Source organism: Micropterus dolomieu, linkage group LG13 (genome assembly GCF_021292245.1).
Source record: "Micropterus dolomieu isolate WLL.071019.BEF.003 ecotype Adirondacks linkage group LG13, ASM2129224v1, whole genome shotgun sequence".
Classification (NCBI taxonomy): Eukaryota; Metazoa; Chordata; class Actinopteri; order Centrarchiformes; family Centrarchidae; genus Micropterus; species Micropterus dolomieu.
In genome coordinates this window covers 13,538,090-13,609,193 of record NC_060162.1, presented here as the reverse complement: position 1 = coordinate 13,609,193, position 71,104 = coordinate 13,538,090, and the positions used below count along the sequence as shown (strand labels likewise).

Here is a 71,104-nt window from a genome sequence, read left to right as displayed (position 1 = left end):
CACAAACTTAAAACTGTCCTAGCTAGTAAAGACTGTGTAAATCAGTTGCTAATAAGCATCTGTAACTGTATCCAATATAAAACTATGTAAATATTACAGTAACATTGCTGCCAAAAAGTACCAAAAATGTAAGCGGCCAATTTGTTAAATGCCTTAGTAAACTTACCAATCCTTCGTTATTTTATGAATCTCTTTGTTTATATATGCATACATAGAAAAATATGTGTGAGTTTGTAGTATTCATGTAGTTTCATGTAGACGTGGAAATATCCAATTAAGCTACCGTTAACCTAACTGACATTTAAGCTAACGTAATTTAGGCTAACATTGGCAAAACATTTTCTACTTAGGGGCATTTGTTAGTTTATTTTATTATCAAACAGCATCACATCATGCCAACCTAAACAGGTCATATATGAGCTAATGTTTTATTGTCCATGTTAAGCAAATTATTTGTAGTAGCACTTCCCACACACTTTGCCAATGTGTTTTTCATTTAGCATTTGTCACTTACTTTATTAGCCTAGGGTTTGGTGCTATGTTCTCCTTTAGATCAATTGTTATGAAAGGAGTAGTAGCTGTAAACAATGGCCTTTTACCTTGTGTTTGCAATATGTGTAACAGACTGCATATTTTCTCCAATCATGGTAGAGTTCTGCCATAAGGTTAACAACAAATGAGAATTATGAAAACCAAGTTAGTTTAAAGTGACAAGGAGATATCCAGTTTAGCTAAAACTGCCATAATCAACTGTATTTGGTCATTTACGTTAATGTCATTCTAGCTAACACTGCATAACATTTTCTACTTTTGAGTATTTGTAAGTTTACATCATTATTAAACAGCATTCTGATTAAGTGTCGGACATGTGGACCACATAACATCTTTTTCTTGTCAGTCTAAACGGATGGTATAGCAAGCTAACGTTGGTTTTATCTGTTGGTTGAGTTAGAACAGTTAGCCTACACCTAGCAGTGAGTCAGAATATTTAGTAACAACTGATCTTTTTAATTGAGTGATGTGTGAATGTGCACTCAGGAAACAACATTAAAACTAGGATAACTTATGAACAGCTGGTGCATCCAGCTCCAGGACAAGATTAAATTTAACAAACTGAGAGCAAATTGACGGACAGGCCTATTGCCAGTACACAACACAAAGTGTTTCCAAGCACCAAACATACCTTATCTTTAAATAAAAATGATCTGTTTCCTGCAACATTATGAATAAAATGTTAATTTTGGGGGGATGTGCTTTCATACAATAAATAAACTACAGCAGAATGCACAACAGTGGTGTGTATTTGTGCACACATCTCTGCACTGTTCTGTCTGAGAGGCAAAGGGAAATATTGTTTGTGTTTTTATTTTGTTTATATCTCCCCGCCTTTTATGGCCTGCGCTCAAGCTTTGCCAACGCCAGAGAGGGTAAAAGAGAGGGAGAGAAAGAGAGTATTCTCAATTTCCTTCTAAAAAGAAAATTCATTTGCAGTTGCTAATGTAATGTCACCGTTGTGTTTACTGAGCGTGGATGATGTATAGGGGATGTTGCATTGAGTGAGACTGCTTAATGATGCATAGAATTAAGTCTGTGGCTTTCAGCTGAGCTCCCCTCTCTCTCTCTCTCTCTCTCTCTCTCTCTCTCTCTCTCTCTCTCCACTTCTCTTCTTTCACACTCCCCATTTCCTTCCTCTTTCCTTCCCTCCCTTTTACCTCTCTCTTCGTTTAATCCCCACCCTCCTCCTCCTCCTCCTCCTCACCACCACCACACACTAACCTCTCTCTTTCTCTCTCAGATGCAGGCTGTCTTGGACTGTTGGCCACAAGTTGCTCTGTGCTCCGTTGCCTAACTCCATCAATCACTACGAAGGGAAAGAGTGTATGTGCAGGAGGGGTGGGGGCAATAAAAAAGAATAGAAATAAGATATGGTTGGAAAAAAATGAGCGGGATGAAAACACACATTGCGTATAGACATCGTACTGGGTCGGTTTTAGAAACCTGGGGGGAAGAACACCTCTTACATTTAATGATCCGTTGTGCACGATGGCAGTCCAAATAATTCCCTGAATACTGTTTGAATATATGGTTACCAATGTGGCTCTGCCTACGATTATAAATGTGTTAGAACCAGGGACAATGATGATAATGATAATGATGATGATCATGATGATGTGACTTTAGTGCTTATGCTAACGGTTATTACCTGAGTGAGATGACTACCTGAGTGGGATGAGAGCTGAGTGGGAGGACTGTAGAGGTGGATGAGTTGCAACAGAAAGAACTAAACGTGATTTTCAGGTTACTAGGGAAATATATTCCATAATTCATACATCAGGGAGTGATGTAACTTAAATACACCTGTTGTTTTTGTTCTCCAAATTACTATTGTGCTTCTTGGAAATAGCTTTGGTTGATTCTGTTTTCCTTCTTCTGTTTAACAAGCATTAAAAGCCAAACAGTCTGTTGTGAAGATCCCGCAGAGTTGCACATTGGACATCTGTGGCTTGGAGTATTTTTGCTCAGTTTTAATAAATCACATTTTTACTGATGTATCAAACTCTCCCGTCCACTCCTTCAGATGATATTTAGAAAACAGGGCCAATAGTAGTCGAAAATGTCACCTGCAACATAGTAGTCTCATACTGATTTTCACATAGTCTAAATTTCACATTTTTAACAGTCGAGATGAATATATGGAGTTTGATTCAATATTTGCTAGGATAATATTTTTGTCGACAGTTCACCTGTCAGCATTTACTGTATATCATTGGTTGTGTTTTGAAGTTGTTTTTAGTGGCACTTCCCATACATTTAGCCAACAAGTTTTAAAATCTGCATTTCTCTAGCTGCCGTTTTGGTGCTCAAGTAGTAGTTTAAGTGGAAAGAGAGTTAAACAACAAATGACAAAATTTCAAAACCCAGCAAAGAGTAAAGTACCTTGAATCTATCAATGGACAAGCTCACTCAATTTACAAACTTCTTCCAAACTAAATGAACAACAATGGAGAGAGATGCTTATGTGTAAGGAGTACTAAATTATGTGGAGATTGAGGAGTTCTTAAAAATCGTATCTGGATTGCATGCTATAGTGATGTTGCAGTACATCTAACTCGATAATTTAACGCAATATTTGGTCATGTCAGCTTAAATAAAAATTTTAAAAGTACAGACTATGTATACAATCGCTACAGTATATGTTATGGTCTAAAGACCTGAACTTTTCCTTCACCTCTGTCACTCTCATTAATGCAAAATACAATACACACTGTAATGTGTATTGGCAGGCATTCTTGCAGAATAAATGTAGCATAAATAATTACACTTAAAAATGTTTGTTTAATAAATTTACACTGACTAGCATGTGGACCCCCCTTTCTGTATACTTTTTTTTTCATGCTCTGGGCTAGTTCCAATTATGGGATCTTTATGTTACATAATTCAGTAATATTTAAACATTAGTGTGCTTCCAACTTTGCCTTTTCTGTTTCAACATGAGAAAGCCAGATCCACAATAAAGTTTTTTCCAGTGTGGAAGAACTTGACTGTCCTGCACAGAGCCCTGACCTCAACCTCAACCACATTCAACATCTCTGGGATGAATTTGAGTGCGCTCTTGTGTCTCGATGGGAAAATCCTCCCAGTAGAGAAAAGGCTGTCATAGCAGCATATTAATGCCAATCGTTTTGGAATGAACTGTCTAACAATCCCATATGGGCGTAACGTTTAAGTGTCCAAATGTTGATATGGCCAATTGAGACAGGTATCAGACGTCTCCGCCCCAGAGTTACCCTGTTACAAAACGTACAAAACCATTTCAGCTGTCTGGACATGTTTTGTTTGCGTGTTGATCTTACAGTTTGTCTCTCATATCCTACTCCTTCATCTCTCTCCCTCTCCCTCACTCACTCACTCCATTGCTCCATTGTGATCCAGCTGTCCACCCCATTCATCATCCCGCCACTCTCCCCCGCGAAGAATTATTATTTCTTTGATGTGTTACTAGTTGAAAACAAATCCATTTTTCTGGCCATCAATTTATCATTTGGAATGGGGAGTCACACTTGAGTTGTAGGGGCAACCGCATTTTCCCAATTCCAACTTGCACTGGGTGTGTGTGTGTGTGTGTGTGTGTGTGTGTGCAAGCGTGCATGTTTGTGTACATGCTGTCTGTGTGAGTGTTTATCTCTGCATATGAAATGCACGTATGTATGGATTTTGATCAGAGATTCCTGTAAATATGAGATTCAGGATGAGAGATATCAGAGGTAAATAGAAATGATAGGAGGAAGTAGAGGGAGGAGAATTTTGGGAAAGTGAGTGAGGATGAGAGAAAGGAGTGTGTGTGTGTGTGTGTGTGTGTGTATGAGAGAAAGGGAGAGAGAGAGAGAGAGGGCTTCCCTCTTCCTCCAGTCACCCTCCTTCACCTAACGTCTGTGATAATTTATCACTCCTCCTAGCTTGGCTGACAAACTATTTGCAGGAAAATGAGTTTTTCCGCCACGGATTTGTCCTCTGGGAATAGAAAAGGGGAGCTGCTGTGTTTTTATTCCATCACACACACACACACACACACACACACCTACACACACACATATCCACACATACAGATATATAGTTGTTCACGTACATGCACACCCACACCCACACTAACAAACACACATGGATTGAGGTCTCCAGTATTTATTGGGGGGAAGGGGTGGTTAAGATAAATGAGGTAAATTAATAGAGTCACTGAGGGAAAAGATCTGCTTCCGCACCAGCAGATCTGCAACTGACACACAAGAGATGAGCGCATACCCCACCCCCCCACCCCCCATTCACTCTCTCTCTATTCCTCCCTCCTTCACCTGCCAGGTCCTCCCTCCCTCTCTCACTTTGCTCTCCAGTCCTCCTGATCCCTCGTTTGCCCTCTCACAGATGACAAATGTAACACTCAGACAAACAGCGATCAGGGCCATACAGCATAATGTCAGCTTAGATCAACACTGGGACAAAAGCAAATATCACAGCATCAACACTGCATTACAAACACTCTGCCCATGTGTGTGTGAGTGAGTGTGTGTGTGTGTGTGTGTGTGTGTGTGTGTGTGTGTGTGCTGTTATTACAGCGGCTGGTCTGGGTCACTAGATCCCAATCTCACTTTCAACCTCATCAGCCAAGCTATTGACAATGTGCTTGACGGAGAATTACACGACAGTAAAGGCCTAATTACATTGCTATTACCCTGGGCTGTCCGTAATCGTCAAACACGCCACATCAGTGGGACATCACAGCAGTAAATCTGCAGGCGCTCTCTCCGGCTCTCTTAATGCCTGTTACCATTACAGTGTTAACATTTCTTTCCACTTTATTGTCTGTTTACAGCCAAACTTCACTCACTCACACACACATGGACAGAGTGTTTGTAAAAAAGCAGTCACACTTCCATTATTTCAATCTAATATGTATAAAATTGACTGTATGAAAATATATGGTTCAAGCTGCATACCTAACTACACTCTTTAATTCTTACCCACCTCCTTATGTGTAGCTTGACCATAAAAAGTGTCCATTAAAACATGATAGAGAATACAACAATGCTGTTGCCACACTGCTAGAGCTCTTGTTTTGGCTGTTCACGGGTTGTATGGGTCATAGGTGCAGCTTGTCAGATGTTTCCATGTCAAGTTAGGTACATTAAATAACCCTGTAACTGACTCTATTGGAGGTACATTAAACTGTCACTGATGTGTTACAAATGTGATTGTGGTCTTCAGCTTCAGTTATCTGGAACCAAAAGTAAACTGGAAACTGAAACTTTTTTTGTGTGTGTTAAAAGGCCAGTTCTACAAAATTACAACAAGACTAATTGACCGCCATTGTGGCAGCCACATGTGAGGCTGTATTTAGCAATGTGGTGCTTGCTAACATACTCACAATGTCAGTGCTAACATGCTGATGTTTAGCGTAGCGTTAATCTCGTCACCCATCTTAGTTTGCATGTTTGCATGCTAACATTTGCTTATTAGCATTAAACAAAGTACCAGAAACACAAAGTACTGCTGAGGCTGATGGAAATGTCATTTTGGCAGTTTTGTAGATACTTAGTATTAGACAATTGAAATTTTGACCTGATAATGGCGCTAGATGAAAAATCAGGTAATTACCAAACCTATTACAATTCATCCTGAGGGCTACATGAATATATGTACCAAATTTCATGGCAATCTATTCAATAGTTGTCGAGATATTTCATTTAAAATTACAAATGTCAACCTCATGGCAAAGTCAGGGGAATCACTAAAGTAATTGGGTTTATCATGAATGTCTGGATAAACTTTCATGGCAATTCACACAACAGTTGATGAGATATTTCAGTCTGGACAGAAATGGTGGATCAGCTGATTTATTGGCCAACAACTACTTTCTAATGAAGAAATAGTCCCTAAATGAAAACTCCTAAAAGCAAGGCCATTTGGGGTTTGTTTTTGTAATCTGGTTGAATTGACCCTTTAAGTTCAGTCAGTAAGGCTTGTAAATCTAAAGCATTTTTTTTAAAAGACACATATGCAGAACCAAATCTTGCTCTTGTGTAACGTGTCTTCTTCTGAGTCTCTTTAGCAAGTTAATTGGAAACTGAGAGTAACAAGACACTAATCCAGGAGACAACACAAAGTGTTTTGGTCTCCTCGCTGACATTCAGTCAGCCTGCTAACAGAGATGTACTTTGATATTTTCTGCATTACAGCCACATGCTCTATGGATAATGAGGCTCTGTTACTTTTCATCTGATAAACTCTGTGGCCTAAATGCCTACACTTAAGAGGAGCACCTGAGTTCCCATGAGGACAGTCAGCTCCACACCCCTCAAAACATTACAGCCAGTTGCCAACTCTGTGATTCTCGTCTCTGTGGAGACCGACTCTGACTGACAGGCATGAAGACAAGGTCCGCTCTGATGGACCCTCTCTGATCTTCAAAGTCTACTGCAATTACTAGTGTGTGTCAATGGGGGTGCGGTGTGTGTGTGTGTGTGTGTGTGTGTGTGTGTGTGTGTGTGTGTGTGTGTGTGTGTGTGTGTGTGTGTTACTGGCCTGTATCACCCACATTGATTTCATTCATATAAATAATGATGGCACATTTTGGACTATTAACGCTTTTACACTAATTTAGGAGAGAGGGAGGGGGTCAGTAACAGACCAACAGAAACAGAGACTGAGAGACTGAGACTAAAAACTTTTGGCTGACCAATTGAAGATTATCTGACCACCAGTCCAAATCGCATGTGGGCTAAACACAACTAAACACTGCTCACAGACCGAGCCCCTGTGTTGCTAATGGCCATTACTGCCTGTATGCCATTGTAGACCTCACAATAGCAATCACGCTGGGATTTTGTGTGGAGCTTGCTGGCAACAGTTATTAGCCCCCCAAAAAAACCTAAAGAGGGAGCAGTCAAGAGAAGAACAAGAAGATTTGGGGTCCCGGGCAGTAGGTGGGGGCGGCGTCAGCAGGAGGGACAGGGGGGAGGACAGGGTGTGGGGTCAGAGGGCAACACCAAAGCGGAAATGGGAGGCACAGGGGGAACAATGGACAGGGCTGGACCAAGACAGACAAAGCTGGAGGGAGGGTGGACAGTGCACAAAACACAGGAAGATGAGGAGAAAAAGATGAGGGGACAGAATGGAGGGGAGCCAAAACAGATGGTAAAGGCTGGTCAGAGAGAAAGGGGCGGCACTGAAAGATGGACGGGGGGGGGGGGGGGGGGGGGGATCCCAACAAACAGGCACACTGTAGACTACATATCTGCAGATGTTTGTTGCCAATCAACCCCCCTCATATCAACTATAACCGTACTAGTATGGATTTCACTCCATCATAGGGGTGATGTTGTGTCCCAGTTCTCATGGTGACATAGTGGGACACTGTGCTCCTCAGACAGCTCTTAACACAATGCAGAATATTTTGTTTAACCCACAAATAAAGTTTAAAGAGATTGGAGTGAATAATCTTAATGCAAAATGTTTTAATTATTCTGTCATTATGGGAAACCCTCTAAACCAAAAACAGCTCAGAAAATAAACGTTTCAGCACTTGTGAGGTGGGGAAATCATCTCCCTAATGGGATCATCAATAGTGAGGTGTTTCTCCAGCTATTATGACCTAATTATCTGGCTCATCTCGACTGGCTGACCACAAAGAGACATGCGCTGGCGCGGCTATAGATTTATAAAAGTTGTCATTAAGTGGATGGTTTTTCTCCGGGATGCATTCATCTTGTGCGGGGGACGCGCGCGGAGGCGGCAGGGGGCGATGCATCACTGTCTGCGGGAGCGCGCACTGCGAGGCAGTCCGACTCTGCTTGGTTTGAGAGGGGGATGAAAGATGGGAGAGGAAAAACCTGACTTTTATAATACTCCTGAAGAGTTTGTATGGGCCACTCACTGTGCGGTGCTTCATAATTTATTTTCACCAGGTCTCACTTTAATATACAGCCTAGGTGCACAGTGTGTTTCTGGTAGCCTTTATTTGTTTATAATGACTTTATTTTGACCGTAGTCCTTCTGCACTTTTTGACCTATAAAGTCTAGTATAGTAGGTTTTTGCCATAATACCCTGATAAATGCCATTATAAGTGCAGAATTGCTATTAGTCTAGCCTTTAACTCGTCTTTTGCAGAAGTCAAAATAAAGATTAAAGTGAAGACGTTTCACGACAGGTCTCGTAAAATCATTTTACATCTGGAAACCGTTTCCTATATATTCGTGCTGTAGCCTATTGCATTAGATTACTTCTATGTTTAGAATCAAGCTGAAAATACATATCTCATCATCTCTAAACAGCAAAACTGTTCTGCATGTTCCCTTACCTCTGCAGTCGGAAGTGGTCGCTCTGACCTTTTCCCTTCACCTCTTGTTGCCACCTGTCGCTGCAGGTTATGCTGCTTTTTTTTTTTTTGGCAAAGGACACAGACTTTGCTCGGAGAAGTAAATCCGGAGAAACACCCGGAGACAAGAAACACCCGGAGACATGGAAATAAATAAACGTTGTATATTTAACTCCTCACTTTTAGAGTGTGGATGCTGATGGGACTGCAGATTTGAGGGTGCACGCGGATACTGAAAGACAGTCAGTGAGTGTGTGTTGGAGGCTTTATGAAATCTGGCAAAGTGTCTTTTATGAATCTTTCTGGGAAGTAATTTAGCTGCACTGAATATTGTTCATTTTGAGTGACATGAGGTGAGATGCAGAAAAAAATCCAGAAAACTGCATCTCAGGTTTGAGAGGTTGAGTTAGAATTACAGCCCTAATTTTCCATCAAAATTAAACACAGTAAATGTGTCAGCCTATATACATGCAAACTATATTTTAGCAAAGCGTTTTTATCCTTTGTAACCTACCTTTTTAAAATTATTTTTGCACACTGTCAGCATCAACACAGTCTTTAATTGTACCACATTTCTCAGCAGTATAGGCCTGTAAAAATATGTAGCCTATAGAAAAGAATATTTAAAAATCACCTGTTTCTTGGGATGAACAGCATCGTTGGCAAGGCCATATACAGCACAATTGCATGTTGTTTTGTATTTAGCATTGTCTTTTTATCAGTCAGGAGATGGTAAGTTGTCAGACCTATAATGTATTTTACACTTTTATTTTGTATGAAAATAAATATTATATTTACTACAAAGCCAAGAATAGGTCTAACTATAATTTTAACGAAAGTCTTTCTGTAGCCTGAGTCTTCTTGGATTTCTCTGAGAGTGTTTCTGCAGTCCAAACTACAGGGAGCCTACGTTATGAGCTGTAGGTGTTGGTGGCATTTAGCTTTAAGAATTAACCACGACTATAGTTACAACGGTTGTAGCCTAGACGGTATCTGACAGCATCCTGTCAGTATAACCAGTAGCCTACTGTATGAGAACGGTTTGAGGCGAGGCTTGAGGAAAACACGAAGATGCTCCAGTGGGATCTTTTCTAAATATGCGTTATGAGAGTCCGGATTTAGGGCGTGTGTGACTGCTGCCCCTCGGCAAGTGGGCCCATATAATTAAGCACTATTTTAATTCACAGTATCATCTGATAGATACCAATCTGTTTGTGTGTCTGTGTGTTTTAATCCCTTGTTAAACTCCCTGTCACCCCTCTCTCTCTCCTCTGCCACTTCTTCTCCCTGCGGGCACTTGTCATTTTCTCTGCGCTCTGGTCACTTTACAGAGGACTGTCTCTGTTTCCAGCTAATGTTATGATTCCCTTTAGTCTTTTGGCAGTTTTATTTATTTAAAAACAGTCGCTCCATTGTCCTGCAGCGGCACTGATGTATGGTGGCAGAGGAATGAAGGACTTCAATCACAAACTGACGAGATAAGGACTGAGGTCGCCTCTTCCGGAATTTTGGTTCCCCTTTTTCTTGCTGTAAACCTGTCGTGAATCTGAATAGGCTACATGTAGCCTACATAAAAGTATGAATTAATTCTCGCAGATCAACCTTTTCTCCAGGCAAAATAATTTAGGCTACTTAAAATCTTATTTTCAACAGATCACTTCCCCTAAAAAAAGTCCATATGGCTAAACCTGCTTTCATATGAGACAGGCGACGTGGTGCCGCGAATGGTTGTCATTAAGGGGTGTTGTGTTTGTTGTACAGGCTCGTGAGAACAACATTAACAGCGTTTTAACTATATCCTGACACTATGGTGTGACATCACGCGCTTACGAGCCCTGTTTTACGCATGGTGTAGAAAGTCAACTCTTCGTCGTTTGCATGCCTGCAAGAAATTTGTTTTTGTGCAGAAATCTCTTTTTAATGTTTCTTTATGCAGCGTCTGGAGGTAGCATTACCATTGTTGCATATATAGGCTCTAAATTAGTTTGTGTTTTATTTCATTTTATTACTCCTTGTTATCTGGCCAATAACCCTCTGTTTAATCTATGCCTAATTTATTTTTCAAGATGAATGTCAGTAAAAGACCAAGATGAGCTATGAAATAGTAGGCTACCAATAGACTCAAATGTTATCTATCGACTTTTGTGTGATTATTTTTCAGACTCCAGTGCCATTAGATCCAAAAAGAAAATAATTAAGCCCAAACTTTACAAAAAACGCCCTGGAGCACTCACAGGTGAGACTTGACCTAGGCTACCTGAGTTGAGATTTTATTATTTCATGATTCCAGATATTTTAACCTTGTGAGCAAAAGACAGAGGAGGAGAAAAATATATAGCTTATTTACCTGTTTTGTTTTGTTTTGTTTTTTACAGGACAAATACATTTACGGAAAAGAAAATAAAGATCGCTAAAGATTTTAAAGGGAAATGCCTCCTTTAATTAAAAACCCGATTTCACTGCGCTTGGAAAGGACAATTATTTGGCGATAAGAATCACATTCATCTCCTATTGAATTGGGCCTATAGGACTGTGTGTGGGACAGAAGGTCATTGGTTTGCACCGAAATATGCTTTTACACTTCTAGTGGTCCTATGTCCGTTTTCTTATTTTTCCCAATGAGTGATCAGTAAAAAAAAAAAAAACATAACATAAAACATAACTTTGGGGTCAGTGGTTCACCTTTCTGGCTACATTTCCGGCCTTTTCCTCAAGTCAGGTGTGCAGTAGCCATAAGCCTACCTGCATGGGGGGAACTCGGGCTCTTGGCAGCAAATTGGGTACTAAATTGTGAGTGAACGCAGTGGAATCGGACTCACATGCCTGTACAGTCTAATTAAAGTGGGGCTGTTGCTGGAGGCGCATGGAAACAAGCCGTCTCTCCTTGACGAGTGTCTCCGTACAGTCGCAGTCACTCAGTGGGAGTAATGCAATAAAAACACAGGGTCAGTTATCCACTTCTTTTCTTTTTTTTAAGCGCGAGTGTGTGTGGTACCGGGTGGGGTGCGGTGCTCTTCTGTTTTCCATAAAACCACACCTCCTGCTTCCTCTCCTTTACTCCTCCAATGGCTGCACGGCTCCGTCCTCTGCGCAGCCCCGGTTGGATAAAACCTGGCTGAGAGTTGGCAGCGCACACACAGCACAACACAACAGCAGCCCGGGCACACACCGTGTCACACCACCAGAGACCCCATCATTTGGATAATATCAGAATATCTGTGGGACGAGTTTTTTATTGTCTATTATTTGAGCTGCGTCGTTGAAAGGTAAGCCCTCGTTTCAGTTCCTCACTATCTGGTTGTGTTAGCCTGTGTGGTGTCTGATACCGGGAGTAATTAGTGATCCGCAGTCCTGACAGCACAGCGAGCTGAAAACCGTAACAGAGGAGACTTCAGTGATCCAAAAAAAAAAAAACGACAAATGAAAAAAATTAGAGACAGTAGCCTACTGTGCGCTAATGTCACGCTACTTTGGGTGAACATGAGGCATAATAATGGTAGCAGTTTATTATGATACGGGTGTAAAGATGTGACCATGTGCACATAAGGGGAAAGTTTTTTTTGAAGAAGAGTAATGATCAGTCGTCGTTACATAAAGAAATATCTGAACGATTGTGATTAATTCTCATATTTTTCTCCAATGCACATTCATACCTGGTCCAAAAAAATGAACCTTCGTGCTTGGGCCCGAGTTAAGAGGCTATAGGCTGTAGTTTCGGTGAATTATAAATAGCCCATGATTGCCTCTCATCTCTTTCCCGAACAGAAGCTGCGCGAGGGTCAACTGTTATAGACATAATTTATGCCAAGCGAAAGATCCAAATCCTTCACCTTTAGAAACTGTCAGATATAAACCTCACAAAATAAACGATCTAGACATAAACTAGGATCTTAAAATGCCAGTGATATTGTTCATATGTTCATGTTGACCTACAGGCTGGAGAATATTGATTGGCATTATTAACAGGAACAATTAAAACAGTAAGTAAAAGTTACAAGCAGTTGTTGTATGCTAGTATTAACGTCGTGTGGATGATAAGTTGTTATTATACTCACTGAAAGCTACACAGTTACATAAAAAAAATCAGGGAAATGTAAAAACTTACTTTGTTTCTAATCCTGCCTTGTTTTTCCCCAAAATCAGACCTCTTCTCAAAACTTCCATTAATTAGTAATTTATTAACTAACTATTATATTGTTTTGTTATTAGACTAATTCTAGAATTGTGCTCCCTACATTTTTATTTCAGCAGCTTAAGAAGTACAATTATTTTACCTCACGTTTTAAAATGTAAAATTTTTAAATATGGTTCTAGCCAGCTGCTTTAATTTTTGTACTGTACAAATAAAGTTTGAAATTAAAATATCCAGGTTTTTGGAGACAAATTGCAAATGATCACAGCCAACTACAATAAAATTAAAAAACAACACAGATATATTCAACAAAAATTTGAAGTTGCATTTCATGTTACACTACATTGTCAAATAAATGTATTAGTCATCATCAAAAAACAAAAGCTAATTAAAACAATACTAGGCTAGACTAAAGTGAAAATAAAGTATTCCCCTTATAGGCTTTATTTAATAGTAACAGCTTAAATGTTATTATCCACAAACCCAGAATAAGTTTAATCAAAAACTTCATTATAACTTATATTGTCAATCATCACATCTAATATCTAACAGTCTGTGACAGTCTGCTAATTATTTGGTTAATTTTAAACTGTCCACCCAGCAGGGCCTGACAGCTTAAACAGCATGCTAACATTTTGACAATCAACAGTTCCACACAGTAACATTAACACTGGCTTTATTAATCTTTTGCGTATAAATGCCATTCTTTTCCACTTTTGTCAAAACCTATTATTCCAATAATTGCAGTTGATGTAAATTAACAGCAGTCCTACATGTATGTGCATTAATGAAGGTACTGCCACTGTTTTATTTTACTTAGTATATGACATAATGTTCTGCTCTTATTACTGTGAAGATCACCCAGAAGTGTGGAGAGGTGTGCAGCAGCTGAGCAGATGGAGCCTGTAAACAATTCTTATGCATGGACAATAACCACTGCCAATTACATATTTACAACAGATTTGGCATCTTTTAGTTAAGACTTGAAATTCTAATAATTTGTGTCATCTCTTCACTCCATCTGAGTTGTTTAATTTTAATTCCAATTACAAATCAGAGATGAAGAAGGCTCTTGAGATCTTTAAGAAAAGTCCTCTAATTCATGTTGACTTGATTCTGGTTAATTTCATTTAATATAGATTTTTGTTCAAAAGATAAAATAATTTATTTAAACAAAGTCCTGAAGAGTGATTCTCTCTCTCCTCCAACTTTTTCCACTTACATCAGATCTACTTTACATCATTACACATATATTACGCTCCAATTCTTCGGTCCAATACCCAAAATAAAATACACTTTCTGGTTATAATAATTATAAGGTGATTAATGAGACCAGTCAATCCTAATTACCAAGCGGCTAATGAAGGGGAATTTTATGTATAACAGGAGCAGCCATCTGGATTGGCCGAAGGGGAAGAAAATTTTTCATGTTTTACAAATACTTCTTATTAAATCACAGTATTTTTTACAGAAATACAGTTACACGGGCCTGTTCTATTTAGTCTTAATGTTAAATGACCTCAGTCTCTTCTACTGTCCACCACCTGTCTCATGTACAGGTGATTTAAAGACAATATTCAGTTTATTAGCTGTATTTCCCCGTAGAGGCACACAGGGTGCCACTGCGAAACACCAGCTCAGTGGACCTGTACGAGCTCAGAGGCACCACATATATGACAAACAGCCTGTTTCACAAACCACTGTTCTCCTGCAGCGTGTGGTCGACAGTGACGCTCAGGAGTGACACTGATGCCAGACGAGGCAGGGCGGGGAGTAAAAACACTTTAACTGGGACAGCGTGGAGGAGAGCGTCACGTTCAGCTGGTGGAGCAAGGACCAAATACTCAGGGATATGTCCACCAACAGTGGAAGAGGTAAATACACAACACAAGCTTCTTCTGCTGCTGACTGAACAATTAGGCTAAACATATTTGGCATTTCCTGACCTTTAAAACCTCTCTTATTAACTTCCAGCCGTCCCCTTTTATTTCCTCTCATGTTGTGAGGTTTGGAAAAAATATTTAGCATTCATAGGCAGCATACAAACATTTATTAAATGGTTTACACAACACATGCACATATTGCAGTTGTAAGCAGATATATATGTATTTGTCTAAAGCTGTAACTCCTCCTGTGGGCACCAATAAGTGGAGGCTGCTGCATAAACAGATAATATAGTGAAACACAGAAATGCCCTTATATCTGCACAACTACATTATAGTGTATTATAAACCATTTATTAAATGTTTATATAATGCTTAAAAAGGCTAAATAAGGGAAAGTTACTATGTCAGCTTGTTCCAGCTCTTTATTTAACCTTTATTATGTGTAGATGAGCGTTAAATATACAATCCCATGTCTCCATGTGGGTTATGGCTGCACCATATAGTGTGCACGGTTTTATACACATTTATCCAAAATGTGGCCTGGTATATCTGGTGTGTTCAGAAACGTTGGGATTTCCACTAGAATTTAAAATAAAGTTCTGTAGGGCACTCTCATTAGACATAAGGCATGTCAGTCCCACCCAGCCTAATATTAGCTATGAGACACACACTGGAAACATTGTTGGAGAAGGAAGGCCTATGGGATGCAGAGAGGTGTTTTGTCTGCTCAGTGTGATTCTTGAGAGAATGAATTGTTTTTGGGGTTTTTTCTCTGGTTGTAGTGCAGGATATTATGGAAGTTAATTGGATGGCACTTAAAGCTGTCAAATTTAAATTTAGAGCAATCCTCCCCTGGTCAGAGCCACTACAGTTGGGTCAATCATGGAGCAGCAGGAGGCTAACGGTTTGTTTCTATATATCTATCTATATATAGGACATCTAAGTGTTTTCGTAATGAACTCGCGCTTTGTTTTCTTGTTTTTGGGTGTGCACGCGGGGTCTGTAAGCCATGCGCGCGTGCGTGCTCACCGCCCCCCGGGTCTGCTCCGCTTTAATATCCTGCAGGTTGATGAAGCTTGGCGGGGAGATTTTTTTCCACACTCCGCTGGCAGCGTTAATAGAGGCTCCCTCCCTCCCCCTCGTCGGCCTCGTCCGGCTGTTTGATGTGGAAATGAAAGCTGGGAAAAGGCTGAGAAAAAGAAGCGTCTCAATGGGTTAAATTAAAAGCAATGGTGTTCTTGCAGAGTCACCACCGTGCAGCCTGTAGAGAAGATAGTGGAGGATGGCGGTGAAACGCAGCCAGCGCTTTGTCTGTTGGTGTTTACCGGGGGGAAAAATATATTTTTGTAGGTTATTTTGCAGGAGCAGAATTTTAAACATCTCTGGATATCATTTAGACCAATGCATTGTTGCTATATGTTACAAATGTTTGCCTAATAATTTATATTTCTGAAAATCAAATTTAAGACATTAACAGTGTTGCTTTTTGTTATTCACAATATTTTCAGCATAGGTACAAATAGGCTAAATACACTAACAACAAAACGACATCACATTAGCAATAAAACACTATCAGCTCCACATGTTATTAATAATAAAATGACATATAAAATGTATTAGCAGTATATTGCAGGATACCAAAGTAGCTTCTTATGTTGTAGAAAGCATATTTATACATGAATAAAAATAAGCACTGTGCCATCATTTCTTGTAAATTCCAGAGGAAAGGTCAAGTATGATGTAAAAATATTGTTAAACATTATTTATATATTTAAAAAGACTGATAATACAAAAATGTGGAGTGATTCCATGTATTTCTTAATTATTTAAATGTCTGTTTCTGTGTATGATATGTTTCTGTGTTCAAATGATTAGGATCACCACACAGACATTTACATGACATGTTTCCCTATCATCATTTCCAAGGACAATGCAACAAGAGAGTCACCGTCACTGAAGCCCACTGGGCCTCATGTCACAGCCCTCAAAACAAATTAGTGGCAAATAAATGAGAATTGTGAGAATAGGCCTGCAGGTATTAATCATAAGGAGGTGATTAGCCTGTAAGTAATCAAACAACCATCAATTTAAAAGGATGAGCTTTGCTGTTGGGTACAGTTAAACGGGTACAATATAACAATACGAAAGTTTAATCTTATGGATTCACTGAACAGTTTAGACAAGTAAATAAGTAAATGCTAATAAATCAACTCTGAAGCAGGAATGCCACAATCTTTCATCCACTACTCACAGCCCCTGATTGTGGTGAAGGTTTGTTTCTTCTCGCTGCTTTCATCGTCTCCTGTGTTCTCCACTGTTTTAATGTAAAACTTCATTACAGTCCAGACAACACCGGCACTGCTATAATTTATCAAGACACATTTGACCTTCAGCCTGTTAGACAATCAATGATAAATGTTGCGGGTCACTTTTAAAAGAATCAAAGTGGCTCGTCAGCTTTTCAGAGACCACATAGTACTCTGTTTGGGAAAGTTAAATAATTTTCTTTCTTTACTGTTTTTGATCCCTGAGGCTAAAGCAAGTAATGCAGTAATGTATTCTAAGCTTTTTTTCACAGCTACTTTTTCATTATCACTTGTAACATTGAATGAGTTGATGACTTAAACATGCTTTTTCATACAGACAGAAACTCTGTCGTGTGTGTGTAATTTATCCACTCATCATGTTTTACCATAGGGACAACTTTTAGGGATCTAAATTGGACTCCTTGGTTTAGTTTCACTGCTAAAATGTTTTCTGTCTTCACTGTGATTAGTCTGGGTCTGCAGTGCCCTCAAAAGTGTGTGTGTGCGGTTGAGGTTGGCATGTCTTAGGTTCCATGACATTTATGAGTGTTCATCCCCCCTCCTCCCCCAGGTCATGGGGGTCTTAACCAACTAGGTGGAATGTTTGTTAATGGACGCCCGCTTCCGGAGGTGATCCGGCAACGCATCGTGGACATGGCCCACCAGGGGGTTCGGCCCTGTGACATCTCGCGGCAGCTCAGAGTCAGCCACGGCTGCGTCAGCAAGATCCTGGGACGGTAAGCACGTCAACAAGCACCTTACTCCACTTCCTGTTACTGTTAATCAGCCTTGTTCGTATTCTTTGACCTCTGAAAGTCTGTTTACTTATCCAGGACACTTTGGTGTTTGTCTGACAGCCAAGCTTGAAGTAATGACTGAAAACCTTTACTTGCTTTAATCAAAACTAAAGGTCCCATACACACAATCAATCCTCAACACCCTCCTTGTCTTCCATCTGTCTTCCAGTTACTACGAGACAGGCAGCATCAAGCCTGGCGTGATCGGCGGCTCTAAGCCCAAGGTGGCCACCCCGAAGGTTGTGGACAAAATCGCAGAGTACAAGAGGCAGAATCCCACCATGTTCGCCTGGGAAATCAGGGACAGACTGCTGGCAGAGGGAGTGTGTGACAGTGACACGGTGCCCAGCGTGAGCTCCATTAACAGGTGACAAACTGAATTATGAACGAGACCATGTTAGAGGCACTGATATGCCACTGTGGCTCCGCGGCATTTAGACATCTGGCTTCTTGGATGATGGATGAGTAAGATTGAGTGCATTTTTGAGGGTCATGAAACCAACATCTACTAAAGATGTTTTAGGAAATGAAGCAAATATTTCACAGACAAGAGAAACTGCATCTTCCTTCAACATTGATATGCTGTCTTTATGGCGATGCTTACACCCACCAAACAACAATTAAAGAGACTGTTAAATGTAAAATTAATGCTCGCTCTTTTTGCTTCAGAATAATTCGAACAAAGGTCCAGCAGCCGTTCAATCTGCCTCTGGATGGAAAAGGCCTGAGTCCGGGGCAAACTTTAAGTAAGTCGTGCACACACGCGCAATGGAGGCCGTGTCACCATCTGTATCACCAGGCATTATCATGTGATGGCGAAGGATTAAGGTTAAAGATTAAAGAACATCCTCATCGTTGTGTAGGATTCAGTTCATGACCTTGTCCTAACAGGACTAGTGAGATGTACAGTATCATGTCCGCTGTGTCTGTGTTTCTCTCTCTCAGTCCCCAGCTCGGCAGTCACCCCTCCCGAGTCTCCACAGTCGGACTCTTTGGGCTCCACCTACTCCATCAGTGGCTTGTTGGGTATCCCCCAACCCAGCGCCGAGGGCAAGAGGAGCCACGATGACAGTAAGAATTACATCAAATAAACGAGACACCACACTTCGGCATACTTTTGTTTTATTGTGGTGGTTCATGGGAGGAAGCCCATCAGATCTTGTTTTTTTCTGCTAGTTTTTGGAGCATACTGAAGTCGTTTCCAAACACAAGCACTTACATTCAACTTTATTCCAGGTTAATGTTTAGTTTCTGAAAGTATATTTGCATCCTGCCTTGAAGTCACTCACTTCAAAATATCTGGAAAAGCTGAAAAACACCTTTATTTAATAACTTATTCGACCTTTACTTTACCTGAAATTCATTCACAAGGGGGAACAGGCTGAGAGGCATCAAAGTAAGAGCAATGAAGGGATACATGAAAGAAAATCTGCTCAGTTTGAGGCCTGCTGGAGTTGAAAGTGTAAAAAAACAGCCCATTCACACTCTTAAAAAATAAACCTAATCTACAAAATCCTGACACCCATTCTTTTATATTGCACCCACATTATGTTTGGAAAGCTATTAGTATGAGTGTAAGGTTAAACGGTTGAGAGTCATTTCAGCATTTTAACATTATGTAATAAAACAGTTCAATCCTCTGTATTTTTTTATACTTTGCCTGAGGAGTTTGATTTGCACTTTCACCATACATATCACATGTGAACTGTCTGTTCATTAACCATCCGCCCTCCCTCGGTGCCTCTCAGGTGATCAGGAGAGTTGTCGGCACAGCGTGGACTCTCAGGGCAGCGGAGGCGTCCCAAGGAAACAGATGAGGGTGGATCACTTCTCCGCGGCCACGCAGCATCTGGACTGTGGGTTTGATCGGCACCACTATCCGCCGGACTCATTCGGCTCCGCCTCCAGCAGCAAGACAGAGCAGGTACAAACAGGTGTTATGTTTGATATGCACTGAAGCACCACTCAGAAAGTCTATATAAGGAATAAATGCAAAGTGAACACAGTGATTCCTAGATCTGCTGTCCTTGGTCTTGTTTTCATATTTTCTTTACATTTAAGATTTCTTTCTCGACAATTTCAAACTGTAAATTGAAAAAAATAAAACCCTTTGTTTTATGGCTTGCACACATGCATGTTTGCTCCTTCTCATACATATGCACACTTTACATCAATAGCTAATCCCTGTTCATCATTTGCAGACTTTGTACCCGCTATCCCTCATCAATGGCAGTCTAGACGAGGCAAAGACCAGCCTCTCAACATCCAGCTCTGCCATTGGACGGAATCTGACTGCGCACCAGAGCTACACCATGGTGACTGGTGAGACTCTTAATGTTATGATGTACCTTTGACCCGCGTGCTGACTCCTACAACACACAACAGTGCACCTGTAACCATCAAGCCACTCACTCTTTGTTTGTTTTTGACATTTTCACTCACTTTTATTGTTCATAGTTCCCCTCATGTTCACCATTTGTTTTCATTTTCTCACCCGCCTGCACCCCGCTCACCACTGCACACTGGCTGTCTCCACCTCAGAGCCCCTACAGTCCCTGCCGCTCTGTCTAAAACAGGAAATGTCCCCAGAAGTAACCAGCACGAGCCCCTCCCCAAACATGGCAGCGTCCAACCTGGCGTTCGTGGAACTGCAGGCGCTGCAGAAGCCCGTTTCTGTCAGCAGCAGCTGCGGCAACTCCAACCATTTCCCTAACGCCTTCAACTCATTCTCCCATCATGCACCAGTGTACGGGCAGTTCGGCAGTCAGTCTATCATCTCAGGTAATGCCGGCATCCATCTCATTCATGTTCACACATTTGTCATGTGCAACTTTTCTCAAGGGACCATTAGTGTAAGGCTGGAACTAAAGATTTTTTTCATTACTGATTAAACTGCTGTTATTTGATCCACTTTCAGTTAATTAGTTTTTTCTTTGAATTGTCCGAAAATTATGAGAAATGGGGAGAATGGGGCGGCACAGTGGCCCGGTGGAACGGTGGATAACACTGTGGCCTCACAGCAAGAAAGTCCTAGATCATAGAAGACAAAGAAAAGCAGAAAATACTTACCTCCGAGTAGCTGAAAGCTGTGAAGTTTTGGCATTTTTTCTCAAAAAAAAAATTCAAATTGTTCTGACTGTCAACTTATCAATTTGTTGACTAAATGTTTTCATGTTTTTTCTCTGCAGCAAAGACAAACCTAAAACCAGAAGGTCTTGTAGCTGAAACAAATGTAAAATAGTAACTTCAACTTCTATCTTGACGTTAAAGGTGTGTGTGTTGGTGTGTGTTTTTAGGTCGTGACATGGTGAGCTCCACCTTGCCAGGCTACCCACCTCACATCCCATCCCCTGCCCAGTCAGGATACTCCTCCTCCGCCATCACGGGCATGGTTGCAGGTAGGGCGCAGTTTTGACTTTAGGAATTAGGTAGGAAACAGAAATCAAATGACGCCAAATGAGTAAGACAGGTAGACGGAGAAGGGAGGATGATGACGGCAGGCAGAGAAGGAATAAAGAGAAAGAGAGGAAGGGATGAAGGCCTGTAGATTAACAGGAAGACGGGTAGAGTCAATGAGTAGTCTTGCCAGGGTGAACTGTATAGTGTGTGTGTGTGTGTGTGTGTGTGTGTGTGTGTGTGTGTGTGCGTGCGTGCGTGTGCGTGCATTTGGGTGTGGGTGTGTGTGCGCGGGTGCACATGGGCCCAGGGGGTACAGGGAGCAGGCTGGGGGTTCCGCCTTGCTGCCCACACCCCCCACCCAGACACCTCTGACCACACATCGCCATGGGAACCAGGGGGCCCAGGAGGGAGATGCAGGGTGGGCTGAGGGGGTGTAAAGTCTGGGTATGAGCAAAGAGGAGGAGGGTCTTTGTGATGTGTGTGTGTGTGTGTGTGTGTGTGTGTGTGTGTGTGTGTGTGTGTGTGTGTGTGTGTGTGTCTACGTCAGGATGCCTGCATACGACGTGAGAGAGAGAGAAAGGGAGTGTGTGTGTGATGTGCCTTTTTTTATTTGAAGTCTGCCCTCCGAAGCGCGAAATGAGAGGGTCTGATTTATTATTTTTCTGGTGGGCTTGCTGTGAGGAAGCGTTGCTACACAATTACTGAGTAAAAGTGGGGGGGTTAGGACAGGAGGAGGTGGAGGGGGGGTTGGGGTGGGGGGCTCAGGGATTCATTCCAGCCAACATAATTACCAATTAGATATTGGAATGTTAAAAAAAGAGAAAAGAAAGAAAGAGGAGTGCCAGAGAGGCTAAAGCAGGAAGTGTAGGACGGCAAGAGGAGAAGGAGGCGGAGGGCATTTCAGAGGGCAGAGGCTGAGTGATGCGAGGGGCCGGGCGCCGAGGAGAGAGGGCGTAGAGGCTAGCTGCATGCACGGACCACTGGGCCGAGGGATTTTACCCTCAGCCATCCACCTGCACCACAGATTAATGGTTTACAGGCCGCACTAACTGTTGGTGAATTATGTGCTAAGGCTGAGCAGATGCTGGCACACACACACAAACAACTCCACTCTGTACAGCTCCTGGCGACGTATTAGCTTTGCCTGTTAATAAGGAATGTTTTCTTTTTTGTATTGCGTGTTTTATCTGGGAGTGAGTGTTTGATGATGTCTTTTACTTTCTTGCAGCAGGTGCAGACTACACAGGTCAGACCTACAGCCATTCGCCCTACACCTCCTACAGTGAAGCCTGGAGGTTCACCAACTCCAGCATACTGGGTGAGTGGGAACACACCAAGAGTACTGTGCTGTATACATTTCTGTTACCTCAGGATATGTTTAGATTTGCCTTAATAATTGTGACCTTCACAAACAAAAGACAAATTATTTAGATGTTTGAAATGGTTTTCAGTGCTGTAGGAAAGAGGAGAGACTCACCAGGAAGTGGCATGCAAACTGCCTAAGTCACATGTCATATAATGACATTATTAACCAGGGTTTACTTACGGCTCTGTGCTCCACCTTAATTAAAAAATTTCACTTATTTAACCTTTATTTAATTAGTTAAAGTCCCAAAAAGGTTGGAAAGCTCTTTTGCGGCACAAAAGCTACAGGCAAAACAATATAAAATCAAAAGATTTTCTACAGCAAAAAGGCTCAAACAAACAAAAAGGGAGATGATAAGCAGGGGAGTAATTTACAATGTTTACAACACAATTACAATTACAATTCAAAAAACTCCTATTTGGATGAATGGTATATTGCCCTGTCATTGCTGAGATCATGAAGACTATGAATCAAACAAGCGATACATCAAATTTAAATTCCTTTTACACACTTTTCCAGGAAGCTTGATGCCATTCTTTTCCATCTCTGCTCATCCATCATTACGTTTACATTTGTTCATTTGGCAGACACCTTTGCCCAAAGCGACATACTAACAAGGTACAGTCAAAGCCACAGTAGATCAAGCCTTCAAATATAAGTGTCACCACATCAGTTCCATATTCCACCTGACCTTGGGGACAAATCTTTTTGTCTGAGAAAATGAAATCTGAATCACATTATGTCATTAGCAGAGAGATAGTGGTGAAATTAAACACTGGGTTTAAAAATCATATACAAACAAATATGCTAGGCAAGTTAAAAAAAACTCCTATTTGGATGAATGGTATATTGCCCTGTCATTGCTGAGATCATGAAGACTATGAATTGACATGGGACTGGTGTATATATGCCCAGAAGCTTGTTTTTACAGAAGCTCAGAGCCATTTGGGTTCTATCCTGGCTAGAAAAAGAAAGTCCTGCATTTCTCTTATCTTCACGTGAGGGGGTTCAGACACAATTCACTCACAGCACAAACAGCCCGAGCTGCTCAGACTTTCAGCTCAACCATGTGCAGTAAAACCTTGGATAAGATTGATCAAGGAAAGTCCGATCCATCTCCCCACCCCAACACCTTCCACTTCTGAAGGCCTCCATCTGTGTCTCCCCCCGCAGGTTCACCCTATTATTACAGCTCGGCCTCCCGCACCGCTCCCCCCTCCGCAGCCGCCTACGACCACCTCTAGTCCCTGCTGCATGGACAGACTCTGCGCTGGTGCTGGACCTGACTCGACCCGGGGCCAAGACCGGAGAACATTACATCAGCTGACACACATCTGACCATGGACCAAGGCATGAAAGTCAAAACTGGATGTGAACTTGAGACTCTGCTGATGAACCAGCAACACATTTGTTTGTTTTTATATCCTCTCATGGTCTACTACTCACCAGTTATTTATTTGTCAGTACTGATACCGTTGCCCAGGGTAACTCTGACTCATGCACGTTTACACATTGCTAACACTGAACTCCAACCTAGAGCCTGTTTCCAGAGACTCAGCCCAACATCTCACATCAAGGTGCATATCTTCAGTATATAGAGCTCTTTAACGCTGTTTTGGCCAAAGACTTAATTTTTCGCACATCTGCAACTTGACTCCACTGATCCAGTGAATACGGATATGCAACTTCTTATACTGAACTATGCCTGCTTTTGTTTACAATGTTTTTGTCCCATCATCACTAAATGAATTCCTTTTTGTGATCAGTGTCTGCTTGCAAATTCATTTTGTGACTTGTTTTCACTGTAAATTCAGAGATTTTTTTAAAGAGCGTTCCCATAGTGAAAATAGAGTAAAAGGTGACACAGTTGCAACAAAATGCCCTCATATGCCCCTCAAAAACAATTAATGCATTTGTCTAGCAATATGTACATATTGTAAATGATGAATTACTTATGGGGAAGTGAAGCAGTTTTACGCAGAGAGTGACCGATGAGGGCGGGGGACGATGGTGATGGCTACTAAAACCAACAAGGCTTGAAATACATTTGTTTTGCGTCAGATAACTTTAGTTTGTTGTCATGCTGATGTTATGATGTTTGGTAAGAACTGTGACTATTTTTTCTTATACTGTTATTAATATTATTGCAGATGTAAATAATGAATTTCTAAAGAATTATTTTAATTAAAGCATGACAAATTTCTTGCTGTTTTACTGTTGTCTTTTCTAAAGAATGGTTCTGATTTTACAAACTGAAAGCTGACAAAGGAATAATGTTTTCTGTAAATAATTATTTGTACAAGTGAAGAGATAGAATAGCCTAATTGGTTAACTAATATTTTGATATGTTAATGAGTGCTTAAGTGAAGTCCTAAACTTTTATTATTATTATTATTATTATATGTATTATTATTATTATTGTTGTTGTTATTATTATTATTAGTAGTAGTAGTAGTAGTAAAATCCGGGTAATTAAAAACACGTTAAAAGTCAACTGCATATGCTGAAATGGTGAATATTTTTTTGCAACTCTCAGCATTTTAAAAGGACGAAAGCAATGATCCCGAAAACACGCGCATCTGTTTAATTTCTTTTTTTATTTTCTGCATCATGTAGTTTTATTAGCAATTACTTCGTCCCTCTTTGCGGCCCTTATAATTGCAGCGCGTTAACGATGCCACGGTTCGGCGGTGCCGCGGCCCACCTGGTGCCGCCGCGTGGGACGACGTGAGGATGATGGAGAGGGAGGCCGCATGACGATCTAGTACCGAGACCTGCAGCACGTGAAAGCAGGTGCGCTCAGACAGTTACACATTGCACATATTGCAACTATTGTAGTGACCTGTGAGTGATGCGGAAACCTCTGTCTAAATAACATATAATAATAGCCTATAGTTTTACTGTTTATAAGTAAACACGTGGTTTGATGGGATTAGAATATATATATAATCTCAATACATCATGTGTGTAATTATACATTATATATTTATATTATATATTTATAGACAAACCTTTCTATTATATATATATATACAGAAAAGTAAAGTTTATATATATACAATGTTTTATAATCTTTCTTCTTTTATTGGTTTTGTTTTTGTATCTTTTAAAATTAGGCTATATCTAGAAACTTTAAGATTTCCAGCAGTCTGGTTAACAAATGCTTAAACTTGCTTCAGTTTCAGTGCTGGGTTTAACCCTCTTTTGTGGAGGCTGCTGTTTGCTCTCATTAGACCAGTGCAACCTCTGCAGTTCACAAACTTCTGTGTGGTTCGTGGCCTAATTCACCATTAAAGAAACCCTCAAACCTAATTACATAACTCTTGAATCAGACAGTATAAAGGCTTTTGTCTGACTTCTGAGACAATCACTTAAAGTCCTCAATATCAGTTCAGTCATATTGTTATCTGTCTGCTGATGAAGATCAGCCCTGACGTCTTTCTGTTTACAGTATGCACTTCTCTTTCTCTCTGTCCCTCCAAGCCTCCCTTCTTCTCACATTTCACCATTTTCCTGACTCACCTCTTTACACCCCTCTCTTTGTATCCCTCTCCTGCAGCCGCACTACTGTATACACCGTGTACCGCCCTGTAAACTTTAAACAATAGCTGCACTTCATCCCATTGTTGTCCAAGTGGCCTGGCCCACTTCAGACAGCCCATCAACTGACAGGACACTTATTCTTTCCAGTTCCTTGCTCAGGCATGCAGAAACACGCACCCACATCCATATACACTCATACATACAGAGGAGCTTTTAAGTCAACGTGCTTCACAGGGACAAGGCAAACCTTTTCACTGAACCCAAATTCAAATTCCTCAGCTAGCTGATGTCCGGCCAGAGAAATAACAGCAGCAAGCGCTAAACATTAACAGTCTCCCTGCCAAAAGACAAACAGAACATTATAGAGCTACACTCAAGCCACAGCAGAAATAACTCCTCTCTGTCTCTCTATGGGCCTATTAGTAAGGAGGTTTCGGGCCACAGTGATTCTGGTAATGAGCCCGGCAGCACAATACAGGCACCGGGCCGGAACAGCTGAGGGCAGACAAAGCTGGCAGGACGGGGCGACTGGGACTTACTACATTTAACACTGTGTCTGTGTGTGTGTGTGTGTGTGTGTGTGTGTGTGTGTGTGTGTGTGTGTGTGTGTGTGTGTGTGTGTGTCTGTGTGTGTGTGTGTGTGTGTGCGTGCGTGCGTGCATGCGTGTGTGTGTGTGTGTGATAGAGAGACAAGAGAGCAAGAATGTCTATCTATGTGTGTGTGTTGTGTGATTTAACTCTGTGTGTGTCTGTGTGGAAGAGAAGACATGTGCCCCATTACCATTATGGGGACAAACTCAAAGACAGAATAGGGGCCCCTGGAGAAATTGCTGCCAAAAAGGCAGCAGAGGAGTGTGTGGCAATCAGTGGGATGACGGGTCGGGGTTGTCCTGCGCCAGTCATCTGGAAAGTTCTCCACTTATCTCTGGGCCCGAGACACTGGCCAACCAATTCAGCCTGGCAAATAAGTATTATGTAGGCTGACAGAATTTGTCCGTCCAAATGAGCTGCAGAACACGTTGTTGTTTTAAACTGTGAATGGCAGCCCTGCTGTGTCTGCCCCGCCCGGTTCAGGCTTCTTTGTGGCCCTCGAGAAAACCCAGATTGTGTGAGTGAACCCATCACCTTGTTGATGAATTGTTTTGGAGGAAGCCTGGCTGATAATTCTGAACCATTTGTCGTGTTTTACATCTTTTATTTGAGTCTTTCACAGATATTTTGCAGCCCTGTCACAGTATGAGATTTTGATTCTGCTGTGTCGACTAATGCCAACTTCTCATTCTCACTTGGCTCAAAGTTAGATTAAAGAGGTCCCTGATAATCGAACACCATCTGAAATCCCCTCCCTAAGCCGTCTTGACATTGGAATTGTGGGAACTGTGTCCGACAATTTTTGTACATTTCTTTACAAAACTACTTCCGTCACTTTTCTTATGTAGAGCCCAAGCAGCAACCTCCGGGTCTGAAAAGTGAAGCCAATGTGGGAGTGCCTTAAACCTGCATTCTTCATAAAGGCCAGAAAGGGGCGAATCCACTGGTTGAAAAAAGGTCTGTTTGCGCTGGAGTCTATGACAAAGTGACTTTCTCACTTGATTTATTACATCAGTAAACACTTTCTGAATGCATTTATGGTCTCAATCGCTAGTTTCACATCTTCTTCAATACAGCATGATATTCATTTTGTAAATTATGGTTCCATTTAGAATAAAATAGATGATAAATCAGGGTATGCTTTAGGGTGTGGCTACCTTGGGATTAATCAGTCACTACCATGGCGACCTGTCAATCAGGATAGAGGCGAATTGTATCCACTGCACTGTGTATATTTAACTACCCATGAACGTGTTTTTGGGTCCTGTCTGTGTTTTCATCTAAGAACCTTGACACGTTCACACATTTTGGTCACCTAAAGATGTCTTGTTCATTGCTCGGTTGTACTAAAAGACACTCTAAGGAGTCAGCTGTTCTGTTTTTCTGGTAAGTACATTTTATTTTAGGCCTGTTTTAGGCCTGTTTTTTCACTTTTAATTAATATCATAGTTAAAGTGAATTACGGCTGCACCTAACCAAGCTAGCTAGCACCACCCTCTCATTCAAATATGGTCTTGTCTGGGTCCAAAAAAACAAGATGGCGAATGCCAAAATGCCAAGCTCGAGGCTTCAGAATGGTAGTCCACAAACCACCGAGGGAAGTCACAGCGGGTACGTCCACTTCTTTTATACAGTCTATGGTGGAGCCATGTCCAATATGAAAAGTCATAAACAGAAAGTACAGTTGGGCAGAAGATATTGTCATTAGTTTCGCTGGTATTGTAGTGAAGTATTAGACACAATTTTGACGCCAGGATAACCAGATGAAAGGTTAAGGGATAATCAAAGTTGTAATCAGTTGTTGTCATGACAATTTAAAATAGTCTAACCAAAAAATATCTAATATATCTAATATTTATATAATGTAAAATAACTAAGTAAGTTGGTGCTTCCAGGTCTTCTGTTTCCACAACCAAAAATTAATCATTAAGTTCAACATCCAATAACTGTCAAGACATTTCACTAAAAACCACAAGTGTCAACCTTATTATTTATTTACCAAAGTCAGTAGAATTCATCCTCTTGGATCCATGAATGTCTGTGCAAAATGTTGTACCAATCCATCCAGTAAAGGTTGAGATATTTCATTCTGGATCAACTGGACGACCTTGCCATCCAAAGGCCTCAGACCACCTGTGCGGACTTCAAATGACAACACCGTCCTTGTATTTCAAGAAGCTATCTACTCTCCTCCACCTTTATTCATAATGAATCTAGAACAAATGTGCCAGTCAAACAGAGCAACGCGGTCAAACAGAGGGTGTTTCTGTGCAGGAACAGGCGGAGGAAGGAAACACAGGTGCCCTGTGTCCTACCAGCCTATTAAACAACACACAGGCCCTGAAGGAAGGAAGCTACCATTGACTGGAAGACATCAAGAAAAACACACCTTTCAAAGCACACACAGCACACACACATTCAACACTACACACAAACCGAGGTGGATAAAATCTGCCAGGTATCAGGTACTGCCCCGAGGGAGAGAGTTGACCTGTGGAGGCCGGGGGAGTCAAACACGCAGCTGACAAATAGCTCATTCAACATCACATACATATCTCCATAATGTTGTCTTATCCTTGAATTGCACAGTAGACTAAAGATTATCAATCAGAAAAAAGAATTGATTCAAACATTGATAGACTTGGATTGAGTGCTACAGTTAAAACTAATTCCTATGAGCTGAAAGATGAAACGAGATAAGATGGAGGGGATTAGTTCACAGACATTCTTGCTCCGCTCTATACGTTGCATTGACCCATGGAGCGCCGGCTTTAAGATCCCATCCGCAATGTTTGTTCTGCATCTTAAAAGCCACCGAGTCTGTGCCCGAGGAGTGTTGTCAGAGGCAGGAGTGTGTGTGGAAGAAGAGAGGGCAAAAAGAGGTCATGCGTTGAAATGCCCTTAAGCAAGGCACTTGCTATAACTCTCTCAATGAGAGGCTCCTTTCCTACAAAAAGCATTTGTTAAAGGGGGACTATGAAGGGTTGGGTCTGGTGAAATCAAAAGGGTGATTCATGTTTGGGTCTGATTGGCAAATAAAATGAAAATGTCGGGTCCTGAGAAAAGCCGCACTAATGAGTGCGGTCTGGGAGAAAAAAAAGGCAAGTAAGATGTTTTTCTTCAGTGCCTCCCATTTCTTTCAAATCAAGTTACAGCAATAAAAGAATATCACCTCCCACTGAAATTTACACTCATATGAAAACCGAATATATTGAGTGTGTTTGGCTCTCTGCAGTCAACGGTCAGAAAGTACACGAGTGTGCTGGATAAGAGCAGGACAGAAGAGGAAGAGAGTCATAAGTTAACAACTCAGTGAAAGAGTTGAATGGAGTCTCAGTGGAAAAACAAAACCCCTGCAAGGATGACAGAGAGACTTCAAGGGCCCTGGACGGAGAAAGAAAAACCACAACGGCAGCAGTCAAGAGCGAATGGATGGAGAGAGAGAAACAGAGGAGGGGGAGGATGCCGAGTGGGAGACAAAAAGAAAATGTTTTTCCAACAGCCAGAGTGGGAGAAATCAAGTGTTAGTGCAGATAGGAGATAAAAAGTAACAAGTAGAGCGTGCGAGGCGTCAGCAGCAGATGGAGAATATGCGTCAGGAGGAGCATCGAGGGCAGAAAAAAAAAAATCCCAGGGATGAATGTGAGTGTTTACAGTACAGTTTATGTTTTCTGGCAGTGTTTGCAGGTGTTTGTGGCTTATATTTACTGAGCATTGCAGAGCCATTGTGGATGTTGAGCAACATCAAAGCAACATTGTATGTTTGAGGTGTGGGGGGGTGGAAAGTGGAAAAGAAAAGGGCAGAAGTGACCTTACATGTCGGGGTCTTTTTTTTTGTCCCATGCTGGACAAGCCCCTAATGACCACAACTTGAGCTCTTGCCTTTTTAATTACCCACCCAGGCCTGACTGAGTTGCACAAAGCACGAGAATTGAGTGGCGCAGATGGAACAAAAACAGGCCAACTCCTTGGGAAAGATGCCCTCTGAACCCAGCAGCTAATGCAGCCCCTGCTGCTCCAGCCGGTCATTATTGTTGTTGGAGAGGTGGAGAGAGATGGCACTCACAAAACAAGGCCACCACCGCCGCTGAAGTCATGGTCCACAGGCCATGTGAGAAGAGCTTTTGGTCGAGAGCTCCTCTGCGACGCCAGCGTCCAAACGAGCACCTTTAGCACAGATTAAACATTTCAATTTGATCTGAAAAACAAGTGGCGCTAATGGCTGCCCCCTTTCTGTAACATTTCGTCACAGGCCCGAGAGTATGTAGGTTAGCTGAGATGGCGTCGCCTTTCAGCGTGTCAGGCCGCCCCTCAAGGTGTTGTGATGGCCCCGAGCCCCTGTCACTCATGAGGGCCATCAGTCACCCTCATCTGCAGAATCTGACTTTATCTTAATGAGCTGTTGTCATTCCTGTGAATGAATGGAGATTGCTTCCATTCAAAGAACAAGAAGTTGAGCATTATCACGTTAACTAAGCCCCACAGATGACGTCCGAAAAATCCACAAGGCGGAATTCAGCTCTAGCAAAACGTCCGCTTGTCTCGTGTCGTGATCCGATTCGGACACCCAAACAGGACGGTGTGTCCCCGTCTGTATTGTGTATAGTCTTCATTGCGTTTTCTATTGTTGCATCTCATTCCTGTGTGAAGAGTGTATGTGTGTTTGGAGTTGGGGGGAGGGGGGGCTTGATTCCAGACATCCTGCTCTTATTGTTGACTGCCCCAAGTCAACCACTGCTTGACATGTCAGGCTGAAAGAGAACAAAATTGGGCCCGTGCCACTGAGAGCGATCACACATACACACACACACACACAAACACAGGCAGGCCTAGTCTACCTTTTGTTTTGTTGTTTGTAGTTGAGGTGACACGTGAGGAGAATCATCAACTTCAATCAACTTTAGACATGCAGTATTTTGAAAAGTGACTGTAAAATTATTATCATACTTTTCTAAGACCACTGGATCTCCAGGTCGATTTAACTCTGAGTTCATCTATAAGTTTGATCAGTCAACACTCACTGTGGCCCTGTGATCAATATTTAAAAAGCCTTCTTCCTATTTGAGCTAACAGTTATGTATGAAAACAGAGAATTTTATCCAAAAAATAAAACATGTTTGAGATTAGAATTTGTAGTTTCTCTAGCTAAAAGCAAGCTTAAAGAAAAAATGCAATATATATAGTAGTGGTCAGAAACACACACACACACACACACACACACACACACACACTAACCTTTCTCTTACTTTACTGTGCATGCTTCATCACATTGCACATACGTGTGATCTTATCTCTAGCAGATATTCTTATTGTTGCATCTTTTAGTTTTACAACTCATCTTGTTATAGCAGAGAAAAAGTTTGTATCTGACGTTACAGTTCACAGAACCAGTGACTGTGGAGCAAATGTTCGAATTTCTACTAATTGTTGCATCTAAATTTAGAGACAACAACTGAATTGCAGGCCCTCATACAAAAAGTGTTAGCATCCATAAACAGCCTCACCCATATTTAATGAAAAAATCAAGTAACATTTTATTTTTCCCTCAAAGAGAAAACACTTCATAACATTTTGGAAATTAACCCTTCATTTGGAAAAAATATGTAAGTGACGTCAACATCATGAATTCTTTTCATACACAATATTAAAAACAATAAAAGTGCAATTCGGATTCTTGAAAAACAAACGTCCATTCACTCAGAGATGTACTGTACTACAGCCCCCTCTAGTGGTTTACAGATTAAAGGCACATTTTTGCCCAAAGAAAAGTAACAAATGTAAGCAAATTTGTACTATTTTTAGTACTACTACAGACTAAAGTTAACTCAAAAAAATAAAATAAATTAAGTCCAAACATTTTGAGCCACTCAACATATGGATCAGGCCTCCACCCTCTCTATCCTGAGAGAGACTGCGGGTTATTTTTTGTAAAAGTGCACAAGATAAAACTGCAGAAAAACTCTAAAACAAAACAATAACTTGCTGAGGCAGATTTCACATATGACTTTGGTGTTTGTCTGCCCCTCTGCTCAGTGCTTCCACAAACTCAAAGACTGAAGTCCTGTCTGCTCACAGCAGAAATTAATGAATTCCTCTGAGGGAAACACGTTTCAGGCCTCTTTATTCCATCGGGGGATGATGGTTCTGCGATAAGTCCGTCTTTCTGAGATGTTGCGTCTGACTTTGATCACCGTCGGAGGAGCCAGCTCCAGCTCCAGAGAGGGGCTAGAGTAGGACTTTTTCAGCCCTCCTTCCTCCTTCTCTTCCTCCCCCACAGAGTCACCGCACACAGCTTTATCAAAGAGGGTCAGGTCTGTGGTGCTCAACACATCGTCCCCTGTCTTTTTCAAGCTCTTCCAGGCCTCCAGCCCGTGGATATAGATCTCATAGCGACACATCTGAAAGGTTTGAACAAAAGACCCAGAGTCACTTGAGGTTGTTTTTACACTGGTATACCCACACTTTCAATGAGAACAGTTTGATTACTTCGTGCTGCAGGTATTCTGCTCTGACGCGATGCTCCTCCAGCTCCTTGGCTTTGGCTTTCTTTCCCTCTGGTAGGTTTTGTTGAAGGTACAACAGGTCCGCCTTGAAAGACTTCAGCATTCCCGCATGAGACTGCAGCTGACGATCCTGCACAGGGAACAAGAAAGAGGAGTAGATTTCATGCAAATCCATTTAATGCTAATCCTGCTGAAGACAGACGGTTTGATTTTAAAGTGAGACTAAACTACGTAACTTTTAATAGAAGGACTACCACATTCCTTCTTTGACAAATGAAAAGTTTGATTCATGAGTGACCTTTGATCACTTTAGTTAGTGTGCCCATTAAGTAATGAGACCATGGCGGCCCATCACAGTCTAATTTCTTCAAAATGTGTAGCAGGGGCGACTCCACTGGTTGCAAAAAGAAGTATGAGTCTATGAGAGAATGACCCTAATTTTCACTTGATTTATTACCTCAAGAAACACTTTCCTAATGAGTTTATGATCTTAATCGCTAGTTTCCAGTCTTCTTCAATACAGCATGATGTATATTTTGTAAATTATAGTCCCATATAGAGTAAAATAGACAATAAAGCAGGGTACTTTAGGCGTGTCTACAAGTCACTACCACAGTGACCTGTCAATCAGGATAGAGGTGAATAGTATCCACTGCACTGTGTATATTTAACTAGCCTTGAACTTGTTTATGGGTACTGTCTGATTTTTTATCTAGAAACCTTTACACAGTGTAATTTCAGTTCATGAAAGTTAATTGTAACATTACGGCTAGCTAAAAACTTCTTGTTCAGCGTTTAGTTTTACTAAAAGACACTTTCAGCTTTTTATTGTTTCTGGTAAGTACATTTTGTTTTAACCCTTTTTTTCGATAGCCAAAATGAGCATCCGAATTAATATCACATTTAATGTGAATTACGGACGCATCTTGCTAACCAAGATAACTAGCACCACCCACTCATCCCACTGTGATCACTTCTGGTTCCAAAAATCGAAGATGGCAACGGCCAAAATGCCAGCCTCGAGGCTTCAAAATGGTAGCCCACAAACCGATAGGTGACGTCATGGTGGCTACGTCCACAGACAGCATTTATTATTATTCCTTAACTCTCACATGTAGCCACAGTGGCCACTGTATAGCTAAGGTTACATTCAAAAATACAGTTTATTGGCTGTTCAGAAAAAGTATGTGTGTGATTTTAAGATAACTCTACATGTTTATCATGGTAATTGCTTCTAATGTGAAAAACAACCTTTGTCATTGCATTGTTACTTTATAGTCCAGGAACATGTATTGTGTGACTTACTAAGCAAAACATGAGCTAGATTCAACAACAAGCATTTTGGAGCAGTTTGTATATAGGGGTGGCTTGGTATATGTATAAATATGTCAACTGGTGGACAGTAGAGTCAGAATTGGTAGAATCTCCCAGGAATTGAACCTGTGACATTTTCATCTTACCAATATGCACTGTAACACTGAAATTAACTTGAAATATATAACTTAAAAGAACGACTTGTATTTATTTATAAGAGAATTAATGTCACTAAGAAAAACAAGTAGGAGTGCGTACCAGAGTTTGAGCAGACTGCGAGGCGGGGAGGATCGGCCTGAAGAACCTCCTCTGAGATCCGACAGCGGCGGGGAACGGAGGCGAGGAGTGAAGAGCCGAAACCAGGTTAATGCGGCTGATCCATGAATTCATCTCCACTTTGGATCTGAGAGGAAAACACACAGAGCTCTGACACTGACTGTTGGACTCTCCGACACACGTAAACACACTCACACTCCGGCTGTGACTTACGAGGCCTGAAATAGGAAAACCCTCCAGTCAGCCGTCTGCAGGCGGAAAACATGTGGCTTCTTGGTGTAGTCGGCTGCCTGCTCGGCCAGAGAGTGGTGCACACTCACCACCTCCTCCGGCTGATCCCTCCTGTAATCATTCTGACACACACACAAAGAGGAGATATTACAGAAAAGTGTTTATAATCACTATAAATTCTATAAATATTTATTGTAGAGAAAATTCTAATGACATTGATTTGAGAATCCTACTGGATAATGCTAAAAAAAAAATTCTGACCTTCTGTAAGTATAGGACCATCCCCTTCAGCACTCCGTAGAAAGTCTTCCAGCTTCTCTTCCCCCAAGGAGCTGCCACAACAAATCAGCAGGTGCATGAAGATTAGACAACAGTGATATCACAAATTAAAACTTTACAGCAAAGAAATTATCAAAATATATGTAAGTTTCCATTATTCTATATATATTATATAGTTTTGGTTTAAATTTTATACAATCCGTTTATTTATTTAACTGACAGGAGTGCTTACCCCCAAAAAACCTTTACAGGATAATGTGGTGTGCTCAGATTCAGTGTACTAAATATATTTCAAACATTAAATGGGGATAAATTAAAACAAACACATTCAAACGAATATAAAATCAATCAATGAGTAAAATAATACATTAAATAAACATAAATAAAAATAAAATAAAACTGTAATTAAATCACCACTTCCGCATCTCATATGTATTCTTGTTTCGACCTGTAGGAGGTCAGAGTTTTGCCATGGGGTCACAAAAGATAGAAAAATCTGTTTTTACATTACATTAATTACTTGAGCACTGCTGCGATACATATCTTCCAATTGCAATCCTCAGCTTACCCTAACACAACACCAAACCGCATCTGACATAGGATCTACTGTTGCTGTGGATTTGTCATATGTCACATTAACTAAATCACAGGATCTGACTCTCCTCCAAGGCTATATAAACTAAACAGATACTAGGTGACGCTCAGTTCATCCATGCAAGTTTGTGTCTCACTCACTGCGTTTGCCGTCGATGTCGGCATGGAGTTTTCTTTGGAGGAATCCCTCTTTGACCACAGAGGCCTTTTTGTCATGAGGGACGTCCTGGAAGGGGTTGGCTTTTGAGCGCATTGGCGCGTCGTCTGCTGCATCTTCGTCCACCAAGACAGAGCTCTTTAATTCCTCTTCATCACTTCAAAATGCAAAGACAGATTCTAGAGTGTGAGATTATATATATATATGTGAAGGATATAATCGAGGAAGAATGAATGAGGAAGAACAAATGATGTTCAGTATCTATATTAGTCCACTTACATAGCCCACTCCAGCGGTTCACTCTTTATGGAATTGTAAAGACTCTAAAATGTAGATGAGAGGGAAAGGTTAAAAAATCTTTACCAACAAGGATTAGACTTTGCTTTCTGAAAAAAAAAATCATTACTTTCAAGAGATCCTTGCTGAAGTTTTCTCCTTCATTCATCCCATCCAGGTTAGACACAAACTTAGAAGAGGACATGGATTTTCCTACATTCTGTTAACACACACAAAACATGCGATTAACTAAATGCCTCACAGAGAACGTCTGATAACACAGTGTCATGTCAAAACAAAACTTTGGCCATCATAAATGTTTCCCACCTGGCCGTGCAAGTCAGTGTTGAGAAGCATCAAAGCACACGTAAGAGCCAACACAGCCCCTGAGGATATAAAAAAAGAGGGCAAATGACACATGCATCTGTCACATTTGAGTGCTCGCTGCTGTCTCTTTCAGCAGAAAACAAAACAACAGCAAGTAAACCGTGGCTGAGGCTCACCTGAACAGGTGAAGGAGTCGGGGTTGCAGTGATGGAAGCGGCAGGCGAAATGCTGCAGCACGCGCTCTCTCTCCTGGGTCTCTCCTATCAGTACCACCACTTTCAGGAAAGATCTGAGAGGGAGAGAAACCGAAAGGAAAATTTAAAAAAGATTACAAGTTCTTTTATGAGAGATGTCAGTGCATGCAATCCAGGTGCCACCTCTGTAATTCTCACCTCAGGGCATGATCGAGAGTTTGCCCGGTGAAGTCAAACAATTTGAGGTATTCCTCCCCGACAGCTCGACTGAAGTCATTACTAAAGAGAGAAAAAAAATACATTCTGCATCAGAGTTATCACTTTACTCTTTAGAAATGATATAATGTATTTAGTTTTCAAGGCAAATCAAGAATCTTGATTCTAATGATGATAATATTTTGGGGATGATCATCGGTGCTTCAATCTAAACTGGAGGCAAAGGAAGATGATGTGGTCAAAATAAAAAAATGGATTCTATTTTAGTTAAATCTCAATATTATGACAACCAAAATCCCATATGACATGCCACACAGAAGAAGTAAAACACTGCCTTTCAGCCTGTTATTGATTAACTCTTTAAAGACGTAATTCAGCATTTCAGTATTGCGTTTCCATAAAGTTGGGGGAGTTGAACAGACAGATCAGAAAAACCAAATCAGGCAGCAAAGGTTGATACATCCTGATTTTTAACTACTAGTATGGGTCAAACTCCAAAAATACTGGATCCTACACTTCCCCTCATACAACTCAAATAAATGCATGTAAATGCAAAAGTCTTTTAACCTTCACACACCCAATTTATAACACAGACTTTCTGTTATTGACTGGTAGCCCAGTATTTTCTCAGACATTTGAAAACTCCTCCAAAGCTACAGAAGACAATACACAACTGGTTTTAACCATAGGTTTAAACAGACTGAACAGCTATGCCAAGAACTATGACAAGTAAACATATCTTAATGTGTAAAATCTGCATAGAGCCCCTTTAATGTTACATAGCAGCAGATATTATTTATTCTATCTGCTGCCATGTAACATTAAAGGGGCTCTATGCATTAAATAATGTGTTTATATGGAATAAATTACACAGTCATCTTCTGTGGGCTTCACTCAATCTTTGAGGAGGTGGATATGCTGTATATTTTTCTTGTCAAATCCAATATCATAGACATACAATATATATATATATATGAAGATATTTGGCTTCTAGATACACACATATATATATATATTGTTTATCTAGAAGCCAGTTGCACAGTTGAGAGCCAGCATTCTTCATCTGGTTATTTATGTTGGCTGACTCAAAAATATTCAGGAAAACAGGTTGTGTGAGCTCTGTGGTTTGGTTGAAGTGGAAAGTCCCAACCTGAAATATTGTGGTGAACAGACGGTCACAAATTAGAAAGGTTGTTTAATTTTGATGCATTACGTTTGCTCATATTTTTTCAAAAGCCTAGAGAAGGAGGCAAGGTGGACTTTTTCCACCTTAATTACTAAACAGTAAATGCTTTTGCCAGTGATATTTGAATTTTGTTGTAGAAAATTAAAGTCTAAAGATTTTATTCTGAAAGTTGTTTAAGTTGGTTCTATATTTTTGGACTTTAATGTTAGAAAATGTATACGCAGGACTGTTTGTGACTTATTTGAATTTATGGTGTCTTGGACGTTGTATACATGACACGATAATAACAATGGAATTCATTCATTAGCGCTTCTGCGTCTGAGAGCTTCACTGACCAGTTGTGGATTTAGCTGCAGTGCTGATAACACAAGAAAGGAAGATAGAAGATATGTATTATTTGAGCTTACTCTTTGTCTAAGTGTTTCACCACGTCCACACGTTGGATCCCATCCAACTTGTACAGCCGCTCAGCAAGGTGGCGGGCCATCTCTATGTCCACCTCACCTCCGTTCATGATAAGCACTGCTGTGTTGGGGGGTTTGGGTTGCTCTCCATTTGTGACAACTGTCTGTACGGACCAGTCCTCGCTACCTCGTACTTCTTCATCCCGAATTGTCTCAGCCTGTTTGTCCACCTGGTTTAACTCGGCCTCGGCTGTCTGCTGTGTGACCTCAGTCTCAGGAGACAGCTGCTGTGTTATTTCGGTCTCATCCGTCTTCTCTGGTCCCGCGAGCTGCTCAGGGAATGATGGCTGAGGCGAGTCGGCCGTTTGCAGCGGCTGCTCACTCTGCTCTGATGGCTCCGTCTGTGCTTGCTGCTCTGCCACTCGAGGGTCTTCAGCTTCAACACGAACTGTCTGCTCTGACTGAGTGGACTGCTCTGGCAGGTCTGCATTTTCAGGTTGGGTTGACTCTTCTGTCAATTCCATCTGCGTCGACTGCTCCAGATGGGGCAACAGGTCTGTGGAGTGTGGCTCCTCTGCTTGATGTGACACCTCCGCTTGGTTCTGCTCCGACTCTTTGGTCATCTCAAGCTGCTCGGACTCACAGCTCTCAGGCTCGGCGTCTTGTGAAGTTGTTTGATCACAATCTTGATACTCTAAACTTGTCTCCTTCAGTTTTTCAGTCAGCTCTAGTATCGCTTGTGAGGCATCTATCCTCTTTGCATTATCTGCCAACTGTATCGATGGTTCTTCGTTGTCGTCCACGGCCTCTGACTGTTCAGGGTCCACGTTCTGACTTACATCTTCACACATTTCCTGCGCTTCGGTCTGCCCTGTGGGATCTTCATGTGACCGTTCTAGTATCTCTGTGTCCTCTTCAGTCCTTGAGCACCACCTTTCCTCTGAAAGCTCTGACTGTTGAAGATCAATTAGCTTATCTGGGTTTATGGTTGGTCCAGTATCGTCGGTTTGTAGTGGCTCAGCAGGAACCTCCCTACAGAGAGTAAATGAAATATGCAATTAATGTTTTAATAGCAAACAAAACTGTGACATGATTAATATAATGGAAGTTTTTACTGTTAATAAACACTTCCTGTTCCCCTTTCTTATATGAAATCCATGATACTCACACATCACTCAGATAACTGACAGTTTTTGCCTCTTCACTTTCTTCAGTACAAGACTCAATTGTCACACCCTGCTCCTCTTCTGCCTTGTCTCCCTCCTTATTCTCTTCTTCAATCTTAACAACATTTGCTGAAGTTTGCTCTTCCTCCGAGTCTCTCTGTCCAGTCAACAGAATGGCGGGCTCCTCCTGTTCCTCTTCTGGGTTTAAATCTACAAAGCCGTCCGCCTCATTGTCCGAGCCTTCAATCTCTTCAAGAGTGTCGATTAAGTCCACAGTTTCAACTGAATCAGAGGTTGTTGAATGTCCCTCCTCTTCTTCTGAGTCTGTCCTCAGGGGGATTTCTGAAAAAGACATTTTAGAAGAAGGTAAACGTCACCATTTTGCAGTTAAACCAGACGTCATTTCTGATTAAAAAAAATTAGCAGGCCACAAGCAAACTCCAGAAGCCAATAATCCTGAATGTGTAATGTCAAACTGCGCGACAAATGGAAAAACATTTCCTATTTAACACCTAATTAAGATGTTGCTCTGAGTAATACGTACCGTTATTACTGTCTAACAGCTCATGTGTTGTGTCTTCCTTTTCCTGTGTCGTCGGCTCTTGCACATTTGCAGCATCACATGGCTGGAAATTGCAACACAGGCTCATGAACATCAGTTGTGCGAGAAAGCTTGTGATTTCCAGCGTGTTCACGCGCAAAGAGCTGCACTCTGAGCCTCATCTGACCAACATTATGTCTACTTGAGCCCTCCCACGTCTGCTCAACCTACTAAAGTAACCCAAACACGTTTCTCTAAAGAGATACAGACTGAGGTGGTGAGGCTAAAGTCGAGTCAGTCCCTGCTCAGAGAAGGAAGGGTTACTGATACAGGAAACTGTATATGAAAGTGTATGTGCACATGGAAAATGCGTAAAAATAGTAGACAAAATTCTAATTAATGGCTGTATGACAACATCACACCTCTTTCTGTATCTCATCACATACAGAACATACCTCGGAGCAGCTTCCCGTCCACTCTAGATTTGAGCTCAGACACTGTGAATGAAACCCATCTTCTTCCTCTCTGTCCTCCAGTGTGAAAAGCTCAGCATTAACAACTTGAGATTGGTGAAGTGACTCAGAAGTTGCGTCTAGACTCGTCACGCTGCCAGAGTCCAGTTTATTGGCCAAGCCACTGTCAGTCATGAGTGCAGACGTCCCCGCAGACGGATCAGGCATGTCCCACTGCACTGTGGCGAAGGAAAGGTGAGGACTGGTACAGGTCACCGGCCATATTATTTGCTCCCACAGTTCAGGCTCCTCAGAGAAAGGGAGTTGATCTGTCCCATGTGCCTGGTTTATCTGAACCTCTGTCTCGCCCCACACAATGGCCTGCTGTTCTCCATTAATGTACTGGTGGTCTATTGAGATGCATGAGTCTTGTTGAGGCTGTTGAAGGACTGAATCCGTAATATCTGGCAGAGAGGAGCACAAGCTTTCCTCCTCCATTAGCATGTATCTCAGACAGTTCCGTAGCTGGGTTTCAGTAAAAGGGGTTGTGGCTGTAAACGTTGTCTGGCTACAAAATGTCCTCCTCTGCTGTAAGAAGGACGATCATTTTGTAAGATCCCATGAACGTGAAATCCCGAAGCATGTCACAACCTCCAATAGCGCCATTCACAGATCTGTGACAAGAGAAAAAAAAAACATTAAACCCTATCTAAAGCAACATGAGAAATTCTTCTCTCGAATTATGGGAGCCCGATATTGTGCAACAACAAATGCAAAATTGTTCTGTTAAACTGATCCTTCATGAACTATTTCAATGCCACTTGAAAAAAAAACTTTGGGGAACCTCCAGAAGGAACATCTCATGAGCTAACAGACAAAAAAGCCATTCATTAGATTCAACTATGTTTGGTTGTTGAGTAATAGTGACGCCTTTGTAGTGGCTCTAAATTATTTTCTATTTATCTGTGAGAAGGAGTACTTTTAAAACTGCTGTGGACAGCATTTTAAATTACACACCACAATCCAAGCTAAACCAGAACTGAAATAAAATAATTTAAAGCCCCGAAGCCACAAAAATCCTCCACACTCACCACTCGTATGTCAACATAATCCAGTTCGGAGAAGATGCTTGTCTGTTTTGTAGCCTGCACTGCTCATATGTCAATTTTGTGAACCTTCTTGGTGTAGCATTGCAGATGTGCAGTGCAAAAGACTTTAAGTGAAATGTCACAAAAGCATGTTTGTACTTCCTGACCGCAGTCACAGAAAAATCAGCCGAGCAAGTGAGCAAGAGAGAAAGAGAGATAGAGGTGTACGCCGTGGATTAAGCGGGAGGCAGAGGGTGGGGTTCAGGGGTTGCTTCTGGTGAGCAGTTTAACAGTCGTGCGTCCTGTGTTTTATCATTTTATTGGCAGACTGCACTGTGACTCTGGGCAAAGGATAAAACAGTGAAAGAGTCAAAATTTGAACTGCATGTTGTCAAAACAAACCAAGGGCATCTCTCCTGACAACACCAAGGCCAGCAACAGAAGGTCAACAACAAAACATTGTCCATGTTTGTAGTGGGGGTGTTATAATATCTCACCTCAAATCTTGTTATTTTCTGCCTACTCTTTCTCACCTTCAGTTATTTCTCCCTCTCTCCGTCACACTTTGTTTCTATCCTTCACTGTCTATCTCTTCATTATTCTATTCACGTCATGCAACCAACATCCGGGACAGACCTTGACCACATTTCCTGTGTGGGTGCTCACTTCTCAGTTCCTGTCAGGGTTCAAGAAGTGCTACAGTACGTGTACAAGAATTATAGAAGATTAACAAAGAGGATCGTCAGTTAAGTTAAATATATCGCACTGTGTTTTGAAACAAAAAATGTGGCGATAATAAAATTTCAATCAACATTTTTTAAAGCAGTACTGTCTCCCTTTAGGGCTTATAAGTGAGAATCTGACAGTTTAAATCAAATTAATTTCAAAATGATTTGGCTCTTTCTACTATTAAACAGTACTGATTACAATGTCTCGCCATCTTGTGTTGTGATAACACAGTTAATCTTGTGTGTGATGTTATCTTTGACAGCACTGTTGATGATAAAAAGAAATGCTCAGACGACAGAAAGAAACACCATTTCATCCTCAACAAATCAGGATGCTTTCAGGCAGACAAACTGCAGTCTGCCCTAACTGGAAAATAGCAGAAGTTGCTTACAATGCTTGGAAAGTTTATACAGAACATCACAGGCTTGACAGAATGGTAAACACAATATTAGAGAAGTACAAATATTTTAAAAAACGATAGCAGGGAGAATGAAATAAAAAGAGGAACACAGCCACACAGTTTGAAGTGAAAGTTGTTAAATGACTTATAAATATGTGTATCATAATAGAATTTGTCTAAAGAGGATGAACATTAGCCTAGAATGTCATTCTTTACCACTGAACATGGCACATAGATTAAACTAAACATTTTCAAACCTCAAAAAACAAAAAAAGAAAAATTTCATTAGGAGGAACCTTTCAACTGTGAAGCATGACTTACCCTCTCCAGGCTCTATAAAGTAACGTCATATGATCTGCTGGCTTGTGAGGTTTTAAGTCAAGTTTTGTGGGAGGGAAAGACACACCACTACGTTATACTAGGTTTACACCACTGTCAAAGAGCTGTGCTTTCACAGACATATTCATCCACACACACATGCACACAAGCATACAAATAACCCTCCGTTGATTATGTCTGAACCTGCCGCGCACAACAAACAAGCCTCACATCTGCTCCCTTTCAGCTGAGCAGCATTTCTGTGCGTGGAGTCGCATAAAGATGCATGCAAGTCCTAGTCTGAACCGGGTTCTCCGCCTTCTTCTTGATGTTTCCTGTCCATATTAGATAGATCAAGATCAGACTTCCATCTCTCTCTGTCCCGTTTGTCTCCCAGCAGATGTGTCTGGTGGGAAAAAAAGGGGGAAATTTAGAAGACAGAAATAAAGAGAAAGCAGCTGAGTGACAACAAACAGGAAGAAAAGGCACATTGTGATTGGCAGATGACTCCAAAGCTTAGAGATACCTGAGAGGCCTAGGCCAACGCCCACCAACCCTGAAGGCATGCAAGCACACAGGTCAGATTAGGGGAGTGGCTCAGCTTCCTTACTGCAAATGACACCAGGAATTATGTGGTTAAACCAGAAGGTATCCAGATGCTATGTGCTGAAGTCATTAGCTGCACTGGCATTAGCTGTGCCTCTTTCTATTGGTCTACACATACAAACCTGTTTAACACAGACATGACAGGTTTTTTAGAGTACCTCTAACAAAGAAATTGCATAGACTGCATACTTCTTTTAACATACTTTTTTCTATTTTATTTGCTTTAAACTATTTTTAGTTAGCTTTAATTAATTGATGTAAGTAACACTTTAGAAATCTTGTTCGTTTTGGTATTATTTTTTGCATTTTTGATAGTGTTTGCCCAATTAGCATTCATCAGCATTCACATGCTTAGCTTTACTCATTATTAGCTAACGTTAGCTTTATGAGTGGTCACACTAGTATTCAAAATGAGTATAATCAGCATTTTAGCCAATTACCATTTCCATTATTATTATTATTATTATTATTATTATTATTATTAACTTAGCACTCTTGTTAACGGTGTTGCAGTTAAAGTAGATATGTCACAGCATACTAACGTTAGCACATTAACGTTAATTTACGTAAGGTTAGTAGAAGAAGCGTAACGTTACGTTATTAATATTATGTAACGTTGTTATTAGTTATCAACAATTTACATGATTAGCATTATTAGCTATATTAACTTTACAACTGACCTAAGCAAGCACACGGTTAGCATGACTGTTGGTATTCAAATATTAGCATTAACTTTAACGTTACCTAGCATGTATGTCAGCACCCTTGCAGTTGTAGTGATTTAGTAAAGTGAAGTTAGAGACTGGTTAGCAGTACTTGTACTATTAGCATTCGCAGTTAGTAGTTTGCTAGTGACCTAGAAGTGCTGCTATGGTTTTGCAGTCCTTCTTGTAGTTATTTAAACACCATTTGTCACCGTGGTTATTTGTGGAAACAGTTTAACAGTAACGTTTGCTACAAGGGTCCCCGTTGATCCAACTTCTCCACTCCATACCAACAGGGGGCACTACAGACATGTTGGCAAAAAATAATCCGGCTTCTCCTCGCCGTCACTTTCATGCGACTGTCTCTGCTTTGTTTCTTCCGTACACGGCAGCGGAGTCGCACACGCCCACTTTTTTTCAAGATACTTTCAGCTGTGTACAAACCGTCTGGTGAGTTGTCTAACGTTACAACCGCTCGGTCTAACATGGCCAAGTCGAGTGATCTGAAAATCTTCCTGGAGTCTTCTCTGAATGAGATCTTTAAAGCGACAGTGAGCGACATCCTGGACTCAGTGGACAGAACCCTGTCCGAGTACCAGAGCACAATACACAGGATAGAGTCTGAGAACGAGGGCCTGAAGCGGCTGCTGTTCGCACAGAAGAGCACGGAGTCTGCCAGCAGAGGTATGGAAGTGTACGCTCGCTGAATAATGGAGGGTGTTTGTCACGACAGCGGACAGTGTCGCTTAGTGCAGCGGCTGACCTTTTGTTCAGACAGACCCTGCATTGTCAGCAAATAGGGTAACGTCAGGCGATGTGTGTGTTCAACTAAACATACATAAAACTGCATAGCAGATTTTAAACAAGGTTTCAGTATATTCAAAACAGCAAACGTTTATGAGGTAGGTTTAGAGATCACTGTGCGGTACAGCACTAATTACACTGTAGTACAACTCTTAAAATATCCTGCCTTTATTAATAATAGAACAAAATAGACAATTCTACAATACAGCAAATATCTATGTACCTGAAGATGTAAATATGTAACCCTAAAATGTCAGTATATGCTTTCAAAATGCACAAATCAATAACTAGAATTTTCAGTGTCAGTGATTCATAGATGGCTGACATGAGGCCATAAACTTTATGGTTGAGACAGTGTGGACCAATGTGTGAGTCAACCCAGAGTTAGACATAAAGTTCAAAAGTCTGCATGCATTGAAAGAAACACACAGCATTATTTTTTATAATGGTCCAGACTATTACATATTACAATATATAATCTGTGATATCTCCTTGGATGAAACATACAGCATACATATTGGGCACTGACTTACACTGTCTGGGAACAGGATCTAATGTTAATTAATGTTCTGCATTCGTCTACACATCTAAAAGGTCAAACACACAGTCCAAGGGGCTCATTTATAAAACTGGATCTGAAAGACGCCTAAAGGTCGAGTACAGACAAAACACAGAAAGTGTGTACGCACAAAAATATTCTGATTTATAAAAAAGTTCACGCACATCCTGCGCCAATTTCCCTGTATAAATCACAATCAACTTGAAATGTAGCGCATGTGAGCCATACTTTAAACGCCCATAGTTGCCTATAAATGGCCAGTGCAACGCCCCTCATTTATATTAATTCGTACTGACTGCATGAAGGTAAGGACGGCAATTTCTGACTGACAAGCTTAAAAAAAAAGACTTAACCCAGTGTGACCTTGTGCACTGGAGGAAACGGGGCACCGGAGCTCAACCCCCCTTGATAACCGATCTGCAGGAAGGCGCATCCCTCCTGAGTAGTGACTGTGCAGAGGAGGACACATACAGTTAATCCCAAAATTATTCATACCCTTGCCAGATTTTGATTCATAGTGAAATTTCATTTTACCAATACTGAGGACCTCCGGTTGTGCATTGTGGCTGCTCACAAGACAGGGAAAACCTATAAAGCCATATACTAGTGTTTTCAGTGGCCACAGGGCAATGCATAATCAGAAAGAACATGGGGTGCCACAATGTGAAAAGCCTCAAAAGGCGTAATAGGAAGCCAAAAGTGACCCTTGCGCTGGCAAAAATGGTAGTGCAAGAGGCCAAGAAGAATCCAAGGATCACCACCAGGGACATCCTGATGAATCTGAGCAACTCTGGTACCATCATCTCAAGACAGACAATCCAGCGGACACTGCACAAGGCTGTTCTCTATGGATGCCAACAAAGGAGGACTCCACCTCTCCAAGACAGGCACACAAAAGCTCGCATAGCCTTTGCTAAAGCTCACCTGGACAAAGAAGAAAGCATTTGGTCATCAATTCTGTGGTCAGATGAGACGAAGATTGAGTTGTTTGGGCACAGGGATGTGGCTTTCATTTGGCGAAAGAAAGGAGAAGCATTTAACCCCAAGAACAACATCCACACAGTCAAGCATGGTGGTGGGAAAGTAATGTTTGGGGTTTTTTTTGCAGCCAATGGACCAGGCAACCTTGTCAAAGTAAATGGCATCATGAAAAAAGAGGACTACATTGAGATATTGGTGGAAAACATCAGGCAGTCTGCAGAAGAACTTGGTCTTGGGCAGCAGTGGATCTTCCAACAAAACAATGTTCCCTAAACATACAGCCAAAGTGGCCAAGAAATGGTTCACAGACCACAATATCAACATTTTGGAGTGGCCCAGCCAGAGTGCAGACCTGAATCCCATCGAGAACAAGGGAACTAAAGACCCGAGTGATAGCAAGGAGCCCTTCCAACCTCAAAGACCTGGAGATCATCGCAAAAGAGGAGTTCATCGGAAATCCCACTGGAGACATGCAAAAAGCTTGTTAGCAATTATAAGAACCATTGTGATGGCAAACAAAGGCTTTGCCATTGATTATTTTGTTAGGGTTGTGAATAATTTTGAAGATTTATCATTAACATCTCTAACACATTATCTTACTGTCTTTGTCACTTGTTTATGTCATTTCCAGCCAGATGAAACCTATTGGTAAAATGAATATTCACAATGAATTGGGCATAATTGTATTTGCAAGACACACTGGATGACCCAACATCCACACACTGGCGCACAGCATGGCAGGCCTTTATTTATTTATTTATTTGCAAAAACTGATTTCTCTGTATTTGTTTATTCTCCCAAGTCATGGTTCTTTCTGTGTGCACTGCAAGTTATCTTATTGTGTTTTTAATTGTGCAGGTGTTTGTTTATTCAGAAAGGCTTTCATCTGTTTTGCAAATGAACTCATATAATATTTACATATTAAATCTTATTGGCCTATAATACTCAGAGGTAATATTTCGATTTGTTTTACACAATAGTATGATTTCAAACTGTTTCATCCTTCTGCCTTGCGAGTAGCCGTTTTTCATTTCTCCAGTTTATATGCATACTCATGGCTCAGACTTTTGCATGGAGGACAGCATATTCTCCAAGTCAAGTTTGTTTTTTTTATAAATCATAACATTTGCGTGGGAAGTGGCGTACGCACGATTCCAGCCCTGTTTTGTGTGTACGCGCCATTTATAAATGAGACCCCAGGTTCATATAGAGAAATAGCTTGGAGTAAAGAACCAGTCCCAAGCTCAATCAGAGCTGTCTAAAAAACTATTTGCGTTTTAGTGAAGACGGGCCAAAACGGAGGACTTTAGAAACGATGACACAGCCGCTCACGCTCGGCTCTCTGTTTGGGTCTTGCAAAGCAGAAACACAATGCTGCTGACCGGGTTTTTGACATCATATTTTTATTAAAATATTCTGTACCGTGCAAATAACACTCTTCTGCCTACACTTGTACTGTGCATGTCGCCTTTTACTTTGCAACAGCTCCCAGTCTGTTTTCTGCCTCCACACTCCCGTGTTACCTTTAGTAACAGTCCCAGCTCGTTATTGATCCATGCAAAAAAAAAAAAAAACTGGTCTGATGCTTAGTCTGTATTTATTTATTCTTTCGCCAAATCTTCTGTTACTACGGAATAGACCATCTGCTTCATGTTTACACTAGCATGCGCATTCCCAGTGCACCTGAACGAGCCCTTGCTGTGCGTTTTCAGTCATTTTAAAATAGACAGACATCAACTCCAAAACGCAGCGGAAACGCAGGTGTGGACGGATATTGTATTAGTTTTTATTCTCCGTTTGTAAACTAAAACGGAGTAGGGTGGATGGGACCTCTGTCTCTCTCTGCTGTCGGTCTGCATCACGCTGCATCATGGGAGATGACCCAAAACACACCTATGATTAATGAAGAAACTAAATACAACCTTGTGCATTTTGCGCCTTACTTTGTGCCCAGATTATCCAATAGAGTTGGACCAAAGTCCTTATAGGCGAGTCCCGTCACTCGGCAGCCATCTTTTTAATACCTCTGGGCATTTTTTTTTTTTCAGCCTAAAAAGACCAGACCCCTTTCTAAATGAATGGGGAGCCATGACTGCACTTTCAATGATCACCTGCACGTGTATGTCTAGAATAACCAGTAAATCTGATAAAAGCTGCTAACTATGCTTACGTCATCGCGATACAGCTTGTGTTGAAGAAGAGCGCTCTCTCTCGCACGGCTGTACAGTTTGAGTTTCATGCACAGTTCGTGATCACACTAGATGTGTACTGTGCGTTAAACCATGCCCGGGCCCAGACACGACAAGGAGCGATCACACTGGTCAAACGAAGTGGACTTTGGGGGTTAAACGTGCTCGGGCATGGTTCGGATCACCTAGTGTAAGTATGCCCATAGACCTCGCACTATAGATTGTTTAAATAGGGCCTATAGTGTTTGTTTACAGTGAAAAGACAACAGGGAGCCTTTAAGCATCCTCTGGTTAAAGCTGCACTGATCAGTGTCTTAATATAAATGCATCAAATGACTATGTGTAATGTGAAACGGGTCGTTCGCAGTGACAAAGCTGCAGAGAATTATAGAAGAATATAGAAGAAAGAATTATAGATTGAAAAGAAACTAAACTGCAAATGAAAGCTTATGCTGCTCCATATCTGCTGGATTTATAAATCAGCATAACAACATAATAAATTAATAATAAAATACCATCCAGGACACCGTTATACTACATTGTCAGGTACTATTTAAAATATGCAAGACAAAGGCAAGTCCCCAAGTGTCCACAAAATCAATTAATGCAGCTATAAATTATAATGTGCCTACACTGCTTTTAGCAAATTAAACATTTTAGTTGTAACGTAGTTATGTTTGACTCTAAATAATATTATTTTGCCCTTGAATGTTTTACAGATATTCGTGAACAAGATGCCACTGAAAAGGTTTTGACTTCAGAATGGAACAGTCATCCCATCAACTCAGGCCAGGGCATGTACAAGATGTCCATATGCAGCAGTGACAAGAAGAGCTTCAGGAGGAAGCACAAAGACAAGATGAGGGGGAGCGTGTCCTCTGCCTCCTTTTTACAGCAGACTGATCATATGGTAGAAAGACCATGTGTGAATACAGCAGAAGTAGGCATCTCCACCCAAAACATGTCTGTAAAAACAGAGCCTGTCCTGGAGGAAAGCGGTGCTATTGACCTCTCCCAACCTTCATCCCTTCTTAATCTGACAATGAGGCCGATTAAAAACGAGAGCACAGAGGTCAGTTTGGACAGTCATGATGCATATGCACCTCTGTCGCCATCTACAGGTCTCGATCAAGACTCCAGCGGCAGTGACAGTGAAGTTAAAGTCACCATTGTTTCTGACAATTACTTGCAGGATGGGCAGTTCTTTAAGACCGAGGAAGAGGAGCAGAACGGTGTGATGCCGTATGATGACAATGGCTGTTTCTCTAAGCGAGAGTTTAAGCATGCGTTGAGATATTACCCCGAGTTAGAAATCGAACCAGAGGGAGCAAACAGACAGATTGCGGAGCCAAAAGTAGTGATTAATGAGGAAAACGAATCCCCCGCTGTTCCCGCAAATGAGTTATTGGAGGTCCGTGACAACTTTTTGCGCTGTCCCATCTGTCCCAAAACATTTAGTCGGGCAGCCTCGCTCAACGTCCACATCAAGACTCACAGCGGTGAGAAGGCCCACAGCTGCAGCTACTGTGGTAAACGCTTCGGCCGGGCCGATCTCCTCAAATCCCACAAGCGCACCCACACAGGAGAAAGACCTTACAGCTGCAACATCTGCAGCAAAACATACGCCCATCCCAGTCAGCTCAGGATACACAAACGCATCCACACTGGAGAGAAGCCGTATTCCTGCTCGCACTGCGGGAAGCGCTTCAACGAACATAACCAGCTCAAAGTCCACTTGCGGACTCACACTGGGGAGAGGCCTTACAGCTGCCAGGAGTGCGGCAAAACCTTCAGCAATGCCGGCAACCTGCGTATACACGAAAGGATCCACACCGGTGAGAAGCCGTACTGCTGCGCTCAGTGTGGGAAAAGGTTCAACGGCTTGGGGGACCTCAAAACACATTACAGGATTCACACTGGAGAGAGGCCCTACAGCTGTGAGCTGTGTAAGAAGACCTTCAGCCAAGCGGGCCACCTCACCATACACATGCGGATGCACACGGGAGAAAGACCGTACAGCTGCAACGAGTGCGGCAAGAAGTTTACAGTGGCCAGCAGCCTCAAACTGCACCAGAGGACTCACACAGGAGAGAAGGAGTACAGCTGTTCATACTGCAGCAAGAGCTTCAGCAGGTCGGGTCACCTGAAGCGACACGAACTGGTCCATACCAAAGAGAAGGTCTTCCTCTGCAGCCAGTGTGGAAAGACATACACCGACCAGTCCTCCCTTAAAAAGCACCTGAAGATGCACGCAGCCAAGGAGCAGAAGGCTCAGAGCGAGGGCAGCACCAGCGAAGCTGAAACAAACGCAGCCCAGCCTTCAGCTTCTGAGACACTTTCAGACGCTGATAGAAACTAGAACCAAATTCTTGGGAGTATTATAAAAAAATCTTTCAGTAATTCAAAAGTATAGACTGGGTGCTGAGTGTGATTTAACACAATAATCTTAAAGGTCTACTTACAAGCTTTTTCGGAACTTTGAAAGGCATCTCACGGTCTACATCAGTTTGAGTATTACAAATTGCTGTGCCTTTAAACGTTTTAATTCTGCTACTCAGGCTGAACCTCCTGTTTTAACAGAGCTGTGTTCAGCCTGAATCACCACTACTGTTCTGGCTGTGGATGAAAGCTCCACGAAAAAAAAAGCTAGTAAGCGGACCTTGAGTTCAGAGAATAAAGTTTAATGCTCTAAGCTGTAATGTGATGTTTGTGGTACAGTGCAATACACTGTTGTCTAATCTTTGCTGTGATTTAGTACGTAGGTTGAAAATATTTACCAATACCGTATGATTGATTATCATACAGCCTCTTATAGCCTTCTCTCTCACAACACAGTGTAAAGAGAAACAGCTTGAAAACAGGACGGTAAAAGAACTTGCTGTATGTTACCACAATGTCTGTGGTTTGTTTTTGAAATGCTGTAAAGGAAAAGAAAAATTATTAAATGACAGGAAAGGTTTCAACCACCCTTCCAAAGTAAGACACTGAATCCACTGGTCCTGAGCTTTGACCTCCTAGTGGAGAAATTAAAAGTTCTCCACAGGGGTCAGTAAAAAAAGAACAATATAATTGTTTTAGAAATATTAAGCTTCTGAACATGTTTATACAATTTGTAGTAGCCAGAGGGTTAGAAATGTGTGCTGCAACACTGATTTAAGGTGAAAATCATGAATATATTGCTGTATATAGCTTTAACTATACAGTCAGCAGTCTGATCAGTTGAAGTGATAAGAATGTATTTGTGTAGTAATGTTACTGAAAATAATGTTACTGCAGATATTCAGTATCGATTAACCAGCGTTCAGTAGTTAATTGATAATTGTTTTGTAAGCCATGCTGATCAATGAATGTGAAGATTCTACAGGATGTGTTTTAGGCTGTTCACTGTTCTACCAGGAAACATGTCTCTTACCATGCATTATGTTACAACACACAGGAGTGCAATGTCATGTTTGTGATGATGGGGCTGCTGTTTGTGGTGGCAACTGGCTGATATACAGTACCTGCACAGCAGTGTATATTAAACTGCTACTAGGATTTCATTGTGACTTACTTTTGTGTGATTTGTGTCTAAATTAAAGAGAAAATTTTACAATTTTTTATCTCTTATTTACATATTATATGTGTACTTTATTAGAAATGACAAGTGTTCAAGAAAAAAAATTTTTTTATATGTTCACTAAAATACAAAATAGACATTCACATACATTCAGTGCCAGTGATTGACTGGCGACCTGACCAGGATGTACCCTGCCTTTCGCCCAATGTAAAATGGGATTACATACCCCCCCCAACATTTTGTGCAACCATAAAAGCAAATACAACACAGTGTATAGATAAGTGCCTGTGGTTCCAACCGTAGTATCCCTGAAGCATAAAGTAACCACCAATTCAGATATAGTTAGACACAATGGGCTGCACTTCAAGAAGGTCCTGGGTTCATACCCCGGTCGTCCCAGGCCTTTCTCTGTGGAGTTTGCAGGTCGTTTTTGTGGGTGCTCCGGTTTCTACCACCATTAAAAACATGTTAGGTTCTCCGGTCAGTACCATTGGCCAAGGAGTTTGTCCCATTCAACAAGAAACAATTGTGCTACATGTACAAGTCAATAAGGTACCTCTCTGTCCATAAAGCTCTTAGATACTGGATTATGTTATTGTACTAGTAAAATAGTGATGCTTTGACAGACAACAATCAAAACAGATTAGACTAGCTGGTCTTACTTAGAGTGGAAGTGCTTGAAGATTGCATTTTATGACTGAAATTTTCAGCTATACGGCACTTTAAAAGATCAGTTCATCCAAAATACAAACACAAGCCCAAACAGATAGATTTTTAGACTTATTTGATTTTTAGCAGAGAGTTAAACGAGAAGATCAATGCCACTCTCGTGTCATTTGGTTGGTGGATTTTGTTACCGTTTGACAGAGCTAGGCTAGTTGTTCACCCCTGTTTCCAATCTTTGTGCTAAGCTAATTTGCTGCTGGCAGTTCACAGCATATAAATAACATTCTCCTAAATTTCATAACATCGGTGAGTTCATATGAAAACTTTTGCAGCACATAAAAAAATGTTTCCCTATTGGATTTGGAGATCTCTGCTCTGGCAGATGTTAAGGCTCCATGGCAGCTTGGACAGATAGAGCAGAGGCTGAATGCTGCTGCTGAAGTCCATCAGGCCAAATGCAATATGGTGTATGGTGCAATGAAACACGTCTTTAGTGAAGTAGCCACGGAAGGGGAACAGTGCAACAGGTGGGAAGTAGTTGAACACTATGATGCCCAGGATAATGAGGACCATCTTGAAGGCTCTCTTCTTCACAGGATGCATCTCGTCTCTTCCGGGCCCAGACTGCCGCAGTGCCCAGAGGATTGCAATGTTGCAGAACACCATGAAGGCGAACGTTACAAGGATCATCACCAAAAAGATCATGCTGAAGTTCTCACTGGTGTTTACACATTTAGCAGCAGAGTAGGCCAGAATGATCAGCCAGACTACTAGGGCCAGGACTGCTCGGTGGTGACGGTCCTTCAGCTCAGTGAAGGTGATGGGGTGGATCACGGCCATGTAGCGGTCCAGGCAGATGCAGGAGAGAAAGAGAGGCGAGAAGTCTTTCATGCCGTAGAAGAAGAACAGGATGAGCCAGTTCCTACTGGTGGTGGGGAGGAAGACTATGTTGGCCAGCTCAAGGGGAGGGGTGAGACAGAAAAGTATGTCCAAAACCGCCAGATTAATAATGAAGATATCTGAGGTGGAGGAGTCACCCTTGTTCTTACGGATGAGCCACAGCACCATGACGTTGGCCGGGATGCCCAGAAACATGTTAATGAACTGCAGGCACAGGTACCAAATGAGAAAACCATGCGTGTCTCTGCATTTCTCATACAGCGTCTTCTCACTTTCGTTGAGATTGTAGCTGAGGGGTCTTTGAGAGATGAAGAGCAGAGAGGAGTTGACATCTGAAATCTCCATGACAGCCTGGTCAGAGAGAGAAGTCGTGAGAAGACTTCAGCCAGAGGAGCAAAAATCTGTCAATAAACAGAACAACAAAGAAACAATGTCAGGTTCAGTTCAGACAATAGATGCATTAAAATAGCTCAGGAGTGAGACTGAAGAGTGTCAGTTAGCTATGCGATAATGACCAATGAACATACACACAATATACACATTGTAATGTGCAAGTGTGGTTGGTGTACTGATGCACTTGTTGTGCACAGGTGGTGATGACGCAATGGATAAGATGCATGCATTTGGTGTGAGAGACCCTGGTTCAATCCCCCGCTGTGACCTGTCCACCATTGTGTCCCTGAGCAAGACACTTAACCCCTAGTTGCTCCAGAGGCGTGCGACCTGACATGTATAGCAATTGTAAGTTGCTTTGGATAAAAGCGTCAGTTAAATGTAATGTTGTGACATTTTCCACAAGACAAGACATTTCAGGTGGATGCATTTTAGATACATTCTTTTAGCAACTAATGTTTTCTCATTAACTAACCATGAACAATAATTTGTTTACTTGCTGTAAAAATGGACCCTATACACGTAAACTTGTTGTACAAGAAAGTTTAAATGCTCTGTATTTGTATAGCGCCTTTCTAGTCTTTTCAACCCCTCAAAGTGCTTTTACACTACATCTGCATTCACCAGTCATACACATTCATACACTGGCGGAACAGCCACCAGGGTCCCATACACATTCACTGCCCAAGGACACTTCGACATGCAACCAGGGGGAACCGCCGACCTTCCGATTAACGGCCAACCCGCTCTACCTCCTGAGCCGCAGCCGCCCCTTTTTAAGACTCTTTAAAGCACAGTCCTTATATTGAAAGTAAAAAGAAAGAAAAGACACGCTGCAGTTTTTCTTCTCCATTTTTTGTATTGTAAACTGGATTGCTGTCAAGCAGACAACATTAACAAAATGGAAGCAGCATTAGCCAATCTCTTTCAGTCTGGGGTCAGGACCCTCCCAAGGACATGATAAATCTAAGGGTGTCATAAGATGATTAGAGGGATAAGAAACATTTTCTTTTTTCGTGTAAAATACTGGACACTGTTGGCCTCTAAAAAGAAGGAAAAATCCCTCTATGGCAGAAATGTTCATGAATCCACTAAGCTCATAACCTGTGATGAAGGGTCAAATGGAGACATTGCTTCATGTTATGGGGTCACAAGCCAGAAAGTTTGGGAACTAGTGGTGTAAAGCACTATTGTTTATTTTAAGCATATGTGAGGCTTACTGATTGTTGTTGGTGTTATATGCTGGCATCCTGGTATGTTTATATAACTATTAAGATGATTAAGTGCAACAGTCTTCAACATCAACGTATTAAGATTGATATTGTGTTATTTGACTAAAGATTGTCCATGACTATGGTGATGGTCAAATAGTGTATTAGTGCGATACTTGGCTGTTTTAAACTAAACTTGACAGTTCAATCTGAGTGAAATGACTGTGTTCTAGATCTCTAGAGATCTATGATACCTGGCACGTAGAACACGTTTGTTTCACCCTGACTTCAGTTGAAATAATGTATCAAAGCAACAGTCATTGAATATTGCCACATACACCGTGGTTACACAGTTGAAATTTGCTTACCAGCACTGGACTGGAAGTAGAACGTGAAATGCTAAATTCAGTCTGGTACACCACTGCTTTCTGTTAGAAAATTTACTTCCCCTAAATACCCTTTGTACAAGTAATGAAGGATATATTTTAAAAGAAGCATATTTTAATCACGTTAATGCTCTGGATTAAAAAGAGAAAAAGCAGATATAGGATACTGTAGAATTAAACAGTAGTTTAGTCTGCATCAACATCTTTATTTTCTGTCGGAAACAAAAGTTTTAACATTAAGAAAAAACCACATATTACAGTGTAATAAGTCGTTTTGTAATACGCAATACATGAATGAAACGAAAAAATAAAGTGGACACGCATATTTAAAATAAAATAACAATTCTGTGCAGTTCTGTATTGTAAGTGAAACGTCTTACCTTTGACTGGTCCTAAGTCGTCTAATGAACTGATCCACTCTGCCCTCAACTGTCTCTGTAGTGCTGACACAATGTCTCTGCATTTCCGTTTCCCTATCACACTGTGATATGAGGTTGCTTTATAAAGAGGCTTGCAGAATTGTTTGCATGTGTGTCTACATGTTTCCACCATGTCAACAAGCTGCCCATTCTACTATCTCCGTATCTAAGGGAGACATGTAAATGTACAACCTGACTGTAATGACACCCTCGTCTCCTGCAGAACACTTTATCTAATAAAGTCTGCTGTGAAAGGGTATTACCACTGTAAAATACATGGCTACATGACTGAAGCATTCTCTCAAAAAAGTAACATTGCAGTGTTTCTACTTTATTTCAGGAGTTACCATTTTATGCCAAAATGACACTCACCTGTTCAACAGGATCAAAAGCACCGTCCTAAAGCAACTGGTGTCCCCACTCTCCACCTAATCCTTGTCACTCCTGCGTACGTCTGTCCCAGTGTGAGCAAATACCGAGTTCTCGCCTTAAAATTCAATGGAAAACATCTTTTGTAAGATGACCCAACACTTCAGGGATCCTGCTTCCGTCCGATTATCCAATCACAGCGTTGAGATGAGAATGTGGAAGCTGAGGATCTCCTTCTGAATACCACAATGTCTTGTTTGGCCCCTGTGCATCCATCACCCCTTGAAAATGAACAAACTAAATAATCCTAAAACATAGATGAGGGTGATCACTTGAATGGTATGAAAAAGTGTGAAAATGATATAACATGAAACAGGTTGTGTGTGGAGGACACGTTGTGGAAAGCTGTTATCCATTCACACCGATTGGCAATGATGCAACAAACCAATGGTGCCTGACGGAAAATCGTCAGTAAACAACTGATGCAACAGTCCAGAATATCACTTCTGATTCAATTCAGTGTAACAACGTGTAACATGTTACGTGAGGCTGACATGTTTCGGGATGTGCTGTCCGTCGGCGCACCCAAACATGCAAAACAGTGACTTGTATCTCTACTGAACACTACAGAGTACAGTTTGTACAGTATGTATTTAACTGGAGTTCTCTGAGTGTTAGGTTGTTCCTGGCATCTACAGACCGTGTTGTTTTTGAGGGTTATTGAATGGCCTTTTCAGGTGACCTTTGACCTTTTACTCTTATTTTATTGAACAGTAGAAAGAGTGCTGTTAAAATAAGACTATTTCATCATTGATCACTTCTTCACTAGTGCACCACAGGTTGTGTTTTGTATGTGTTACAGTGCTACTGTCAGTGCTGTTTGAACAGCTTGCCCCTGTTCAAACTCGACCCAGGTTTGTTTACCTTTGGGTGTCAGTTTCTGAACTGGTTTGTTTTTGTGTCAGGTTCGCAGGAGATGTGTCTCCTCCTATGAGGCAGAAGATTCTCACAGGCTTGGTAAATTCTGCATTAGAGTAGAAACACACACACGGCAGCACACAGCTGCTTTTGTCCACACAGGCCCATTACAGAGATCACTGTTTTAAATGAACACAATATTTGCAGATTAGCGTTATGCATTTAATTTCCCATCAAACTAGTACAAAGACGCAAAAGGTTTTTCTGTTCATTATTTTGAAAATAAACCGAGCAAAATATATACATGGTTAGTAGATAGAAAAATGACAAAATGATTTTACAGTAACAAATTATTTAGCTAATTCATATTGCAGACAACAAGTCTTTATACATGGACACTACTGTATTTCTGTGGTTAATAATAATTCCCACATAGTGATGTACTGCCTTTTAAAATAATAAGATATGATTTCTGTTTGGTGTGTTTCTTCCACAAAAAATACTTCATTAAAATTCTTAATGACCATAAAAAAACCTGTTTTCTCAACCAGCCTCTTACTATGATCAGTGGGTTCCTGCATTAACACATAACTTCCCTTCAAAATTACAACATTTTGGTTTATTTTTCGACAGATCTTTGTACTTCTTCTTCTTTTGTTCTTTGCGTCTTACTTGTTAGAAGTGGGCGGGGCTCTGTCATATGTGCTGTCACATGTGACGTCACCTTTTTACCCAAGACAGACCAATGCATCAATCTATGGCATCAATCAGGATTTAACAACATTTAGCAACAAAATGCTGCTCCAGGGTCAGGCAGTAGGCCTATGTTATGTAAGTCCAGAGATGAAACGAAATACAATTACTCACGTTACCGTAATAGGGTAGGGTTTTTTTTGTGTACTTCCACTTTTTAAAGTATTTTTTTTTAAATCTGTAATTTGACTTTTACTTAAATGTGTTTTGTTTTAAAGTCTTGTACTTCGCTAAATCTTCAATCACATCGTTACTGAGTAAAAGAAAGCACAAGGAAAAACTCGAGACTGCTTTGGCTTGAAGTGTAAGAGAACAACAGCTTTATCATGCTTCTTATCATGCATTGTTATTTTAAAATGCTGTATTAAGTTACTGCTAATGCAAACTGAACATTTCCTGCTGCAGCAGCTTCATATTTAAAACATTCAACTGGCGAAACACAAGTTGACTTTTATTTTGAAGTAGTCACAGGAAATGCAATCTGTTTGCGAGATCAGCGCTGACCGGTCTCATTCATCAAAAATGCGTCTACACAAGACAACATCATTTTCAACAGTTTTCTAACAGCGGACCAGTTTGAAATATTGCAGTGAGTAATGAAACAGTCAGCAGCAGACACGGTCAGCTGATAAATAAAGAGCTGCAGGCGACAGGCTGCACACCTCCACCTTCTCCTGAAAAGTGAACTCCTTTCACTTTAACTGTTCACAGACTCATGTTGTGTGCAGCATAAAGTCAGATCATGACTGCTCACATAATTATGGAAAATACCAGTAACTGTCCGACAATAGTTTGTTTAGCTGCCGGAGACTTCTGTGCCCTGTGGTATTAAAAGGCATCTGCTGTTACCACCAGTAACTCAAGTGTCTCATGCACAATAACGGCGCAGCTGCATAATAGCGTCAAAACCGGTTGATTAACATCAGAGCAATCAGAGATACATTTACAATTACAGATTTTAACCAGCACTCCTAGGTGAGCTGCCTCCTTGGCTGCGGTCTGAGAACATTTTCTAGTTAAGTACGCCTATGTAGATTTATCATTATGGATTTAGACCCACCATGTTTTTAGTCTGCTCACACTGATAAGCTTTAAGCTAATAAAAACATAAGTTTTGCAAAAGTTGAAAATATTAAGCAGTAATATGGCAGTTATTTTTGAAAGTCCAGCCCCCACAGTGTCTGCTTAGAAAATTTTATGCCCTTCAACAAATATATTTGAGGACACCTGATGTAGGTAAGTTAAATAATAGCCTACTTCCGTTGGTGGTTACAAATAAGTTTTCATAGTTTGGTAAGATGCTTTGCTCCAAATAGCCAAAAAGACATTGATGCATGACAGTGTTGGTTGGCATTAACAACCTGCTGGTAACTAGTTATTTATTATACTACAGCTTATGATATCCCATTAAAATTACCACCTGTTTGAATGTAAATAGGGATATGACTTCATATACTAATGAACTCCTAATGAAGCAAAAACATACTCAAACTTCTCATTATATCATAAATGTCATTGTTTTTTGCCATTAATTTGGCAAAGTATCTGTCAAACAAAATAAAATTGAAAGCACCATGGCTTTGTTCGCAAAAGACGGCAATTTAATTAAATAAGTATAACACGTATAAATAAGATATTAAATCAATATGAATAAGTTATTTTAGGAGGTAACTTTTACTCTGAGTAAATTTTAAATGAGCTACTTTCCCTTGAGTAGATTTTTATACCGGTAATTTTACTTGTACTTAGGTTAAAGTTCATCAAAGTAATCATACTTTTACTTAAGTAGAATATTTTTGTACTCTTTCCACCTCTACGTAAGTCACGTTTTGAGATTAGACTCACCCCAGGCTTCCACATTACACTTTGAAGTTGCATACTGGACCGTGATTGGCTTCCAAGCTAATCACAATGTCACAAAATGCTGCTCATACATAACCTACACATAATAAACTTTAAGGTGAGAAATTTCCCCCTCCAGCATATGAATGTGTAAACAGCTGTAATGGAAAATTAATCTGTCTGATTTTTTCCTTCTTTGTTAATGCGAAAGCGCTAGATAGAGTAAGTGATAAACGCTGGTTTTCGTTCTTTAACACCTCACTTTAGGTTCCAAGAGTGTACTCAGAATAGGGATACTCAATGGGACAAGGCACTCAGAGTAACAGGAACCTGCAGTTAAGAACTGCAGAGTGTGTTGGAAATATTTTCTACTGATCATTATTGAATTACAATTGATCACTCACTGATGAGATATAAAGAATCTTGTTAATAATCATTACATCAAAATATATTATCTTGACATTTCTGCAACATACACTCCTGAAACACACGCGAGTGTTGAGACGTAGTCTGACGAATATGAATCTGATAACGTTCATCTTTTAATTCAGCAGATGAACAAATTTTACATTTAGTGACTTTCTATGACTGTCATACGTGAGCTTACGCTTTGTGATGACCAATGATATGTCTATTGGTTGATGCAGCAATAAATCTTTCATTTTTATAGTTTGACGTAGTGAAAATACACCATTATTTCCAGATGGAACCAAGTTTGATCACATGAGCTATGTATTTGAATATTGGTGTCCAATGTTAGACAGGATGAGATTAGAAAAGGTGGACAGGTGTGAAAGCTAGAGTAAGAAGCAGAAGTGGTCAAACTCACAAAGAGCTAACACAGATAATTTGGGGGTGAGCTGAGGACACACTGCTGATTAAGTTGACGCCAACCCAGAGACCATGTTACCCTTTAGATACCCAGGGTGCAGACTGAGAGAAGGACTGTGACACTGCAGCTTGAAAAGCCACAACCAGCATTCACACTTTCCAACTCTACCAACACCAGTCAGCCTAAAAACACAGAAGAACACATGCAACCCACCTTGAACGCGACTGGCTGGAAAACACATGGACAGTCACAGTACATGGACGGGTGGAAAAGCTGTTACTACGCGTGGAAACTCAGAATTACAGATTTTTGAGTTTTGTTGACATGACTATCACCTCCACACATTAAGGACTAGATGACCAGCATGACACTTATGTTAATGCATAACAGGATGGTACTGGACCACCTGATGGCTACTCAGGGAGGTGTGTGTGTGCCAGGGTGGAAATGTCATGTTGTTTATTCCAGAGCATGATGCTGATGGAGGTATAATTCACCATAGCCTATTGAACACGACAGTCCCCTGAACTGTACAGGACCTACAGCCCAAATCCAAAGAAAACGGCTCCTCTCTTCTTTGAGGAATCTCTTATTTGCTATTGGGCTGACTTTGGGGCTTTGGATGTTGCTGATGTGTATCTGTGCTTCCTGTTTGATGTCAGTGTTTAAGAGAATGGTGATTTCAATAACAGGCCAATACACTTTAATTCCACAGGAAACTGATTAGATTTCTAAAAATGCAGTACCAGATCTCTTGCCGACTACAGTTTCGATTCCTCCATCCCATGAGGAGACAAATGATTGTGATGACTTATACCAACACTTATATGTCATGTTATAACAGTTTGCTTAAAATATGTTAGCAACTTTACACTCAGTAAATGGAAGTGAATGAACGGCAGATTTCTGAACATCTGAAGAGGTTTCTTAATGCCTGTGATTTAAGGGAATTAATGCCGGATTTATTAACATTTCTTAACAGTTGTAATTTCAGAATTATATCATACTCACATGATTTAAGTTTAAATTGTTTTGTTTGAGCATGCTCAAAGAAGGGAAGTGTAATGGAAATTTATTTTACAGATACAGATTTACCTTATAGTTTTAGATATTGCTTTGTTAATAATTCACAGTTCCATAATTATCCAACTGGACAATCTAAGAATCTTCATCTTCCTCTGTATAAAACATCACATGGTAAGTTTTCTATTAAATATCGTGGAGTTATCTTGTGGAATGAAAATGTGCATTTAATGGATTTCTCTGGGTCATTGTTTAGGTACAAAAAGAGACTTATGAAGAATATTATACTTCTGTTAAATGTGATTGCTATTAAGCCGTGTTTTACGTGTGGTGGTGGAGTCAATTTAAAGTTAACTTTACTGCACTTAACAAGTTGAAATGATTTTATGTAGGCTAGTTACTGTACTTCTATGTCTTGCACAGAAAACACAGGAAGAGGCATGCAGAGAACATAACCATATTCGTCAGAGGAAAAGAAGAAGAAGAAGGAGGAGGAGAGCAACAGAAAATAATCCCCAAATAATAAAATAAATTCTTTTTATATTTCCTTTTATATTTTTTGTTTATGTGTACATACAGAGGAAGAATGGGAGAACAGCACACATCTCATCCTTACTGTGTGATTATAGAGCATGGGAGAACAGCATACACGTGCAGAGGGGGGTGCAATGGGTGCTTGAGCTCCTGCCCTTTTGCCCTTTGATGCCCAAAGTGCCCTTTTGCCAATGAAAAATTTAGTCTATTTATTTATTCTTAAATTTGTAAAGGACCTTTTGTGAAGACCCAATCAAACTATTAGTAAAATGAATGAATAATAATTTCAAAGTAAATAAAATGACCCACATTATGACCTTTCACCTGATGACCTCATCCGTGACAAGCCCTCCCGGTCAGACACTGTTCAGCAGCACTGCCGACAACTCCCATTCCGCTGGTAAGAGGGGTTTATGTCAATGTGCTTGTTGTGGGTTGTTTGATTTATTTTGCTAGAAAGACCCAAAGAGAGCATATTGCTGTGTGTCGCCTGTAGCAGTAACGTTAGCTGCCGGCTAACACTGTGCCGACAGCTAACATTACTTCTATACACAGATACATTTACATTTGAGGAACAACATACAAGCATCAACAGCATCAAATACAGATCTACAACTGACAATACATACTAGTAAGAGCAGCAGTAAATAGTAGTAAGAGCTCATAGTACATATCACATCAATGGGGTAAATACCTAGGCCCTATTAGATTTCAGACAAAGGTATGAAATGTTGAAAGGTAAATGCTATTCTGTCATGGTTATTATGGGCCAACAGAAAGAACACACACAGTTTATTTATTTAGATTTATGATTAGACAGATAGTCAATCAAAATCCAATCACAATGCAATATATAAAATCATTATCAAAATATTGCCTATAGACACACACACACACACACACACCTGTCTATAGATTTGTCTCACTCTTACTCCTACCTTGGCTAACCTCGTCCTTTCTCCCAGTACTGTTTCCTTCTCAGATTATTTCCCACACTTTTTTGAATCTGGTACCTCTACCTGCAGCTCTCGGTGTGCAGCAGTCTCTGTGAGCATCTCCCTCTTATTTTCTCGTAGCAGTCAGTCTTGGCAGCAGCTGCAGCACTACAGCAGGTCAGTTATAGTGAGCCACTCCCAAACACTGTCAGCAATCTTTACATCTTGTCATTGGCTCATATTTGTTTAATTATCTAATATATATCCTTTGTTTGTTATAATAAATCTAGTCACAGATCACCTCCAGTAGTATCAGCAGCTACAACAGCAGCAGCAGCAGCAACATCCCCAGCAACCCCTCAGTAGCAACTGTTCCCTGTAAGTTATGTCAGCCCACAGTGTTTTAAAGCTAGAGCTTTTTCAAGATTGCGTCACAGCATTTGCTGATGTATCGATACAGAAGCATCAGTATACGTGTATCAGCAAGGGATGCACCACAATATATTTCTGTATCGATATTTGGAGAACAGCCTCATTTTAAATCCTTGTTCCATGTTCCATTTTATACTTTGAGCACCTGCTCTTCCAAAGGTCTCTGCACGGCCCTGGAGAACAGTGGATACTTTTAATACAGCCCACATCCCTAATATTAATGTGTAAATACAGAATAACAAGTAGAGAACATTCAAGACAACTGTCTGCATAGTTTATTCATCTTGTGGCATGAATGAAAATAAATAGGCCTACTAGGCTCCTCTCTACTTTGACATTTAAGATTAGCTGTGTTTGATCCACCTTCATACACATATGTGACATTACTGTACAACTTGAGAAAGGTAAGTTGTTTTCCGCTCCAGCCTGCCTAAAAGTAAAGCATTAAATGGGCTTTATTAGCTGCTGCAGTGCAGGAAGAACTAAGAACAGACCCATTTCTCAACTTATTATTCTAAATCATGCAATGAAGAAGAAGAAATACATAATAAATCCTGCGACAAAATCTGTCCACAAATACAGTAAAGCATGTAGTCTGATGAACAAGACTTGTGTTATAGCTGACTTGGGCAGTGAATGTTTCATTTTTCAATTCATGTGGTCATAGTTGTCCACAACTCAAATCAGAATTTAGGACAAATGTTTTATACCACCTCAAGAAGACTTCCTATTAGAAAGGTAGGAAGGTATTTCAATATACAACTGCAGTACTTAAATCTAAGTAAAGTAATTTCCCTGACATTTTTGTGTTATTTTACTTTTAATAGACACATGTAACAGGGTTTATACTTCTTATGAATATAATCCTATTAATCTTATTTTCATACTGTATATCCGTCGTAATTTGACAAATTATGTTTGTATTAAGTATGTGGTGCTTGCATCGCGTACTATTGAGACTTCATTGCCCTCTTCAGATAAGACTCTCAGACTGCAAAGAGAGAAACAGACAAAACTGAATTTACCATAAAGAATTGAATATGAGTGCACTCCAGATCTAGCTGCAGCTAGCTGACCGTGCGCTTCTCCCTATACCGCAGTTCTGTGTCCATGCATGCCGCAAACTGAAAACACTGTCTGTCAGAGCGTCCACACGAAAAAGAAGGAAGACATGGCTGGTAGTATTGTCTTCAGATAGAGTTTCTAAACACCTCAGCGCACTGAAGGAAGCCATCTGACTGTGTGAGGAGCAAGCTTGTTGATGTGTGCAGGTCTGACTGGTCCACCAATAGGGGAGAAGGTCACCCCTTGAGACACAGCCCCTCCTCATTTGCATAATGAGGCAGAAATGCATAGAGAAATGTAAAAACGACGAAATAAAGGCAGAAATAAATACCATTGGGGAAATAAATAGGGTAGAAATGCAACGGAAGAATAAAACAGACAAAAATATTAAAACACACACATAAATTAATACATTTAAAAAATAAGTAATTAATAAATAAAGCTGAAGATTATAACGGACAATAAATAAATAAGGTAATTATTACAAAGGTGAATAAGTAAAGAAGCTAAAATACATATATACATTTATGTCTCCTTGTATAATTTAATTACTGCCTACATTTATTTACTTTATTTTTTTGTGCATTTAATCGGATGCTTATTTATTTATTGAGCATTTATTTATATCTTTATTTATTTCTGAATTTGTCAGGATCAGTCCTCCATAAGAAATGGCCTACTCTCAAAATACATTTGAGTTGAAAGAAAAAGTGCTTGACTTTTTATGTCTCTATTAAAGTTAAAGTGCTAGACAAGTGATAAACGCTTTGTCTGGTTTTGGTTCTTTAACACCTTGCTTGAGGGTCTAAGAATATGCTCAGAATAGGGAAACTCAGGGGCAATCAGCATAATAGGAACCTGCGGTTAAGAACTGCAGGGAGCTGTTTGCTGTCAGTGACAGCCCTCCACTATGGACATGAAGGAGGTCTTTCTTTTTTTTGGCTGTGGAAACGGCTGTGGAAACGCTTGAACTCTTCACACCTTGAGCCTATTTGTAAATGTGAAATAAACTTACTCTGCACAGACATTCTGCAAAGTGAAGCTCAAACATCTAAGCATATGAACAATAAATGAAAAAAGCCAGTGACCAACATGCATGTTGCTCAGCTAGAATGATACAGTATACGTTTCTTTATGAAAAATCATTAAAGTTGTAGGATAAATGTATATATTTATGATTGTAAATGAGTTTTCAGCTACACAAAAGCAGAGCTAGTGACATCTGAAGGTGAAGTGTAAATTCGGTGCATGAGTTACATCAGATCATCCTCAAACGAACCTGTCACGCGACCAAATTCATATCAAAATGTGGAAGCAGAAAAAGAGAAGTAAAAGCACAGAGAGGAATGAATTGCAAAGTTTAAGTTGTGTTGATGTGTCATCTACCACCAACATCTGTACAAAAACCTATTGAAACACACTGGAAAGGCTTTTCTCTTGACAAAATTAGCCTCAAGGTTACAGTAAATTGTGTAATTCACATGGAAGAAAAATAAAGTGACATCTTTAAATGTAAATCATTTCTGCAACATATCCAATATCTCACAAAAGTGAGTACACTTCTCACATTTTTGTAAATATTTGAATAGATATTTTCATGTGAGAACACTGAAGAAATGACACTTTGCTAAAATGTTAAGTAGTGAGTGTAAAGGTATAACAAATTTGCTGTCCCCTCAAAATAACACATCACACAGCCTAATGTCTAAACCACTGGCAAGAAAAGTGAGTACACCCCTAAGTGAAAATGTCCAAATTGGACCCAAAGTGTCAATATTTGTGTGGCCACTATTATTTTCCAGCACTGCCTTAACCCTCTTGGGCATGGAGTTCACCAGAGCTTCTCATGTTGCCACTGGAGTCCTCTTCCACTCCTCCATGACGGCTGGTGGATGTTAGAGACCTTGCACTCTTCCACCTTCTGTTTGAGGATGCCCTACAGATGCTCAATAGCCAGTCCATCACCTTTACCCTCAGCTTCTTTAGCAAGGCAGGGGTCGTCTTGGAGGTGTGTTTGGGGTCGTTATCATGGAATACTGCCCTGCGGCCCAGTCTCTGAATGGAGGGGAACATGATCTGCTTCAGTATGTCACAGTACATGTTGGCATTCATGATTCCCTCAATGAACTGTAGCTCCCAGTGCCGGCAGCACTCATGCAGCCCCAGATCATGACACTCCCACCACCATGCTTGACTGTAGGCAAGACACACTTGTCTTTGTACTCCTCACCTGGTTGCTGCCACACATGCTTGACACCATCTGAACCAAATAAGTTTATTTTGGTCTCATCAGAACACAGGACATGCTTCCAGTAATCCATGTCCATCCCAGTATGCAGCGTATGGTCTGAGCACTGACAGGCTGACCCCCCACCCCTTCAACCTCTGCAGCAATGCTGTCAGCACTCATATATCTATTTCCCAAAGCCAACCTCTGGATATGACGTTGAGCACATGCACTCAACTTTGGTCGACCATGGCGAAGTCTGTTCTGAGTGGAACCTGTCCTGTTGAACCACTGTATGGTCTTGGCCACTGTGCTGCAGCTCATTTTCAGGGTCTTGGGTATCTTCTTATAGCCTAGGCCATCTTTATGTAGAGCAACCATTCTTTTTTTCAGATCCTCAGAGAGCTCTTTGCCTTGAGGTGCCATGTTGAATTTTCAGTATGAGGGAGAGCGATGACACCAAATTTAACACACCTGTTTCCCATTCACACCTGAGACCTTGTAACACTAAGGAGTCACATGACACCAGGGAGGAAAAATGTCCAAATTGGACCCAATTTGGACATTTTCACTTAGGGGTGTACTCACTTTTGTTGCCAGCGGTTTAGACATTAATACTGCGTGATGTGTTATTTTGAGGAGACAGCACATTTAAAGTTATACAAGCTGTACAACAGCACATTGTAGCAAAGTGTCATTTCTTAAGTGTTGTCACATGAAAAGATATATTAAAAGAAATATTTGCACTTGTGTGAGATACTATATTTGAGACATGCTTATGGACTGATTTGGTTTCATACTTTAATATAGGTATGTAGACTGCAGCATTGTAGTTCAGTTCAGTAAAGAGAAACACATTGCAACAAACCACAGAACAACAGTCAGCTTGGTTTGGTCGTGTTTATTATTTAACATTCCATCTGAAGTTCGAGTACTCTCGATAGAAAGTAGAAGGAAAAAGAGGGTCACTCACACATAATGTAATTTGAGCAGCAAGAAACATACAACCAAACAAGTGGGAAACAGACATCAACAATATGTTAAGTGCAGTCATCCCAGCGGTACCATACAGATCCATTATAAAACTACAATGGTTTTTTTTCTACCGCCACCCACTAACTAAATATTTCTTTTGTAAACTTGTGGATGGCTGAATGTTTTTACAGTTTTAGTCTAAAGCCAACCATTTCCAGGCTGATCCTGGTAAAGAGAGATATGTACGAGGACAAAGTGGGTTTTCACATCTGTGCTAATGTTTAATCTCAGAAATCTCTTCAGAAGATAAATATTTTTTGAGCTAGAAATATGACCCCATGCAAAGAATCCACTGTAAAGACATACAGAGGTTTGTAGCACTAAATAGCCAAAGTGATTTTCTTTTGTTTCCGACGTGACATCAGAAGATCTCTCAACCCTGGAGCTCAGGCTCTGACACATTCACCGTCTACCATGTTTATCCTCCTCATCTCTCTTCTACGTGCAAACTTCTCTCAACTGTCTCTGCCTCTACATCTCGATGGCTTGTAGGCTGTCCTCCCACCTCTTCTTTCAACCAAAAAAAAGTCTTAACATTAAACATGCTACTATAATATAAAAACTGCTCTTTTCAGTAATTCCTGTCTCTCAGTGTTTGAAATTAAACACTCTAAAACCCAGAAAGCCACCGTCAGGTAAACATGTTATTATTATTAATTTACATTAAAAGGAAGGAAATACTAAAAGACATGGGTGTACCTCATTAATATTTAGGAAAAAAGTATATTTAAACAAAACTGTAATTGATGGGTCACAGCAAGCAGAAGCAGCTGATGATGTGTTTTCATATTAAACTGTAAGAATATTGCATTTTATTCCAAAAGAAACCTTCCTCCCTTACTGTCCAATTCCTTTTTGAACCTCTAAGTTAAAATTTGTGTTTTCTTTGTCCCGTTGCCCGTGCATTCAAGCAGCAGAAGTAAAAAGCTGATGTTTTTTTGGGAGTGGGAGCGGAGATCTTGCAGATGCTGTAATCCTGCAGGGAGTGAAGGGATCATGAGACCTGACTGGTTTCCTGAAAGGGTTTCAGTCTTTTCAGCTCAAGTGATCATGCAGTGAAATGTAAAGGCCGTAACAGAGTCTTTGGACTCTTGGGTCAACTTATTCGGGTCAGGTATTCCTCGGAGTGTTCCCATCTGGGTAGTGCATGGATTTGGTTTGTGGTGGAGCGGTCACATGTTGCCGCGGTCAAGGGTGTTGGCGTGTCATGGCTGAAGGTGCGTCATTGCTACAAGTTTGGGTAAACAACAGTCAGTCTTATAAAAGTTTTGCTCCAGACCAGCGTCATGATCATTCCTAGTTGAAACATTGTGATGCTATGGTGGCGGGTGGAGTGTAATTGTTTTCAGATGAAGGTGGAATCCATTGTGCTGGTGTCTTGCACACTGCGGGCTCGAGCCTCAAAAAGCTGTTTTATCAGGGCCGACTTCTCCTGCTCCAGCTGGGCGACCCTCTCGCTCCTCTCTGTCACCTCCTTTATGAAAAGAAGAAGAATAAATGAAGTGAGTGACACCCATACTCCTAAAGTGCCTGAAAACAACAGCACTGATTGGTAACTGTTCTGCAAGTCTAATAAATTTTTAATATTCTGTGTTAAACCTGTGTGAGAAGTCGGTTCTGGTCCTTCAGTCTCTGGATGGCTTGCGTAGGAGCTGGACCTGGAGGCTGGGGGTTAACTGAGAGCACTGCGGTCTGTGCACCGCTGGAAGGAAATGACTGCTGGGAAACAAAGAGGAACCGGTGTTAAAAAGAAAAGTTCACCCCGGATATGACCAATAGAATTAAATTTAGATTTTTCCAGTGTCATTAATTTCATGTCTAACCCAGCTTCCCATAACTATGTCTATTTAAGGTAGACTCCAGAAGAAACCAGAACTGTAATCTGCAGGTTGTTGTTCATTCATGTTGGTTTCGTTCATAAACAGCTACTGTACAAGGACAACTGCACCGATACAGATGGATGTATTCTAAATATAAGGATTATGGCCTACGAGTAAGAAAAGACTTGCAGCCATTAACATAAGTGCTGAAAGGTTTGAGTTTATCATAAGAGGCAATATGCCAATTGAAACTGGGTCTCCTTGAGAAATAATTCCGCCTCTGGAGATGTCTCCTTTTCCTCAGTGGGACCCCGTCTGGGATCCAGCTCATTCAAAATACATCCATCTGTATCGGTGCAGTTGTCCTGAGCACAATAACTTTTCACGAATGAAACATTCTGCAG

The 71,104-nt window shown here is 40.9% G+C and overlaps 5 protein-coding genes across 11 annotated transcripts in view; 2 read left to right on the top strand and 3 right to left on the bottom strand.

The window, feature by feature from the left end:
• Window positions 1-14,814: 14,814 nt before the first annotated feature.
• On the top strand, window positions 14,815-24,748 carry pax8 (paired box 8). The gene is made up of 11 exons (XM_046066895.1): window positions 14,815-14,873; window positions 17,787-17,928; window positions 18,158-18,355; window positions 18,658-18,734; window positions 18,934-19,059; window positions 19,737-19,924; window positions 20,190-20,310; window positions 20,530-20,769; window positions 21,285-21,386; window positions 22,616-22,705; window positions 23,927-24,748. The coding sequence occupies exons 1-11, from the start codon at window positions 14,852-14,854 to the stop codon at window positions 23,995-23,997; spliced, it is 1,377 nt and encodes a 458-aa protein (XP_045922851.1). The 5' UTR covers window positions 14,815-14,851; the 3' UTR covers window positions 23,998-24,748.
• Window positions 24,749-32,396: 7,648 nt separating this feature from the next.
• On the bottom strand, window positions 32,397-45,515 carry LOC123981516 (PH and SEC7 domain-containing protein 4). Of its 3 annotated transcripts, none has more exons than XM_046066388.1 (18): window positions 44,889-45,515; window positions 44,065-44,147; window positions 42,095-43,944; window positions 41,007-41,677; window positions 40,555-40,636; window positions 40,013-40,352; window positions 38,848-39,876; window positions 37,237-37,317; window positions 37,021-37,133; window positions 36,845-36,903; window positions 36,648-36,737; window positions 36,521-36,564; window positions 36,226-36,398; window positions 35,473-35,543; window positions 35,194-35,333; window positions 34,963-35,107; window positions 33,374-33,520; window positions 32,397-33,285 (listed from the first exon to the last, which is right to left on the bottom strand). In XM_046066388.1, exons 4-18 carry the CDS (start codon window positions 41,505-41,507, stop codon window positions 32,998-33,000), a joined length of 3,303 nt encoding a protein of 1,100 aa, XP_045922344.1. In that variant the 5' UTR covers window positions 41,508-41,677; window positions 42,095-43,944; window positions 44,065-44,147; window positions 44,889-45,515; the 3' UTR covers window positions 32,397-32,997. The 3 variants fall into 3 exon arrangements, with proteins under 3 accessions (XP_045922344.1, XP_045922342.1, XP_045922343.1); XM_046066386.1 differs by having other exon boundaries at window positions 43,770-43,944; XM_046066387.1 differs by having other exon boundaries at window positions 43,770-43,944; window positions 45,293-45,515.
• Window positions 44,824-52,976, top strand: LOC123981518 (zinc finger protein 723). Its single transcript, XM_046066389.1, has 2 exons — window positions 44,824-45,532; window positions 50,101-52,976. Exons 1-2 carry the CDS (start codon window positions 45,202-45,204, stop codon window positions 51,738-51,740), a joined length of 1,971 nt encoding a protein of 656 aa, XP_045922345.1. The 5' UTR covers window positions 44,824-45,201; the 3' UTR covers window positions 51,741-52,976.
• A 54-nt stretch (window positions 52,977-53,030) lies between these two features.
• On the bottom strand, window positions 53,031-57,661 carry LOC123981519 (proteinase-activated receptor 3). 2 transcript variants are annotated; one of them, XM_046066390.1, is made up of 2 exons: window positions 57,288-57,661; window positions 53,031-54,907 (listed from the first exon to the last, which is right to left on the bottom strand). In XM_046066390.1, exon 2 carries the CDS (start codon window positions 54,849-54,851, stop codon window positions 53,958-53,960), a length of 894 nt encoding a protein of 297 aa, XP_045922346.1. In that variant the 5' UTR covers window positions 54,852-54,907; window positions 57,288-57,661; the 3' UTR covers window positions 53,031-53,957. The 2 variants fall into 2 exon arrangements, with proteins under 2 accessions (XP_045922346.1, XP_045922347.1); XM_046066391.1 differs by lacking the exon at window positions 57,288-57,661 and adding an exon at window positions 56,877-56,978.
• An 11,070-nt stretch (window positions 57,662-68,731) lies between these two features.
• Window positions 68,732-71,104, bottom strand: part of sapcd2 (suppressor APC domain containing 2) — a 14,496-nt gene continuing 12,123 nt past the window's right edge. For 3 of the 4 annotated variants that reach the window (XM_046067189.1, XM_046067186.1, XM_046067187.1), the window contains exons 6-7: window positions 70,480-70,599; window positions 68,732-70,354 (exon numbers count right to left, since the gene is read on the bottom strand). In XM_046067189.1, coding sequence (XP_045923145.1) covers window positions 70,226-70,354; window positions 70,480-70,599 — 249 coding nt within the window. In that variant the 3' untranslated portion in view covers window positions 68,732-70,225. The remainder of the gene's footprint in view (window positions 70,355-70,479; window positions 70,600-71,104) is intronic. The other variant, XM_046067188.1, reaches the window with a different exon arrangement.

What these genes read in the sequence shown, in the direction of transcription:
- LOC123981519 (XM_046066390.1), bottom strand. Translation starts at nt 54,851, where the DNA reads ATGGAGATTTCAGATGTCAACTCCTCTCTGCTCTTCATCTCTCAAAGA.
- LOC123981518 (XM_046066389.1), top strand. Translation starts at nt 45,202, where the DNA reads ATGCGACTGTCTCTGCTTTGTTTCTTCCGTACACGGCAGCGGAGTCGC. An exon ending in CACGGAGTCTGCCAGCAGAG is followed by an intron (nt 45,533 to 50,100) that starts GTATGGAAGTGT and finishes AATGTTTTACAG; the next exon opens with ATATTCGTGAACAAGATGCC.
- pax8 (XM_046066895.1), top strand. Translation starts at nt 14,852, where the DNA reads ATGTCCACCAACAGTGGAAGAG. An exon ending in CAGTCAGTCTATCATCTCAG is followed by an intron (nt 20,770 to 21,284) that starts GTAATGCCGGCA and finishes GTGTGTTTTTAG; the next exon opens with GTCGTGACATGGTGAGCTCC. An exon ending in CACCAACTCCAGCATACTGG is followed by an intron (nt 22,706 to 23,926) that starts GTGAGTGGGAAC and finishes CTCCCCCCGCAG; the next exon opens with GTTCACCCTATTATTACAGC.
- LOC123981516 (XM_046066388.1), bottom strand. Translation starts at nt 41,507, where the DNA reads ATGCTAATGGAGGAGGAAAGCTTGTGCTCCTCTCTGCCAGATATTACG. An exon ending in GTCAGTTATCTGAGTGATGT is followed by an intron (nt 39,877 to 40,012) that starts GTGAGTATCATG and finishes TACTCTCTGTAG; the next exon opens with GGAGGTTCCTGCTGAGCCAC. An exon ending in ACACTGACTTGCACGGCCAG is followed by an intron (nt 36,738 to 36,844) that starts GTGGGAAACATT and finishes GTGTGTTAACAG; the next exon opens with AATGTAGGAAAATCCATGTC.